General features: G+C 35.4%; 1 protein-coding gene across 2 annotated transcripts; it reads left to right on the forward strand.

Moving 5' to 3' along the window:
* Nucleotides 1-4488: 4488 nt before the first annotated feature.
* On the forward strand, nt 4489-32778 carry LOC113714498 (phospholipid-transporting ATPase 2). Of its 2 annotated transcripts, XM_072068326.1 has the most exons (25): nt 4489-4625; nt 4741-4907; nt 7723-7936; nt 10408-10524; nt 12953-13045; nt 13132-13306; nt 17551-17717; nt 18374-18478; nt 19542-19639; nt 19730-19872; nt 21503-21599; nt 21755-21864; nt 21963-22127; nt 24481-24635; nt 24856-24936; nt 25079-25199; nt 26241-26347; nt 28367-28498; nt 29297-29450; nt 30137-30254; nt 30360-30533; nt 30684-30735; nt 31322-31449; nt 31730-31880; nt 32259-32778. In XM_072068326.1, exons 2-25 carry the CDS (start codon nt 4783-4785, stop codon nt 32592-32594), a joined length of 3318 nt encoding a protein of 1105 aa, XP_071924427.1. In that variant the 5' UTR covers nt 4489-4625; nt 4741-4782; the 3' UTR covers nt 32595-32778. The 2 variants fall into 2 exon arrangements, with proteins under 2 accessions (XP_071924427.1, XP_071924428.1); XM_072068327.1 differs by lacking the exons at nt 4489-4625; nt 4741-4907 and adding an exon at nt 8629-8753 and having other exon boundaries at nt 7799-7936.
* The last annotated feature ends 39311 nt before the right edge of the window (nt 32779-72089 follow it).

The raw sequence follows: 72089 nt of genomic DNA on the forward strand, positions 1-72089 counted from the left end.
TGCTAAAGTTTAGAAAAAGCCACACTCGTCTATATCCCATATTTAAGGGGACTCTCAAGCAAATGTACCCTATAGCTAGCATGAGATGCAAAAATCCTAAAATGAGGGGAAAAAGGGGTTCGAGAAGCATGCCAAATGATAAAACTAAGAAAAATGCATGACATGTAGTGAACATGCAAGTATGCACTAACGAAAGGGGGATGGCCTATTGGGTCTAGCATTGGACTAACCCTTTCTATAAATGAGCCACAACTAGCGTTGGATTAGTGTGGTGACGTACATTCATTCATCACATTCATCTATTGCTATAGAAAACAAGTAGACATGCCAAACACTCATAAACACATAGCACATAACACTTAACATGCTCAACTAGATGCAAGAGCCTAATAACGCAATAAACACATAGGCACGCACAAACACATATCACATAAGCTCTTATCTATTACAAAGGGGGATGCCTACTACAATCTAAAGGGGAAACGGAATAAAATAAATACCTAACTATTACAAATTTGGCATTCAAGTGCCTTTCAAATGATAGATATACAAAGCTAAGGACAATAAAGTAAATAAATAAATAAATGAAATAAATAAATAAACATCCAAGGGGCATGCAATTAAACACGTAGAGTCACATAGAACACGTAGGGTCAAAATAGAGTAAGAAATAAGGGATTAGGGTGTACCTCCCTTGAATTGGGGCTCCAATGGAGTAAAGCCACTTATTTACCCTCCAAAATAATAAAAGAGTCAAGGCATCACTTTAATCAAGAAATAATCACAAAAGGATAAAAGTAAACATGAAATTGAATCAATTAAATCATGTAGACAACCCACATTTAAGAAGTCAAAAAAAAATAAAAGACTAGATTGCAAACATGAACAAAGTTTTGGGGTCACAATTAAAGAAAAAGAAAGATTAAGGACCTATGTGCAATTACATTAGAGATTCAATTGAAAGGAATTGAAAATATCCAGGGCCACAGTACAGTTAAGGAGAAATTCAGGGACTGATTTGCAAAATCATTTTCTGGTTTCTTAATGGACCAAACCATTGGGCCATTTTTCCTTATTTGCTTGGGCCAAAACCTTCCAGGCCCAATCGGAAATCCAAAACAAAAGGGAATGGGCCATTTCCACTTTGCCTGGGCCAAGATCCCTTGGCCCAATCGGAAGTCCAAGGAAAAACAAGTGGGCTAGTACATTATTGTGGCCCAAAAATTAGCCAACCAAAAAGATGGGCCTTGGCTCTCTAGCCCAAACCAAAAAAAAACAAACAAAATAAACTAAAACAACTTTCTTAAACCCAAACACAAAAATAACCTCTTGGCCCTAAACATTTATTTCATTAAGCCCAACAAGATAAACAAATCAACAAAATTATTAAGCCACAATTATGACCCACAAACTAGTTAAAAGACTACTCATGCATACTAGAAGATGATTAAAATCTAAAAGGGAGAAACAAGTTTACTTTTTCCAATCTTCCGGGTCATATCAGAACAAGGTGGGACTTGAGGGGTTCCAATGCAATGCAAATAAGGACCCAATCGACAGAATTATAGAAATTTGGAAGTCAAATTATGAAGTTCTAAAAACTTGGGGGTCAAATCGCTAAGAAAAGGAAATTGAAGGACCGGAATCATGAACTTAAACCAGTAATCATCTTCCCCAAACGGCTAAACGTCTGCTGTCATCTTTCTTTGCAGAGGGAAAATCAGAAAATTCAGGTTTGGCCATTCCCAATTAAAACGAAAATCACACAAGCCCCTTCTCACAATGTCAAGATTCAATGCGGATTCATACCAATGATAGAGTAAGAAAAACATGAAGAGCAGCAAAAGAAAACACATCAACATTTTCACAATTCCGTTTGAGCTGGCCGAATTTATGCGAATAACAGAAATTGAAACAGAAATCGATTTGTCTTTGAAGCTAAAGTCTCGGTTGGGCATTTTGTCGAACACCAGATGGGCACGAAAAAATTCCCGAAATTCTCCGTTCAAAAGGTATAACAATCAGCCCCAAAATTATGTCAGAACACAAGAAACTCCGGTCCAAACGACATTCAAAGCATACATGCTTCCAATTAATGAATTACTCAACAGAGAAATGGCTGCAAGCCACAAAGTGAAAAATAAAACAGGCTTCGAAAGCTTGCATGAAACTGGAATTCGAAAGATGATAGCAGCTTACCGTATCCAGAATGGCGTCCCTTTCTTCTTGCCTTTTCCATTATTGCTCTCAATTTCTGAAGTTGAAATGAACCTGGATGGTGGCGGCGTGGGTGGTAGTGGAGGATTCCGTCTAGATGGTTGCTGCGAAAAATTCTGGAGCTGCTAGCAAGATGCAATTCCTCCGCTCAGTTGTTCTGCTTGCCCAAAATTCCTTTTCTTCTTGCTCGGTTTTTTGCAACTCCCTTTTCTTGCTCTGTTTCTGTTTGCAGCCGCGGCCCTTTTCTCTGTCTTTCCTTGGCTTTTCACCAATTCTTTTCCGCACTTAGTTCCTTCAGCCCGCAGCCTTTTGCTTTTGCTTTGTTTTCCCTTTTCCTCCCCTACCGAAACCTCCCCTGTTTTCCTTTTGTTGCCCTGTTCTTTTTCCAGTTCTCTTCTTCAACCAAAAGCCTCTCTCTTTGTTTTTGTTTAGCCTGAAGCCCCCCAAAAAATCTCCCCCAAACCTCTCTCTCGGCCCCCTGTTCTCTTTTTCTTTCCCGCAGCCCAGCCGTCATTCTTTCCCCTCTGATGCAGCCGCCAACCCTCCTTCCTCTTTTCTCTCTTAGCCGCTCTCTCTCTGGTTTCTTACCATTTTTTTTTCCTTTGCTTATACGAAGCCCCCTGTTTTGTCCCCTCTTTTTTTTGTTTGCGGCTGTTTGCCTTTAAAGGCCCCCCAAAACACTAAACCCTAAACCTAATATAAAAGGCCAAGATCTCATCCTCAAAATAGGTTCATGTGTCTTGTTTTTATCCTTTGATTGATTTTTGACTTTTTTTTTATATGCTAAAATGTCTAAAAATGAAATTAGTAAAACCAAACTAAAATAAATATAAATAAAACTAATAATGAAAAACAAAGTCAAAAATTTGGTGTCTACACCTGTACATATGATTTTGCTCTTAAACAACATGAAGTTTCAAGGTCAAAACTTATTTTAAGGGGCTAAGATGTAATATCTCTAATTTTTACCACTTACCATTATTAAATAATGTTATTACTCAAATTCTTTGGATACAAGATTCAATGAATATGACCGCTATTAGTAGGGATGGCAACAGGGCGGGTTAGGGCGGGGGACCCCTGCCCCATTCCCCGCCCCGTTGCCTACAAACTCCCCCCGCCCCCGCCCCATCCCCCGTTCCCCGCCCCGTCCCCGCCCCGCCCTGCTTCTCCCGCGGGTGCTCCCGCGGAGCTAATAAAAATTTGTTATATAATTTTATTATGGTTAAATTTTAGCAAATAATCAAGTACTAAAATATCAACACATCATCAAATTATTATTCATTGTAATTTTACAATTGAAATTTATAAAAATAATCAAACAAAAATTATTTGAATACAATCCAACATGATGAAATAAATATAACTAAAGTAGTCAAGTTTTCACTTTTGGTACAAATACAATCACTAATGCATTATTGTGCTTGTACTTTTTTTAAGAAAAAAATGTTATTGTATTAAGTGTAATTAGGGATTTAGTATAAATGTATTAGTAAATTTAGTATAACCAATTGATAATTTGTATTAGTACACATATATAATTATTAGTATAATTAATAATATCAATTATATTATATATACTAATAGACATCATATAATACATATAACTAATAATATCATTATCATAAGTTTGTAATTAATTAAATTATATATTATATATAATTATATACCTATATATATTTTATATATTTATTTTTTTTAGAACGGGTGGCGGGGTGGGGGTACACTCCCCCGCTCCCTGCCTCGTAGCCCCCCATTGCCAACCCTCCGCCCCATTAGCCCCCCATTGCCATCCCTAGCTATTAGCCTTGATACCATTAACCTTGTTAAAATAAATGAATATACAATTTACTTTTCATCCTTGATGCATACAAAAAATAACACTTCCTAGAAAAATCCACAAGCATTAGAATTTAGAACCAAAAACTTCAGTCTCAAACTCACTTGAGCTAGCCACCAGTCCACCACCAAGCTCTGGAGTGAGAGGTCAAGGTTTTCCATAATAAGTGGCTCTTCTAAAAAATTTAGACGGGTATGAGTACACTCGTTTGGTCTGGTGGTAGTTCAGTCCCTACCTGCTCTGCATAGGTCCAATTGGGTCTCTCCTCAGATAGATTAAGATAGAGTATGATATAGATAAAATACCAGCGAATGAAAAAAAAAAAAAAAAAAACTCAGTTGAGCTGAATCCAAATTAAGTGGTGTCAAAGCTTGTGAACGGGCTTAACGTGTTCGACTGCTCCATGAAAAGTCAAAACCCGAACCGGTTGGCTTCGGTAGGCTCCAAAAGAACCGTTTACTTTTTTCTGCTCCCCCCCAATAGCTTATAGATTTGGCATTAATTGTCAACTCGTCGCCAAGCGCCGGCTTCAAGTTGCCTACCAATCTCCGGCGATCTCAGTTACCTAGTAATTCCTGTGTATCTCTCTTGCATTTCGTCAAATTGAGCACAATGTTTCAGTGCTTCAATCTTTGTCCCTATCTCAATTTTAGCAATACTGTTGAATTTCGTTATGGTTTCAGATGGTTTTGAGGTCGACGGTATAAATTGAAGTTAGGGCAAAGATGAAGCGTTGTGTATATATAAATGACGATGATTTATCGCATGATATTTACTGTGATAATCGTATATCTAATCGGAAGTACACAGTTTGGAATTTTCTTCCCAAGAATCTATGGGAACAGTTCAGGTAATCCTGCTACTATTACCGCATCTGTAAATTTTTTTTGTTGAAGTAATTGTTGATAAATTTATTGCGATTTGGATATATTTGTCAGTGCTTTGGGAGAGTAGTTTCATTAGTTTTGCTGCAGTGATTTGATCGTAAAGAGTCTTTTGTTTCGGGTGAGGTTCGAAATGTACACGAAAACCTATGGTTTGAAAATTTGTTTGAACGATAAATGAGACCATTATTCTCTGTTTGCAAGTTGGAATTGGGCACAGTATCAAAGAAAATTGGTTTCCGATACTTTAACTGAGGGAGATAAGATGATGTGGAATGGCTATTCCAATTTAACATTTTGAATCCATATATCATATTTACCTCTAAATTTTCTTGAACATAAGCTGCATTTGAAAATTCTTGAGTTTTTATTTTTATCATGGAGAGATATTCGGGTTTAAATTGTAATCTTACTGAATAATTTGTTTGCTATATTGAAAACTCAAAGGCAAAGATGAAGGCAGAGCATCCAGATTCTTATCAGCTTTTGAAGTTCCATTTCCTAAAAAAATTGGAAATTTTCAGAAATGCAACTCATTAACCTAATGTATCCTGATATTTGAATGTCCATGGTTTGCCTGTCCTTCAAATCCCAGTTTGTGATGCGTTGTCAAATGCTCATGTAAGATACTGAATACTAGAACTTTGAGATGATATATTGAGGTGTTTAGGTATACTTCAATATCTTAGTAGTTTACCTCCTACTGGATGAAAGTATTTCCCTATTTAAATTCTACTAACTTGTTTCTCGTCAACTGTGTTGCAACAGAGGATTTCCTCTGAAGAAGTTCACAACCAAAAAATTATTCTGAGGGTCTACAAGAAGATCAAAAAATAAGAAATTGTATTAAAAATTATGTTCAAAAGAATACGAAAATATCCTCTGGGGTAGAGGGAATTGCACGTATAGAGATTCAAAAAAGAATCGATTTGATCCAAGTAATAATTTTTATGGGATTCCCAAAACAATTACTAGAAAATCAAACACGAGGGATCGAAGAATTACAGACGAATCTACAAAAAAAATTTAATTCTGTGAACAGAAAACTTAACATTGCTATCACAATTACCAGATGAATCAACAAGTTATCAGAATTTTTCGAATAAATCTACTTCTGGATTGGTTTATGAGAAAGGTCCAAAATACTTTGATTTCTTAGGTTTTTGAAAACAAGGTCATACTTTAATTTAATATAGCAAACATACTAATTCAAATTCCTTTATGAATATAAGAATTTATATGATTAATACTAGTTATTCAACAAATTTGATTGGTTAATACGAGTTGATTTTTGGTTACGATAAATTGATGAAACAATAGTCCCGTAAAAACTTCTTTCGAGGAATGGGCCCCTCAAAATTGGACGTGAAAATTTCCTTTCATCCCATGAGCAAACTTTGGGGAGGGGGGTGTTAAAAGTCATGAAGCCTTCTCAGAAAAAAAATCTAACTATTTCCCAAAAAAGCCTAATGGTCAAGTCCATTTTTCCATTTAAACTTTATTTCATTGTTCATTTTGCTATTAGTTTTAATCCAAGGAATAGAACTCAACGTAACTTCTTACTTCATGTTGCTATCAAATGGCACAGAAATTCTTGGTTGATAAGTCATATTATAGATCATGTTTGTGTAAATGAAAACTTAAAATTTTAGAATTTCTGAAATATGAGAAGAATATAGAAGCTACCATGTTAATAGTCATATTTTTTCTGAAATTGCAAGCTTTTCACAAACCTTAAAGTACAGGATAATCCTTAAATTCCATTATTAATATAATTATTTTTATCAAAGTATGTGGCGAATTCAATGGGAATTTGAACTGTGATGGTACATTGAGTTAAACTTTTATGTTTATATGTTTTGATTGCAAAATGTAAAATCTAAAGGAGTTTAAATACTTTAGATGATAAATTAATTTTAATCTCTTCTATGAATCTTGGCCCCTTTCTTGCCAACCCTCAAGTTTTGGGTCTGCCTCTGGTTCTACTGTTTGGGATGAATGCAAATTCAGTTTTTTGATGCTTTGATGTTATGGATGTTTTAAGAATTTTAATTCGGAATTTGCATTTCAAGTAATAAATAATTTGTGATTATTTATCATGAGAACCTTGTTGCGAACTTTTTTTTAATGTCTTGATCTACAGGAATGGAAAGTTTTGATTTTTCCTGACATTGAGGGTTCAAAGAATTCGCTTTTTAGCTTTGTATACCTGGATTTGAGCTTGTTCTGCTGACCATAGATAGTAGTTTAGCTGTAACCAGTATAGCAACTACCATATGAGTTTGAACCAGATTATTTACATTTTTTACTAAAATAAAAAGAATAGAAAGGTAGTCAAGGTACATAGTATACTTTAAATAATCAAACAAAATAGTATTCAGTACTACAGATGAAACAAGGATTTAGCTGAAGAATTTTTAACTCTTAATTGGATATTCATTGTGAACTTTTAAACTGTGTTCTGCTTATATCTTTTGTCATCTTGTGGTCCAAGCATGAGCCTGCGTCACTTATGCACAGGTGTAGGAATCTGGTATGCAGGGGAGGATGGGGGCCTGGAAACCAAATTTTCTCTGTTATAACGATGAAATCTTTGATTCATGATTTGTGCAGCTTGAAGTTGGTGGTTTTCCACATTAAACACACCAGAAATTTTCTTTGGAACTATCTGTATTAATTTATTGCCCCGTCTTCCTTAAGTTCTCTCTGTACCCTCCTCTCTCTCTCTCTCTCTCTCTCTCTCTCTCTCGGTGCTAACAACTTTGTTTTGTCTCTTTGCAGCCGGTTCATGAATCAGTACTTTTTGTTGATTGCTTGCCTTCAACTATGGTCACTTATTACCCCAGTAAATCCTGCAAGCACATGGGGCCCACTTATTTTAATATTTGCGGTTTCAGCTACAAAAGAGGCATGGGATGATTACAATCGGTATCTCTCAGACAAGAAGGCAAATGAGAAAGAAGTGTGGGCTGTCAGGCATGGTGTTAAAAAACATGTATGGGTTATTTTTCCGACGTATAGCTTTTTATTGATGATTTGTGCTTGTACACTAAGTTCGGCTAAGAGTCTTTCCGTGTGATCAAATGTAACTACTTGTTTAGCATATTTTGTGCTTTCTCATCTTTTCAATTGCTCTAGAATTAGAGTCTTTGAGATTCATGTGAGCAGGATTTCTGGAATCTTACTTTGATTTAGCCATTTGTTTATCTTGTGTAAGAATTGGTTGTTCTTGTACCTGCAGCTCTTATTGTATGCATCCACTCTTGTGAAAGATATTTAGTAGTAGATGCTATTACATGTAACCAGATCTTATAGTGGGAAGTTATGCAAAAATGATGACAAGGGGTTCTAAATTAGAATGATCTGTTGTCAACCTTCTTTGGACCACTTATAGAAAGGATAAAGCACACATGGAAAATATTGTGTACTCCTTTTCATGCTCAAAATTAGCCTGAGTTTAACATTCAGAATTATCTGAGTTCTGTAAGCATGTGTCTTGTTTCCTGATCTATATCTAGTTTATGCTGAAAGTGCATAAGTTAACACATTTTAATTATATAGCATCAATAGACATTAGGAAAATGGAACAGTGGTTCCTTTGCATGTAGTGTTATGTTCTTGAGGACATTAAACCACTTGTGCTTTGGATTGAAACCATCTTGAGCATTTGAAATTTGGCATTTGTAGGTGATCTTCTTTTGAATCAATGTTTTTGATGGAAATTGGTACTTGTTAAGAGGCATCGTAAATGCACCTGGTGGCTTGAGGAGGAAAGTAGTGTAAGATGTGGATTGGGAAGCGCTTGTCATTGGGTGAGGCAATTTAAATTTGCTTGACATCAATGCCTATTAGGGCGAATAGATGGTCTTTGATGTGAGAATAATGTTCCATTTAGGGATTTTGAATTCATTCCTACAAGATAAATGGGTCACACATGGAAGTGAATTTGTGTGCATAAGGCATTTTGCCAAAACAATCTTATAGTTGTTTTAATTTGGAAAATATGCACATCAGCACTTGATGTTTCTGCAATCTTTTATTAGCATGAGTTAAGAGGGCAAGCCTATTTTATAGGCTACTGATACTAATCCCTTTCTTATTTTTAGCTTTCGTGATTAAAACACATGGGATGGTCTTTTCTATCCCCTAGCTTGGTATCATTTGGGGTTTAAGTGGGGATAGGTGAGGCAAAACGTTTCTCATAAAGTTCATGTGTCTGAATCTTTGGCGACCCTGGATTTATATAGCTTAGGACCTGGTCTTTATATAAGCACACCAGTAGTATTTTGGACATTGATGTTGTTATTAACCTTGCAGTTTTATTTTCAGTTTTTTGGAGTCTAATGTTAATTTCTTTTTCAGATCTTGATGCTGAGTTGGTAAGCATCTGGGATGAGCGAAGGGATGGGATCATTTGTTTTTTTTTTTGTTTTTTTTTATTTAGCTTCTTGATCTTTAGTTTGTTCTTGTTTGCATGCCTTTCTGTGGGGTTCTACTTGGGATAGATGTGAAATCGTGAGGAATATACTACATTGGGGTAGAGGGGGGTGGTGATGGGAATCTTTTGGTTGGTGAATGGGTGTTTAGTGGACCTAGGTCTTCAGTCAATTGGGCCTTGGCAATGTGGTCACTCACATGATTCTTTCGTTAGACATTATAGTTTTACTCGTACACTTTTAGAGCTGGATGCTTTCAGCATTGGGTTACAAAATTTAGTAGGAATGGTAACAAAATGGAATGGACAGGACATTGAGGATTTGTCAATGTTCTGGCTTAATTCGTTACAACTGAATTCTGGGTCCAGGGAACCTCCTCTAGTTTCTGTGCTTTAAACAAATCCTATTTGTTATTCATTATAAAGTTGATTGCTTCTAGTTGTGGCTTCTGTGTCTACTTTCTCTCTTGAAGCACAGTGTCTGTGATTTTCTAACTTGAAGCTTTATGAATGGAAGCTGTGCAATTGATGGATATTTTTGTTTCAGCTGTTTTTCATTGAGCTGCACACATTTGCAACCATTTTCCTTGGGAATTCCAAAGATATTTTCTTTAACATCTCTTTCTCTTGGCATTATTGTGGTGATCATTTTAGTGCTGTCTGTAGTCAGCAGAGGGCTTGTTTTTGTCCATTTTCTGCTTGAGGGTTTTCTGTAAATGAGATTCCTCAATACAGACACATTTAAAAAAAAAAAATCAAGCAGTGGTGGGTACGTGGAATTTGAACTCAGGACCTCTACTTCCTACGGCCTAAACCATACATGTAGACACACACACACATTTATATATGCATATATACACATATATAGAAAGGTGATTCTGATGGCAGATGTATATATATGTGCGTGTGCGCGCACTTTAAATTGCTTGTCCCAGATTTTATAAACTTATTTGTTAATATTTTATCTGTTATCGTGCTATGGTTCATGATATTGATACTATTGTCTTGCACCAACTATATCCATGGCGCAGATCCAAGCACAGGACATTCATGTGGGTAACATAGTCTGGCTTCGAGAGAATGACGAAGTGCCATGTGATCTTGTACTTATTGGTACCTCTGATCCACAAGGTCTTTGCTATGTCGAGGTAAATTCTGCCACTTTTCTTCATCAGATCTGAGATCTTGTATGTTACGAAGTTCTACCTAGCGGGGATATAAAGGTGTAAAGTAAAACTGCTGCTTGGCGCTCAACTCACCAAAAAGCTTGTTCAGTACTTGTTAACTGAAGCTCATGGAAATCAAGCTGACAGACAGTATTTAGTTAGAAGGCTCACAAGATTTGTCAACGGAAAAAAAATTGCTAGGCACTACACCATCAAGTGCCCATTCCAGAAAACCATACAAACTTCCTTCTGGTTGGCAAGAACAATAGCTGTCTTGGTGACAAGCATTTTCTGATGTATGGATAGCTTGTAGGTTCATGTTGTTGATCAGGAAACACTGAAATGAGTGCAGAAAGGTAATATGGGGTAGACATTATAAGCAAAGCAACTTGTGAAGGAAGAGTTTTAAGGTTAGTCCATATGGACCATATCATGAGCTAAGAGCTGATGACTTCCAGTGGTTGTGGAATCTAGCAAAGTACAACATTATAGACTGTTGGCCTTGTGTCAATCTTGTGTGAATCATTAAATTGTTGCTTTTCCGTTCTTTTATATGACTTACCACTTTTAGCTGATATAGTTATAATGTAATATGAATTTGTTTGTTGGTTTTTAGCTTGTATGTCTTTGGGATACTGGGATTGGTGCTCCTTATGAAATGATCCTGTCCCAAATCTGTATAAGGTTCTGGTGTACAAAACCAATGAAGCCAAATATCCTGAAACATTGTTCATAAACTGTTCACCAGCCCCCTTAATCCTCAGTGTTTGAGACAGCCCCATCTATGAACTTTCACTATTTCAATTTGCATATGTGATTCGCTTCTCCACTGTTTCTTCTAATTTACCTGTGAAACACTTAGGTTAATTCACAGTTTCCTTGAAGCTCTGTAATGTTATTTTGGGGTGGCTGTAGTTGCATGGCAGGTGAATAACATGTAATCCTCTGGCACCAGATTGTGTGCTTTGCTTCAATTGGATCGAAAGGTCCATGGAGGCTCAGGATCCTTGTCATTGATTGCACTCTTTTCCATATTCACCAAAAATATGCACATATAACTCTTGTCAATGTATCACACATGTATACTAGCTGTAATGTATGCAACATGTATATAAGCTGTGCAACTAACAAAATATGCTCGCCATACGTAGTAAATAATAAATTCTTGTAGACAATACATATTATACAGGTTGGTAGTCATGTGTTACTTTTGTGATTTATGGATAAGGTGAATCCAAATTCAGGTTCATAATACATGCATTTCTCTTTTGATGGGACTCTCGTTTAGTTAGTTGAGCGTGTGGAGTTTGGCATTGTTGCGTAGCTTGGGGTTTCTTTGCGGGAAGAGAAGTGGAGGGAATTGGAGGAGAGTAGTTGTTTGGGTAGTTTCAATATTTGTTTTGTTAGCATAAAAGTTTTTTGCTTATTTACCAAACAGATTTTTTTGCACTATGAACTGTCCACCTGATTCTGGTACTTTAATATAAACAATTATGAGCTTGAAATGGTTTTAATGACCTAAAACCAATTGTCATGGGTGGTTTTGAATTAAGTTCACGTGTGAAGTCAATTTGACAGCCCTAATTCAGACAGTATTTGCCCTTGATGGAAGAATAATGAAGAAGAAGATTAGTGTCATCTGTACATTGTGTATGGGACTTAAGTTTTTTAGACTTTTCTTCTGTAACTGCAGTGTTGCATTGAATAGAGAACTGAGTCAGCTTTCTTCTACATAGATCTTGTTATCCTTTCATCTTGTGATCACATCCTTGGCATTCTCATTTGGAGATACAAAAGCAAGGATAATTTTGTGTAAATTAGACTGGCCTCCCCTGAGGTTGTCAAAATTACAGAATTTCTCCTGTGGTCTTACCTGTACTATTCACAGAGTTTATTGTGAAATTAAAAGCATAATTTTGGCTTAAACAATTTTTTGGGCCTTATATGCATCATGCTGCAAAAGCTGCAGATTTCACTATTAATTTAGAATTTAGGAGGAAGATCTACGTACTTATTACAAACTTGAGAGAGATGAATGTAAGTTTCCAAAATATGCAAAATATAGTACAACCAATGAAGATAGAAATGAGGACATGGTATTGAATATCATGGTAAAACAGGTTAAATGCTATATCAGGTTTCACTCATGATGTTCTAAAATCAGATGTGGGTAATTTAGTTAGAACTATATTATACCAAATTCTTTATTATTTGCCTCTTGCTTCTAGATTGGGCATGACCCTTTTGAATCCATACACTGAAGCAAAGTCTCTCTGGGAAAATAATCAGTTGTCCTTTTAGCACAATGGTTGCTACTTACAAGGTTTTTAAATTTGAAGGGAATCTTCCCAAAAATGTCTTTCTTTTTTCCCCATTTGAGGGAGTGTAACCTTAAAAATTCCTTTTTCAGACCGCTGCCCTTGATGGTGAAACCGACCTTAAGACAAGGGTGATACCCTCTGCCTGCATGGGAATAGATTTTGATCTACTGCACAAAGTTAAGGTAAGACAATCTTCTATTCATCTGCCTGAAAAGTTGCATAATACTTCCTAGGTGTTATTTTATGTGTCCGAATCTTCTTTTGGCAGGGTCTAATCGAGTGTCCTGAACCAGATAAAGACATTAGAAGATTTGATGCAAATTTACGCTTGTTTCCTCCATTTCTTGATAATGATGTATGCCCTATAACCATAAAAAATACACTCCTGCAGTCGTGCTACTTGAGAAACACAGAGTGGGCCTGTGGTGTTGCTGTATACACAGGCAAGGTTTTTCTATTTTCTTCTTTCTTCAGCTATATGAAGCTGGATTACTGTTTTTCCTTTTTCTATGCTTTAGGCATTTCTAGTAGTGAGCTGTTTGTTTAAGGAATAAGGTGAAGATCATATATCAGCTATCTGATTGTTGTTTGTTGTTTCAGGAAATTAAAATTTATAGTTGACAAATAATCGGTGAAAAGTTATGTTGTATGTATCGTAATTGTTAATAGAGTGCACTATAGCCCTAGCAGAAGTTTAGCGGCTGTGTTAGTACATAGCATAGCAACTTTTTATTGTTGTAAATTTTAAATCCACCGGTATTTTGGACGGCTTGTACTTGATTTTTTGTGCACACATTTGAACCCAATCACATAGCATCAAAATTATTTCCTTCATGAAAAAGAACAAGTATATCATCAGCAAATTGTAAGGACAAAAACAGTGTTGTTTCTCAACTCTTCTCTCTCATTTCTTACCATATTTCTCTCTCTCTCCCAACCTCTGCCAAAGAAGAATTATTTGAACATATGATGATGAAGAAGAAGAGAAAAGTGAAGAGGAAGATGTTAACAATGATGAAGGTGACGATGACTTTATAAGAGATGGATTATATGAAGACTTCTCTACTCTTAGGATGCTAGATGCATATCATTTCTTATTTTGAAATGTCTAAACCTATATGACTTGTGTTAGTCTGTGTGCCTTTGTCTTATCTTTTGTTTGCTCTTATGCTTATGAACATTGGTATAGATTGATCAATACATTATTTGGCAACATGAATGTAGTGCTTTTATTGCAGCACTACTATATGTAGGGAAAACTCAGATTTTGCACATAAGATGTGTTTCCATTCAGTGTAACCTGCTGTACACAATTGCCCCATGGGGACCATTTGTGCAGTGGGTGATTAACAACTATGCCCTGAAATGTGAAAGTTTGGCTGCTAAGATGTGGGATTTTCCATTTGTCCACATTCCCAATTTAATGGATCATTTTGCAACCATGGACTTGGAGAGATGGAAAATCCGATTCTTCTCCATGCAGTTGTACTAAATGAAATTTGTGTTGAATGAAATGGGATGAAGTATAGTTTTATATTTGAAATGAAAATTGTCTTGAATAAAATGGGATTGAGGAAGCATAGTTTTATATTTTTTGTGGGGAAAAGTGATGCTAAAATAATTTCTTTTGTGCAATTGGAAATGATTGTCAGTTTCTATGGTAGTGCTCTCTGAAGTTATATGCAGCTTCTTGCTTGTTGGGGCTGTTGGTGGCTCAAGGTAAATGGTCTTTGTGCATATGTTGATGAGCTCCAAGAATTGTTATGCCTGTCCTTCATATATGATTTTTTCTGAAGGTAATGGTGGATTAAACGATGCTAATAAAGCTTGAAAAATGTTTCCTTTTTCTTCTTTTGATGGGAATAGGTTTTGCTAGTTTTTGATAAGGATGGGATGGCCATTATGCTAGGGTGGTTCTGGACCTTTTGGAGGGCAAGGGAGGAGGTGGAGGCACGGAGGCACGGGGATACAAATTAGCATTTAATTTTGGTGGTCATTTTCCCCCTATCAGAGAGGGGTGTTGGAGTTGTAGGGTCTGTTGAGTTGTCTGCAGTAGGGGTTGGAAATTTTGGAGCTGAGGAAAGGATTAAGACTTCTTTCCTTCTTTCTTTCTTATGGACAAAAAATCAGAGAGATGATACAGACTAAAAATAGGATTTTTTTTAATTTCTTTTTGGGTTGCCAGATTCAGGGGCCTGCATAATTGGGTTGAACTGGTCCCACAGTCATAATGCTCTGGGGGACTGCATAATTAGTTAAAATTTGTTTATAGTTATTTGGCACCCAATTAAAACCAGATAGGCAAAAGTATTGTCAAATATGATGTAACCCAACCCATTAGCTTCCCAAGATTTCGAATTAATTGATTGTTTGGGTTGATCATTGGGCTTTGCTTCATATTTCTAGCACTAATAGTTAAACCTAAAGTGTATATAATTCTATATCTGTGGCACTTCTGTTCTCTCTTTTTTGTACAGCAAAGTCTATTATGGTATCCAGGCTGAGTGCTTTTCATGCATTAAAGTGCATAATTATTTGTTTAAAGTTCTTTTATTGATTTTGCTATGTGGTTTTTCATTTGAAGCTATGTTAAAAGTGGCTTATTTACATAAACAATGACGAAAGTCACTAGGATGCAATTTCAGATTTTGATAATTTCCTGTGATGCATCACCAAGCCAGTGATGGACTACTTGACATTTTTTATAACTTGTGAATAGTTAGCAAAGCATATTAAGCTGAAAGTAGAGAAAACTGCTATTAAATTTGGAGAAGAAGATGATTGTTATAAACTCTAGAAATCAACCTTAGAAAGTAGAGGGCACTGGTCATGTTAAGAGAGTAACATTATTTTTGTGAATGCGTGTCATGAACTATGACTTTAGGAAAAAATAAAATACAGGTGGATCACCTACAATGTACTCTCCCAAGCAGAGGTGGCAAAATTGATATATGTATCATGATTGGTTTCATGTAAATGGTTCATGGATTATATGATCCGATCGTTAAGTCCATATAATAAATGGTTGTGTGTGGATATGAATGGTTAAGTCCATATGAATGCTGTGTATATTATAACCACATGTATGCCCTGCCATGGATATGTGACCTTAGATGCTCCCAGAACTTCATTTTTATCCTTTTGTATACTAACGTTTCTTCTTTAATCAAATGGACAGCTTCTAATGAGTCCCTGATTCTAATTTATTCTGAAATCACTATTATATAGCAAAACAAGTGCAAATATTGGCAAAAAGATCTGAAAGTTACACTTCTCAGACTTCAATGTCCCCAAAGAACCTTTGATGGTACAAAAACAGAATGCATTTTACGAATTTATCAAAACTTGGAAGATGGCCTTTCTAAAAATGTATGTGACAGATTTGGACACAGAAAAGTATTTAAAGCGTTTGCTTTATTAAAGCAATTACTTTTTTTTTATATCAACTCTATATCATTTTTTCTGGATTCTACATATTTAACCAAGAAATCAAGTAAAAAACATCATTGCAAAATTTTTCTTCTACAGTTCACATATGCCAAAATTTTTTTTTTAACTGTCATTATTTCAAAGCTGATTAAATCAAGTTTCTGGTGGAGCATTGTTTTTAATTTTTGGATCAGATAAATTCTTGCTCTTTCCCCTGAACTGAAGTGTACAAACTGCCAGTGCCTCCTGAAAGCAAAATAGAACACGAAATTCCTAAAATCTCATATCACAGTGCTCCTTTATCCATAGCCAAACAGTTTGGTCTGAGATGAGTCGGTTAAGTTGGGAGAAGCGAGCTTCAACTTATGATTGAAGTATAACATTTGCATCCTTTTTTGTCCTTTTATTCTGATAGTTGGATAAATATGGATAACCCATTTAAATCCACCAACTTAATTTGGTTTAAATGGTTATCCATTTAAAGTCATTAGATTTGTTTTAGTCATTCAAATCCATATAATGGTGGTTTACATGGATGGATAAGTGGATTTCAGCCGAGTTTGCCGCCTCTACTCCCAAGCTCTTTGACAGGGCATTAGGGATTTAGCTAGATTGCATAACATGGGCACGGGAGCATTTATCAACTGAATCTTCTGCTGTAGGAGCAGAAATACATTGCTCATAGACTCCAAGTTTTGTTTTCCTGCCCAACTAGGATTAACAAAGTATAAGATTCTACTTCTATTACTTATCCAAATCTAGTAGGACTTTTAGCGGACTTTCTAAGTACAAAAATTAGATGAAGTTCCTGTATACAGCCAAATAACTCAAATATCCCTTAGAATAAAGGAATGAAAGTAAGCCAAAATCCTATAGAACTGTGTCTTAACTAATATATGCATATAAAGGTTATTGAACAATGACTTATTTTTTTTTCCCAAAACTGGCTGCAAATACAAGTTTCGTAAATCTACTGTATGAGCTTTGAAGTGATTTTGCCACATTTTGTTGATTAAGTTGACTACTGCTATTTTCTTCCATGATGGTTCTTATGTGACAACTTGCATGTTCCATATTTCGTGTTAAGAACAAATGTTTTGTGATTGAGGGGAGAAATAAACACCAGTTAGGAATGTTGAGAATATTTGGCATAAGCGGCTAAGTAAATTTGTAATTATAGATGCATGATCAACCTTGACTTCATACTTGTTTTATGCTGACCATTTTGGCACTGCACTCCTCTCTCTCTCTCTATCAGGCAATGAAACCAAACTGGGCATGACCCGTGGTGTACCTGAACCAAAGCTTACAGCAGTGGATGCTATGATTGATAAGTTGACTGGAGCTATATTTGTTTTTCAGCTAGTAGTTGTCATGGTCCTAGGTGTTGCTGGAAATATCTGGAAGGATACAGAAGCAAGGAAGGTTTGTCTACTCAGTGGTTTTACTTTTGTATTTTGAGAAATTACAGCCATATAGTCCTTGAACTTATTCATATAACAGCTTCTGAAATGTATTTATGCATGTGTCTAAGGTCGGTTAACATTGCAATAGAATAAGATAATCTAGACACTATCATGATAGTGTCTCTGCAGTCATGTATAATGATAGGTTTGATCTTATAGTCCAAGAACATTCCTACTCTAATCAAAAGCCTTTGGGTTATTAACGTGACAGAAACCAGGGATGATCATTGTTTCCTGTTTTAATGAATTAGTCTTGTACTCTGAAATATCTGTGGCTCATTCTATGTTTTTTGTTTTAATTTTTTTTTAATCAAAAATTTTCACTTGCTGCTTTTCTGGCAGCATTCTATTGATTTATCTATTGTATAACTGATTAATTTCCTTCATTAGCTCTAATCATAGTCTTAATTGAGAATCTTGTGCTCTTTTCCTCCTCTCACATGGATGTGCCAAGGTTTCCTTTCTACTACTTATTTAACCGATAATTGGTTCAGTTTACTGAATGTGCAAAATGCAGATGTTGATATACCCAAACAAAAAATCTCGGGCTTTATTGTATGTGCTTTCTTTCTATCTTTCTTATTTGATGTCTACTTTGTTGATTCTTTCTTGCAGCTGTGGTATGTGGAATATCCAACCAAAGGCCCGTGGTATGAACTACTGGTGATTCCTCTACGATTTGAGCTTCTTTGTTCCATTATGATTCCCATATCTATAAAGGTGAGAAATTAGATTTGAGTCGCTTCTAATTGAATAATTTTGGCCTTCTTTTATGGCGTGATATATACTTTTTTATCAAAATGAGAAGGTGATACTTTTGTATGTGATCTAAATGGATTAAGTATTTTGTGTACATAAAAGAATATAAAACCACTTCAAGTTAAGACTGGTATAGGCTTTTCAATTCCATGGGTTCATGATTTTGAGACATTGAGACTGAATATAATCATGTGTTAGAAATTGGCTGTTGAGTTGAGCTAACAAAAACAAACATATTGCTAATATTGCTTGTGCATAAAGACTAATCCAGGTGCCCTGTCTTAATGCTTTTCGAATTCCGCATTTCATTGGTTTTTATGCCTATTTTTGTTGGCTCAGTGTAAGAGCCAATTGACAGAGCCACATACTATGAGAAAAGGCTGTAACTTAATATAGTTCAGGTTTTATAGCAAGGTTAAAGTAGAAGATTGTAAACTTTGGGAATATCTTTGGTAAGGGTGCATCATAAGCCCATTAAGTGCTAAACATTTTGTATTAAGTTCTTCTTGTATCCTGCAGATTTAGTAGCGGAGTTCCCCACTATTGAGTACTTATGTGAAAAACTTTAAGTAGAATCTTCACTTATTGTGCTGAACAAGCTTATGCCCTGTTTGATAACACAGTTCAGCACTTAAACTTAATGGATTCAGATCTTAACATATTTAGACCGTTTGGTAATCAAAAATTGAACATCTGAATTAATTAAGTGGCAAACAATTTCCTAGCCAAAACTTGCTCCCAAAATTAAGTGATAAGCTATTCATTTATCACTGAATGTGATATGCACTCAAATGTATTAGATTTAATACTTAACAGTTCAATAACTTAATGGATTCAGATTTCAGATTTCACATTTTTAGACTTTAGTTTTATCAAGCGCACCCTTGTAGGACTTCCCTAATTTTTTTTATGCGTATCCTTTTTTGGTTCTGTTTCCCCAATTTTATGAAATTTGAGTTTGGACTAGTAGGTTTATGGGGATTTATTCATATGCTCTGGTGCAATGAGCTGCTTCTTTTTGCAGGTCTCCCTAGATCTTGTGAAGGGCTTGTATGCAAAGTTCATTGACTGGGACAATAAGATGGTTGATCAGGAGACTAGTACCCCGGCACATGCTGCTAAGTAAGGAAAATATGATTTGCCTCTAAATTCTTATGCAGGTGGGAAGACCTGCTATTACTAATTAGATTTTTTGTTTATTGTTTGTGGCAGCACAGCAATCAGTGAGGATTTAGGGCAAGTTGAGTATATATTGACAGATAAAACGGGAACCCTTACAGAGAATCAAATGATTTTTAAAAGATGTTGTATTTCTGGAACTTTCTATGGGAACGAAATTGGAGATGCTTTGAAAGGTATGGTCATACTTTTATCTTCTTGTTAAAAATTGCTTCCTCTTGGATTTGCAGTTTGAATGTATGTTGTTTCTGGATGCCCATCAATTTGGTCATACTGTAACTGGACCAGCTTCAACTTTTATAATTCTTGTAGGAATTTAGTGGTCATAAAATTTTACAGCTTATATTTTGCTTTAGCCAGGTCAATTGTTATGCTAAATTTTGAACATGAATGTGAACTTGTATAACACTGTAACCTGAGAATGTTTATCCTCCTAGACCCCATGTATTGTCCTCCTAACCCGAAAGACGATTGCAGGCTGGAGGAAGGAAAGAAGATTAAGATGGTCAACAGAGTGGTCAAACTGACTTCTTTTGCGAAAAATAACAAATTAGACTTCCAACCCTTTTTTTACGTGATTAGACTTGCAACTTGATTGTTATATTGTGCTAAATAAGCTTGTGTTCCTTTCGTGGTATTGTTAATGTGAAGATTTCTACTTTCTAGGTCACGAAACTTGCTTCCAATTTGAGAAGTTGTAGGATTGTCTCATGTCACTGAATGGCATCATTTTCTTGTACTTTTTGTTTGAAATCTCTCAGGACTATGAATCTTGGTGAAAGAATGGGCTCCCATGACAATAGAAATGATTCTCACAAAAGCTAGTTTACAATAAAGTTACTGAATTGGGTTACATGAAAGGAACTACAGTTAGAATTATATCATCTGGTGGTTGCAAAATGCCATTGTGAGTTTATCTTCAGACATTGATGTCAATAACCTTGTTGCTGATCTGAAAAGAATCTGTCCATGATCATGAGAGATTGAAAATATACTAAATTATCTGGTGCTGGGAGTTAGTTCCATAAACCGAACTAGAGTGGGACTATAAACCTTAATTATTTCAGTGGCTCTGCTGATTCTGCTATGCAATATCACATTCATCATACCAGTAGCAGTTGTATATTTGTCTCCAACTGAAAATATTTTGATAGTGAGTAGAGATGCAGTTTAGGCTAATGTACTAATTTTGGGATGACACTTTGATGGGATAATCTCCAGTAGTATTACTTGCAGGCTAACAAGAAGCAATTCAAATTGCATGTAGTATCTCATTTTACCTGAATAATGATGTTCTTTAGTTTAAATGTTCCATAGGCTGCCTAATGTTGGAGATGGAATGTTGACGAGTCATTCTTAAGACAGTATGTCATTCCTGCTATATTCTGTAACTGTACAACATGATACAGTTCCTTTACAGATCATATTGTTCTGTTTCAATATTGGTGTTGTCAGCTAAATAATTGGAACCTGAGATATGGATTAATATCTACTATCAAGTGCTAGTTGATGTGTGCAGTTGTTAAAAGTCTTTAACATTACATTATGAAGTTTTTTATGGAGCATATTTAGATTTAAAAGCACATAGAACGAAAGCTGATGATTGACATGGTTTCTTTCCTTAGATGTTATATATTGTGACCAACAAGATGGACCAAAAATACATTTGTATTCTTCTTTAATGTGATCCTTTTTCCATTTATCAAATCAATGACATGCTTCTTTTGGCCGGCAATTTGTTACACTGAGCTCTGAAGGTTCCTTGACAGTCAAGGCGTCTGATGTGTTTTCTCTGGTGCTACACAGATGAGGATTTGGTTAACGCTGTTGCCACACGTTCTCCTGATGTAATTCACTTTCTAACGGTTATGGCAATATGTAACACAGTGGTTCCTATACAGCGGTAATTAGTCTTTTTTATTTTTTTGATTGCTTTGGTGCATGTGAAGCCAAGACCATGACATGTTTTATTGATTGTAATCATTTTCATTTCTTTTACTTGCACCAAAATTTTTCAACAATCTGTGCCTTAATAATCTATATCTCCTGACGATGCAGCCAAAATGGAACAATCTTGTATAAGGCTCAGTCCCAAGATGAGGAAGCTCTTGTGCATGCAGCAGCTGGCTTGCATATGGTTTTTGTCAAGAAGAATGGGAATGTTCTTGGTATGGATAAAATGATATTAACTGTGAAAACTAGAAATTTAATTTGCAGCTACCCTTTCTGCCAATGTTACGTACACTCTTTTTCTTTATTTTCGCAGACATCAATTTTAATGCTTCTGTTATCCAATACGAAGTGTTGGATACTCTGGAGTTTACTTCTGATAGGAAAAGAATGTCTGTAGTGGTAAAGGACTGCCAATCTGGAAAACTATTCCTTCTGTCTAAAGGAGCAGATGAAGCAATCCTTCCTTGTGCATCTACTGGTGATTTCTTTATCCACTGATCCTTTTCATAATGCCTCACTATGTATAATCCTGAAATGCTGGTGTAGGATGATCCATGTACTGATGAAAAGGGAAAATGCACCGGCTACTAACTGTAGCTGGCTCCTGCTGAACAATTAATGCTAGTAGTTACTATATTTTGCCCTTTTTGAAAATGTCTATGGATCAATCTGAATCAAATTTGAAACTTCAAATCATGTGTTACTTTGGGGCATTATATGCTCTTGCAGGAATTTTTTCTTTAGAAACACTTTTTATATGGAGAAACCTTAATTAACAGTGAATGCAACCACTACACTTGTACCTTGGCTGCTAAATGGGACTCTCCCCCAAGTTTTTTCTTCTAAAACTGCCTGTGAAGAAGGGCTTGTAACTGTTCTCTATTTTAGATCCAGAATGAAGATGTACTAATTTGATGTTTCACAATAATGCTGATATCATGTCAGGATGCTTTATTGCATTCCTTGCTTTTGGTTCCACTGAACATGTGCAACAGATAACTTCATGAATAGTTTCGTCTGGAGTTCTGCACATACATTGCTGGTGGTACGTGTTTGGCTGTAGTGTCAATTTGGTTTATGCTCCTATAGGTGTCAAAATGGGTGACTCGTGTGGGTTTGGGTAAGTTGGAGTTGGGTAACGGGTATAAAGAGGTCAACTCATTTATGCCCATTTATTAAATGGGTATAGATAGGTAGATCAAAAAATGGATTTGCGTAATCCAAAGTACCCATTTATGACCCGCTAGCTTTACAGATTCCTCCCATTATTTTAACTCTCCCTGAATACAGAATGGTCGTCGTCTCAAATTTTTTCCCAGCTCATTTCTTAAAAATTTCCAAGTCCATTCCCGTAACCAGTAGCTTCGCTGCCGAAAACTACCTACTGCCGGCAGATTTAACAGTGGCCAGACAGTTTTTTTAAAATCTAGGTGAGGTTGAAAGTAGTCTCTACATTTCAGTAGACCTTTTATGATAAGAACCTTAGTTTTCCCCAGCTTAAGTCTGGTCCCTGAAGAACGGGGTTGGGGGACAAAGGCGGGAAGCCATAGGAGGCTGTGAATAGAAGTTGAAAAAAAAAAAGTATTGATAATGTTGAATCAAATCCAAAAGTTACATACCAAAAAAAACAAAGAAAATGAAGGAAATGCTTCAAAAATTTTAACGAGCTCTTAATCACCATTGTGGCAGGGCTTGGGACCCCCAACTTCTCTAGTCTCTTTACTCAAAGTCCACTTCATTCTTCAACTTGTCTTTCTCGTTTTCATTCGCTTTTTCTCAGTCTCCATCTTGGAGATTTTTTCTGCTTCGTAGACTGGTTTTGATATTAATCCTCAAGGAGATTCTTTCATGGTCTCAGAAGACGATGATATTATGGTGGTGCTGGATCAGAGTCTCCATTATGGGGAAATACAAGAGTTATGGAGTGTTTTTTGATGGGAATAGAATAATTTTTGTGTTTTTATGTTAAATGTAGGTTTTTGTGTTGAATTGGGTATAATTGGTGGTGACCCAAATCTACACATTCATTAGCTGGGTACAATCGGTTCACCCAAATAAACCCAACCATAAAAATATAAATACCCAAACTCGTTTAGTTGTGGGGGGAGGGGGGGGGGGTTTGGGTTGATTTATTTACATGGGTTAAGCTTGACACCTCTACATGCTCCTATGTAGGGCAACCTTAGCTCATACAATTGACTTCATAATGAGACTTGCACTAGAATGAGTATCTCATGAGCTTTCCATATCAGACTGCTTCTACTTCTGGTCATGAAGAAAATCTCAAATTTTCATTTATGATTCATGGACCACATGACCTAAGATGGATAACTTCCTTTATCAATTCTGAGATAAGGCTGGAATTGACTTTGGCAACGCTACTGTTATTATGTTTGGTGTAAAAGAGATGGCTCCAATAATTCTATGTGGCTTCCCCGTTAAAAAAAATGTTGATAAAACAAGATGGAAACGAATAGATTCTTTCATGCCAACCATATGTTCATTACATTTGTGTTGTTAAACCCAGATCGACTCAGCCTATTTCATGTTATTTTCTGTTCCGGAAATGCTACAGAGGCTGCAGAGTGTGCGCTGGTGTTCATGCACAGTGACTCTTGCACAAGGGATAGTGTTTTGTAGATTATCCTTGGATCCTATATTCTTCTGTTGATGACTTATTAAACATATGTTGGAGTCACTTGACCCTCGTCTTGCAATTTTTTCATGCAACTTTTCTGTGTGCCTTTCGGGTCATATTAACTATATATTCTGCTCATCCGCTGCTCAATTTATTGATATGTCGTTAGCATTTTAAGAGAAATCTTTTTCAGGACAACAAACAAGGACCTTTTCTGAAGCTGTTGAACAATATTCTCAACTTGGTCTGAGGACATTATGCTTAGCATGGCGTGAATTGGAGGAAGATGAATACCAAGAATGGTCTCTGATGTTTAAAGAGGCTAATAGTGCATTGGTCGATAGAGATGTTAGTTGTCCATTTTAACATTATTTTGTTTATTCTTTTATGTTTCTTAAGAAAAAAATACATAGACACAAATGGATACTATGCAAAGAAAAACTAAACCAACAGAAAGAGGAGAGAAAATTAAAAAAAGATTTATATCTGTCAGTATCTTCCTGTTCATATTCTGAAGGAGTTGGTAAAATTGACACCAACCATGTACTTTTTCTCGTTTTGGGTGCAGTGGAGGATTGCTGAGGTCTGTCAAAGATTAGAGCATCACCTTCAGATTCTTGGAGTTGCTGCAATTGAGGACCGTCTTCAGGTATTTACATTTTGGCGGTCTTTCTAATCTTTTAAGCAATAATTTTGGAATTTGTAACTTGCCTTTACTATTATGGTCAGTGTCCTCTGTTTCATTGTGTTAGGGCTTCACTTCTCTATATGTACTTTATCTTATTGTGCAGGATGGTGTTCCAGAAACAATTGAGACACTTAGAAAAGCTGGAATAAACTTCTGGATGCTAACTGGAGACAAGCAAAATACTGCAATACAGATTGCTCTTTCATGCAATTTTGTTTCTCCAGGTAGTTTCTCTGTTTTTTTCATATTTTTCTAAAGTATTGTGATGATTGTACTTGTTAATCATGAACAAGTAGAGAAATGTAATAATGCAGCCAAGTAGGAGTACAAGAAGAAAGTAAAAATAAAGATTTTCAACTTTGTGATGAAGCTCTTATTAGGCACTTTATGGAAAGAAGTATCCTATTTGAGATACTATTTGGAGCCTTTATTTAACTATGCTGCAGAATGAGCTTTATTTGTCTCAAGTCTTTTCTGGTTTTTTAGGGTATTTTGGTGATTTTGCTGTTTTGGAGGAATCTATTTTATTTTGACTATTCGTCGTTTTTGTTGTTTCTTCAAATTTGGAGATGCAAAATTTTACAGGATGCTGAAGTGTACATTTACATGAAAAATATCCTATGTGGTTATCCTTTTCAGGTCATATTGCAAATGGAAACTTTCCTTTATACTCAGATTCATATTTACATGGTAATTGTACTGTGTTGGTGGGATAGGGAAATCTGGTTTAGAAGCACTACTATGACAAAGATTGTTGACGCAAGATCTGAGTCTTCCTCACCAACATTATCTGTGCCTATAGGCTTCCACTTGTTATATCATTCTTTAGTGATATGTTGATATGTTATATCATTCTTTAGTGTCTATAGGCTTCCACTTGTTATAGGCTTCCTCTCAGCTTTACTTTTGTACGGACATGATATGTTGATAAAGACCGGCATCTGTAAGTTGACAGTGTTATCAATTAACAATAGATTCTGTATTAACATATTGTATAGTTGAGGAAGCTGACAGGGCTGTGTTAATAGAAACCTCCGAAATTATGTTTTTCAAGCCTGTCGTAGTTTCTCATTTGTACTCTGAAAGCTAAGAGAAGAAAATGCTGAATCAGGAAACTCCTGAGCATTAACTCTCTCTCTCTCTCTCTCTATATATATATATATGTGTGTGTGTGTGTATGTATATGTATATGTATGTTTGTATATATACACATACTCTTTGAGTATTAATTCCTGTATTTGTTCTTTGATCTTGTTTGTTAATAGAGCCGAAGGGCCAGCTTCTGTTAATTAATGGGAAAACTGGAGATGAAGTACGTCAAAGTCTGGAGAGAGTTCTACTAACAATGAGAATAACAAGTTCGGAACCCAAGGTAAATTCACGCTAGATAATATACATAGTTTTTTAATCCAGCTGGTGTCTTGTGATATGTTTCTGTTGCAGGAGAAGTGCAAGCTTCTATGTTGAATTCATATACAAAGCTTAATTATACTTTGCATCCTGATTACTTCAATTGCTATGCTTTTTATGGGGTTGTCATGGTATAAATGCTGGAATATGTATTAGACGTTTAGCAAGTCTTCAAACATGGTAATGCAAATTGGAATAACGTCTTTCATGCCCTGAATTTCCAAGATTTCAGTTTATAATCTTTCTGATATATCATGTGGATCTTTGTTGATTAAATTTTAATTCATCGCAAAGTATGCATAAAATGTTAATATTTTTGAAGTTTTTTCTTATAAGAGTTTTCAACTTTTCTTTCATATATACCTTATGATCTTAGGTGCCTGATTCTTTAAATTGTAAAATATCTCCGCTATTTCATGCACTAACTCTAAAGTTTGCCATCATTTTTGGGAAATTAAAGAGCAAACTGCACTAACCTATGTCTGAGGTTTATAGTGATTTCAAAGAACTCCCTTGTAGTTTGCAATATTATGTCAAGATCCCCTGTCATACCAGCCATCAACTGGGTTTAGTACACATGCACTTTTACCATTTCGCCCCTGAAATTGCTCTTGTTAGAGCTTTTTTTTTTTTTTTTAAATTACTTCTCTTCATTTTCTGAATAGTTCCATCCTCCACATCTCTCTGCCAGCTATTTTCTGACCTCCTGCAAACATCTATTGCAATTCTATTTACTGCTGCTTTATTATCAGGACTGCATATGAATCTATGAAAAAGCAACAGGACTGAATATGAATCTATGAAAAAGCAACAATAGAAGAGTATGATTACAAGATGTAACTTGTTCCAACTTTCCTTCTGACTTCTCTTCGGTGTACCTCTGAGTGTGGCTAACATAGTTGAATATGGGATGTCCAAATCTGCTTGCGAAAGTCTCCTTATCATTTGAATATTGTGCCTAACTCTGTAGAAATCAATCATTCTTATGATAGACCCTATTGGGAAAACAGTAGAGGAATGAAAGAGCTTCAGTTATAATAGAGAATGGATGGCAGGTGCCATCAGTCATTGGCAGTATATTGGTTCGAAAATATTCTTTTGTTATGCATGATCACAACCCTTCTTTGCTGATAGCATAAAAAGTGTTGTGGCTAGCAGTTTTTTCCAGGTTCTTGTGGTGGTTGGAAAAACAAGTTTTGGCATCTTTTCAGCTTCTCGTGGTTATAAACTTTGGTCGCTTTGACTCGAGAAAAATAGTTTGTTTTGGTTTTCTTCATAGTAACTGGTCTTGGCAGGTTGCCCGTTATATTTGAGGGTAGGGATCCTATTTAAAGAATACATGATCCTGCTATTTGGAAGCTATGCCCATATGAATGACAGGTGTTGTATAGAGAAAGGACAGGGAAATGAAACGATGACAAAAAGGGTCCCACTGGTAGTACCCTAGCATTGATTACTCCTGGTGTTTTTGTCATAATTTCATATCATGTACACTTTCTGACTAATATGCTCATTTAGATAATCCTTCATGCTATTATTCACCCGTAAAGTGATCTCTGCTCAGTGGAAAAAAGATATGATGCTAAAGCAATTCAAACATTGCAATGATGGTTCTGAATCCTAAGATAATCACCTGATGAAGGATTCGCTGGTTAGGTTCACACCAGAATGGCTCTGGGATTTGATTACTCTCATTGAATAGCTAAGAATGCTTTTGTCTTCTCTCAATCAAAAACTTTTAACGTTAAGCTCATGCTGGCACATTGTCTTCTGATGTTAACTCTTAAGTATTCCTATGCGTAAGCATAATTAGAAAAATCTTTGCCAATAATTTGATTCAGTCCTATCCAATCCCTTTCATTTGATGCTAAAATCATTTTTTTTAGCTTAATATTCTTCCTACATGCTTACACTTGATTTGTAATCCCTTCGTTCAAACTTACTGAAGAGTTCACTGACAACTAATATGTCATCATGACAGGATGTCGCTTTTGTCATTGATGGTTGGGCTCTTGAAATTGCTCTGAAGCATCATCATAAAGCATTCATGGAACTGGCTTTGTTGTCCAAGACAGCTATATGCTGTCGTGTCACTCCTTCTCAAAAAGCTCAGGTGTCCGTATTGGTTTCTTAGTTTCATATACTTGTTGAAGATGCAATGTAATATATGACCCATGGATCATATCTAAGGCAATTATTTCATTAGCTGGCAAATTAATGAAATAAGTGAAAAATTCATTATTTAAATTAGTTTGGATTAGATCCTTCTGACATAACTGTTTCATATTCTGTACAAAGAATAGTCAAAGGACTACAATAGTATTCACACATGCAGGACAATTTTTCTATCTAACAACTTGCACAGTTTTCAGTAATTGTTTTGGTTATTTTTGAAAATATTCCCTTTCTGCTATCCAATGTACAGCTCCATTTTGTCAAACATGCTAGACCTTATTAATGATGTTGATTTTACGTGTGATGATGGTACATACTTTATTATGAACAGATGCGTGTGAGGGAAATTGGAAAGGTTTGTAAATGTTTTACAATTTTGTTGCCAAAAAAGAAAAAAGAAAATGGAAGTTCTTAAGATGCTTCTGCTAGAAATAATGTGCTGTACATTTGCAATGACTAGGTAACAGAATTAGTATCTAAAATAAAGAAGATTTAGAAAATTTTCTCAATAATATTTGAAAGTACCAGGAAAAGTCTGTCAGTGTTACTGATAGTTATTGTAGTTTTTGTGCTGTGGGAACTCTGTCTAGGATCTGATAATAGTCTTTTTTCTTTTTCTATTCCATAGGAGATTGGAAAGTCTGAATACTTTCTTTGAATGTTGAGATTTATGTGATTTTGAAATATCAATCTTCTTCTGCAACTCCATCTAAAATGATTTTTATTACCATTTCAGCTTGTAGAACTACTAAAATCATGTGAGTATCGAACATTGGCAATTGGAGATGGTGGAAATGATGTCAGGATGATACAACAAGCTCATATTGGGGTAGGCATAAGTGGCAGAGAAGGATTGCAGGCAGCTAGGGCAGCTGATTATAGTATTGGAAGTAAGAAGTCAACTGTTTATAAGCTTCTTTGGATATTAAGAATAGTTTGATGTCATTCTTTTCTTTTACAATTTTTTTCTTTTCTTTTACAATTTTTTTGATGAATCTTTGAATTGTTAAACCTTTTTTTGGTCTTTGTACCAAAAGGAAATGCCAGAACATGTTGGAATTGCAAAACTAATCGCTACTTGGGGCTAAGACATTCTTGTTCTGCTAGATATTACATGAACTCCTTTAAAAAGTTCTGGTTTTTTTATTCTTTTTAATTTATCTGAGTTGTCATGGAGTTTCTAGTCAAACAAAACTTTCCTCTTGTCCGAGGCCTCCTATGACCAAAAAACAATATTTTACTAGTTGAAACATGATATTTGATCATGTTGCTTGTGAATTTGTAGTTGATAAGAAAATGCTTAGTTAATGAATTTGTTGTGCTCTTAAGAAACATGATAATAAAAATTGAGGATTTGAAAACTTGTAATGCTACTGTGACCTGTAGAAGGAAATCACAACCATGATGATCATTTTTGAATTTAACAAACTTTGTTTTGGTGAGTTTGACTTGCAAATTAGTTTCATAAAGATATTGTGTTATCGGGGATTGTTTGAAATTTGTTTTAGTTGACTGAATGTTAATGACTGACTGTTGATTCAATATGTTAACATCTGCTACTATTCTTGGCTTGCAGAATTTAGGTTTTTGAAAAGGCTTATACTGGTCCATGGGCGCTATTCATATAATCGTACAGCATTTCTTTCTCAGTATTCATTCTATAAATCTCTGCTCATATGTTTCATCCAGATCTTGTAAGTGTCCCCGATTAAACCACCTTAATTTTGTTCTCTCTTTTGGTTGCACTAGCACTGCATCTTTGTAGCTTTACCTATGTACTAATAGCCCAGTATGTCCAGTTTCTCTTTGATTTCAGGTGTCTCCGGAACCAGCCTATTTAATTCTGTTAGCTTAATGGCTTATAATGTTTTCTACACCAGTGTCCCTGTATTAGTTAATGTTCTTGACAAAGATCTTAGTGAGAGAACTGTCATGCAGCATCCTCAGATATTGTTCTACTGCCAAGCAGGAAGGTTTGTACAGAATATCTTGAACTATATTAACTTGACATTGCCCTTGCTCTGTGGACTCTTAAAATTAGTTTTAGAAGACACTGTAGTTTCAAATTTATTTGTATGTTATTGATGCCTTTTTTGAGCTTAATAGATTTCTGTTTGATACAGGCTTCTCAATCCTAGCACATTCGCTGGATGGTTTGGTCGGTCCCTTTTTCATGTTAGTTTTTTCCCTTTGCACTTCCAATGTTTCATTTAGAAAATTTAGTATCCTAGTTTGAATTGTATTAGTCATATTTTTAGATATCTTTTGACTGGTTGAGATTACTTACGTAGATAAATCAATTCTTGGACCCTTGAATTCCTAGATGAGTGAGGTGGTTGGACAACATGGTCAAATCCTTCAATTTGGAAGCAACTTGATTCCAACATGTATATAAAATTTGATGAAAATCATTAAATGATTGGAGTAGCATTTGCAATTTAGCAATCTTTGACTCTTGGTCATTTGTCATTTGCAATTTAGCAATCTTTGACTCTATGGTCATTTGCCATTTAGCAATCTTGGTCATTTGTTATTTTTAGAAAGGCACTTCTCAGAAATGGCTTTTTTTTTTTTTTTATAATTTCATTTGACTTTTCTAGAAATTTGGATCATCTAGGATAAGGGCCTTCTTGTCACTTCAAGAAGGATAACATTTCAGAGCTGCTTTTTCCCCCCTACTGATGCCTTTTGTCTTGACTCCTTCATCACCCGATTCTTTATGCATAAGATGCTAATATTGCAATCTGTTTATTGCTTTCAGGCAATTGTTGTCTTTGTCATCTGCATACATTCGTATGCTTTTGAGAAAAGTGAGATGGAGGAGCTTTCGATGGTTGTTCTATCTGGATGTATTTGGTTGCAAGCGTTTGTTGTTGCACTAGAAACCAAGTTAGTGAGATACTTTTCATTTCTTGATTGGGCTGTTCTTGAACTAAAAATAGTGTTTCTGCAATCAGATTTGCTTTATTCTGATGTTTAGTTATCTTTATCAGTCTATACTGGACACCTAAATCCAAAATATTTTCAATTAAATAGCTTTGAAAGGATACTGTTTTATTTAAAATTTTGTAGCTATTCATGAAGGTTTTCAGGGTTTAGTTTGATACCTTAGGCAAATAGGAACTAGTTGTGCTCGTTTGTTTGCTAAGTTTGTATTTGTTGTCTGCAGTTCCTTCACAATATTGCAACATCTTGCAATTTGGGGAAATTTGGTTGCATTTTATGTGATCAACTGGATCGTCAGTGCTCTGCCATCATCGGGGATGTATACAATAATGTTTCGCCTTTGTAGGCAGCCGTCTTACTGGATTACTATGTTTGTAAGCTCTCATGTCCACTCTGTCTTGATTCATCGTTAATATTAATATTATGGTTGGTTTCTGAATTAGAGTACAGAAACATGTGTCCCTGCACTTTGTATGGTTTCCAGGGACAGATTAGTCTCCCAACTAAAAACCACACAACCAACACCACCCCCCCACCCCCCCCAACCCCCAAAAAAAAAAAAAGGAAGCCCCACCTCCACCCTTCCCTCGCCCCAAAGTCAGATATGGAAGTAGGTATTTCCTGGTAAAGAAATGTCCTTGTCTATTGATTTTCATTTTATTTCTTAAAGATCGTATCAGAAACTTCTTATTGCTCATTTAAAAGTTTCTTATTCAGTATAATTAGTTAATGCAATTTTAATCCTATTGCAGCTAATTGTGGTGGCTGGTATGGGTCCTGTGCTGGCTCTAAAGTACTTTAGATATACATACCGACCTAGTAAAATTAACATACTTCGACAAGCTGAACGATTGGGAGGTCCCATCTTGTCTTTGGGAAACATAGAGCCGCAGTCTAGAGCCTTTGAGAAAGAAGTTTCACCTTTGTCAATCTCCCAACCCAAGAGTCGGAGTCCCGTATATGAACCACTGCTATCAGATTCCCCAAATGCGATAAGGCGGTCTTTTGGACCTGGTGCCCCTTTCGATTTCTTTCAGTCACAATCACGGTTGTCTTCCAGTTATGCAAGAAATTGTAAGGATAACTGATATTCCTAAACAAGAAACAGAAGTAGGTGAATGAGTTGTACAATAGAGACCTTTAGCTGGTATTTGTTTTTGGATTAGCCAGCGGTGTATGTTGTAATCGACCATAGTTATGGTAGCAATTTTGTTTGTTGTAAATTGTAATTGTTGAGAGTTATCACAGTTAGTAGGTTCGATGGTTCGCTTTTTTTGGAGCCTGAAAATGGCTATCACCTCCAAGAATGAAGGAGGGATATGCATATCACTGGCGAGTCATGTACTCATGTTGATTCTAAAAAAGGAGCAAGTCTAGAAATGATGAATGGATGCTCTCTGGAGCAGTCAATGCATGATAGCTAAAGTCCTTGGATCACAGACTAGACAATTGTCTGTACTGACTGCATCAAAATCTTCATATCTATATATAAAATTGTAGTTTTCGCCTCCATACTAATGAAATTGTGCCCACCACCCTTCAACAAAATTTAAGGATTAGAGAATTGTTCCCACCAAAATCTCCATATATGTATATAAAATTGTAGTTTTGTCTCCAAACTTGAATGAAATTATCTTCACTACCTTTAACAAAATTTAAAGTAGTGGTGGACAAATTTTTTTTTTTTTAAGTGTAGATGGGAGGTCTCAAATTCCATCCCTCTCCCTAGTAGTGTACAATTTGTTTATAGGTCTATATCCAAATAATTTAACATTTAAAATAAATGACACCACCTTGTTTAAGTAAAGAAAGGGACTCAATTTGCATTTATTTTTTATCTATTCTAATGTGCTCCCAGCATGCAAACCCATTTGAAAAGTTTTTTTAAACCTTTTTCACTACACATCAAACTCATAGATATTGCTCATTTTTTATTTCATTTTAATAAAAATCTAGAGAAAATTATTAGAGTTGTAAGATGAGAAGTGGAAGAATCCTTTATTAAAATTTGAGATTTGAGAGATATTTGTTTTGTTGCTAAATTGTAGATTAATTATACACATAATTGTTACATATATATCGTTAGTTAAACATATTTTTTTCATGTTATAATTAGAAAATTTTCATATATTAACTTTGCCCCCATTGAATTTCCTTTCTAGGTTCGTCCCTGATGGGAGCAGTAATATTCTACTGCTTTGAAGATGTACTAATATAAGTGTATTCTCCTTATAGTAGATGTCCAAATACATAGCACAAATCGAAATACACAATGGGACCTTTATCCAAAGAAGGAGCTTCCGATGCTTAAATCGGTACCTAGACTTAGAAAGAATAATTTAAATATAAAAGCAATGAGTTATATTTGGAGAGTTTAGAACAGAATAATTTACCTCTTATTTTATCAATTTATACTAGAATGCTGACGTGTTTTTTACCAAATGGATCATAATAACCTTTGTGGACCTGAATCTAAGAATCATTGATTTTATCCAATAAAGATAGTACTTGTATCCTTCAATTGCCATTGGCACATGGCATTGTATAATTGGTCATATCTTTTGCATCAGCATTTGCCCTTCACTCTCAGTGGTTACTCGTACTGTTGAGATTAGTAGAGTGCTCACGGTAGATTCTAGCTCAAAATGAAAATTGACTTGCTCCCACTCATAGCTGCAACCTTTGTTTACAAGTAAATTTTCACCTGTAACGTGCTACCCTACTACAACGCAGCATAAAGTAGTGCTTCGGAACCTCGTCTAGTCTATTATAACTACTGTATACTTGAGTTTATTATATCGCAGCATAAAATCTATTATAAACTACTGTATACTTGAGTTTATTATAACGAGCATAAAGTCTATTATAAACTACTGTATACTTGAGCACAAAGTCTATTATAACTACTGTACACTTGAGTTTATATTCTTCTTGCAAGTTGAAGCATAGTATATTATATATGAGTAAATTTTCACCTGTATGTGCTGCCCTATTGCGATGCAACATAAAGTTGTACTTAGGAACCTCATCTAGTTTGGTTTTGAAAAAAAAAAACTATTATAACTGCTATACACTTGAGCTTATATTTTTCTTGCAGGTTGAAGCATAGTTAAGCATGAAGTACTATTGTACAATTAAGCGTGAACTAATTCAGTTCACAGGATAAGAATTGGAAGCTGCAACATATTATTCAATTGCATTTCTAATGCAAATTTAGTTGCCACTAAGGTTTTGTGTGTTAGTTATTTTCACATTCTCAAATGTCCCAAGTCAAAAATTCAAACGAATCATTCAAGAGGACCTTTAAATGCATGTAATGCATCAATTCACGTTAATGGAGAGTTCAGTGGAGCATTGCAACATCACTTGATTCACCTACAACCATTGAAGGAGTTAGTCCGAGGAAAACTATAGTTTATATACTTGTTCACGTGGCAAAAGACATTGGTGCTGTAGGATCCGAGCACATCCTATAATGCATTTCTTGTGACTTAATGCAAGATGTTGGGCAAAAGACTTTACCCATGTTAGGCGAATTCTAGATCCTTGGACTTATCCTGCATGGGTTACATCACAGGTTGGGTATAGTTCGTATCAGCTAGCATCAAAGATGATTGATTGTATCAGGTTATATCCCTTTTTATTTTTATTGTGTTAGTCTATTTTCTTGTCTTTTAATTGAGTCATTCTTATTTCATGTTGAATATCTTGATTTGTGTCTTCGCTTCGATCTTGAATTTTGCTTCCGTAGTTTTTGTCGTGTCTTGTTTCCTATTTTTCTTTGTTGAGTCATCTTTGAGTTCTTGTTGAATCTTTTGTTTTGTGCCCTAGTTGAGTAAAAAAAAAAAGTTATTGTTCATCATACTATTGATTGTTATTGTTCACCATTACTGTTCAATTTACTATTCATCCGTAAAAAACCAAAAAAAAAAAAAAATCAGTCTGTTAGGGTGATGTTACTTCACTACAAATTTTAAAACTTTATTACTCTATTTCTGCAAGTGCAAGTTTTGTTTATTAAGTAAAAGGATAATAGGTGTCGATCCTACATGGAATTAGGATGTGGCAATTCATTTGAGTTTAATCACTTGCTCTATTATCTAGATAATAAAAGTTTAACAAAGTAAAAGCAAAGAAAGTTGGATAGGCAGTACAACCATCCATATAAGTTAGAAGTTAGTTAGGTAGTAAAACAGGTCATAGAAGAAGTTACTTTAGACGATACAATCGGTCATATAACATAAGTAATAAATGTAAAAACAGCCGTTAGGTGGTAAAACCAACCATGTAGGCGGTAGGTTGCAAGCAAAAAAAAAAAAAGAAAAGAACAAGTTGGATTAGGATTGCTTTAAGATTAAGTGAGAGGGTCCTAAGGATTAGATCCCATATTGTGCCAAGATTAGAAGTTAGTTAAGGTGATTATACTTATGTTTCCATAGTTTGTCAAGGAATAATTTCCAAATGTATGTCATCGCTTTCGCCAATAAAGATTTTTAAGAGAAACCGCCTTAGCCCATTCCTCTAAAAATTACTTTCATCAATTTTTTTAACTCCTTGAATCATCTTTCACCTATTTTCATAGAGAAAAGGCAAGAAACAAGTTAAATAAACTCAATGAAGTTATCGCATGAATCCAACCAACCATTATTCACTATTTTTGTTAGAATAATGCTAGTGTTTAAGAATTTAGATTTATTTGAAGGCAACTTTCATTACTCAACAATTATCAAATCATTCATAGTTGATAGCCAAACAACTATAAAGTATAAGCACAAGTTCTCAAACTAACAAATCATGAAAAAACATAATGAAAAAACTCATATGGAATATACGGGGAGTGGCTGGCCGCGCAACGGTCAGGCGTCTGAAAAAACAATTGCGTATGCATTCAATCTCTTTCCTAGTGATTTTAGAGCCAATGGTCGACGTTTCTCAGCTCAATGCACTAAAGTTTGGTTTCATCCTGCAGTAAGTAATATAACCAACAAAATCTGGGTGTTATGGCAGTCGGAATTTGCAGTTAATGTATTAATTAATTCAGAGCAATTCATTCATGTAATTGTCACACATGTGCCTTGGAGGAGTGAGGTTTGTTGTTCTTTCGTTTACGCTAAGTGTTCTCCAGTTGAAAGGCGCAGTCTTTGGGCTGATTTAATGTCAATCTTGGGGAACCTGGTGTCTAAGCCGTGGATTGTGGGAGGAGATTTTAATGTGATAGCAATTGAAGACGAATATTTGGTGCGAGCTTCACAAGATTTAGCAGCAATGTGATTTCGCTGAATGCATCTCCAACTGTGGAGTGAAAACTATGACAGCTAGCTGGAGTCAGTTCACTTGGACTGGTGTTCGCCAAGGATGATGCGTATGGAAGCGTTTAGATAGAGTCTTGACGAATGTAGCGTGGTAGCTGCAATTTCCAGCTTCAGGAGTTCAACACTTGAACAGAACTACCTCAGATCATAGTCTGTTGCTACTGCAGATTGAAGCTGAAAGGCGAGTAGGACTAGCGCCTTCAAGTTCCAACATATGTGGATTAAACATTTAGAATTTTTGGGAGTGGTGGAGCAAAGCTGGAAACAGCCACTAGAAGGCTACTGAATGTTTCTTTTTGCGCAAAAACTGAAATGGTTGAAGAGAGCTCTAAGTGAGTGGAATAGGAACGTGTTTGGAAATATATTTGAGAACATAGCAAGGACTAAAGAGGAAGTTCGACAAAAAGAGCTACGACTGGAAGAGGAGGACAACGAGGAAATGAGGATGCAATTGAGTGATGCTAAAGCCAATCTACTTAAGTGTCTCTCAAACAAGGAGATCTATTGGAAGCAAAAGGATAGGGGTAAATGGCTGAAAGAGGGTGACTCGAACACAAGATTTTTTCACTCTAAGCTACTGGACAAGCGAGCGAAACTCTCTATCCACCGGATAAAAAACTCACAAGGCAGCTACATAGAGAATGACCAGGGCATTGGTGCAGAGGCTGTGAGGACCTGAAATTTCCTTTAGCATTTCCTCCCATTTTTGAAAAATTAATTTATATTTCTTTACTTGACTATTTAACTATTTACGAGCCCTAAATTTCATGGTGATTTCATTAGTTGAGTCAAGAGTTTCACTTTTACTTTTAAAGTTAGAGTAAGTTAGGGTTTGGTGCATTTTGGTAGTGTGATCGATTGGTGAGGTGTGTGCACTAAATTTTGTGGATAAGAGTGAGTATTAGGTAAGAGGAATTGTGTGATTAGAAGTGCTAATAATAAGTTAATGAATCATAAGTTAAAACAAAAGTACAAGGGAGTTAAGGGAAATAGGCTTGAACCTATGTGCGCCGTTTGTTATCGGATGAGTACACTGTTTGACCAATACTTTCTTACCCTAATCTCCTTGTTTTTATTTCATTTAATTCCCTTAAAGTAACCCTTAAGTCAGCCACCATTATTGACTAAGGAAAAGGAAAAGAGAGAAGAAATAGTTGGGTGACAGTTGTCAACCATTAAACCAAATGTTTGACCAAGACCATTTCCTTTCTTCTTATCTTTCTTTTGGACCAAAATTCCTTCATTTTTCTTCATGGTGGACGAAATTGAGAGAGAAAAGAAGAGAGAAAGACTTTCAAATTCCATCTTGATTTCCTTGCTTGATTTGTGAAAAATCCAAACACCAACCCAAATCTACACCGATTAATCTTAAGTTATGCTTGAAGGGCAGCTTTTGGTTGAGTTACTTGGGGAAGAAAGTTCTTGAGTTGCTTGTTATCTTGGAGTTTTGAGGTAAGATTTCTAGAAAACATCTCTTTTTACTTGTTTCTTGAGATTTATGCAAGATATGTTATGATTGAAGTTGAAAGAAGCATGTTTATGGTAATTTCATGGTTTTGCTAGAGTTTGGTGAAGTTGTTGCTAGGGTTTGGTTAATTTTCAGCTTAGGTATATGTTTGTTATAGCTAGTTTTGTGACTAAAATAAGTACTCTATGTATCCTATATCTTGTGAACTTGATTGGGGCTGTCTTGTGGTGAAAGTGTAGCCTTGAAATGGCTGGAAAAATTGGTAAACAGAAAGGAAGTGCTGCTCAAATTTTTCCCGCAGGAGATTCTAAGCAGTCTTGGGAAATCTGTCATATCTTGGTGTAGAAAAATCCAAATTTGAGTTCTGCTTGTTGCATTGGAAACTAGATTCAAAGTACCTTCTACTGTGAAAATTTCAGAATTTTCTTCAATTCCTATGAATATCTGTGATTTTCCAAATTTGGTTGAATTTCAATTCCTGTTCTGTCTTTCGACTGGATAAAGCAGTCACTTGAGATTGGATTTTGACTGACTTGTGGATAGAATCTTATAAAGATATCTTCTGAGAAATTGTAACTCTTTGAATCTATTTTCCGACAGTATAAAGTTTATGAATTTTGGACTTAAGAACCTTGAGATATGATTTTTCAAGTAGCATCACTCAAAACTGGAAAAATTCTGTTTTCCTAAATTGTCCTTACTTTCATTTCCAATTTTAAGTTAGAGTTGTTAAACCATTTTGAGCATGGTTTATGATTGGAATGAGGAAATTCTTGGTTACTCATGTCCCTTAAGTCTAAATGTTTCTCTTTTCACTCCAAAATCATGTTTGCACCTTTGTACTAGTAGTTACTCGGATTTTCTTTGGTTCACCGAAACTTTGGATGGTTGAACCATAATATTTTCTCTTGGTTATTCTTAGAGTTTGTCGGTGATCAAGGGCATAATCCGGAAGGAAATTTTTGACATTATTTTACTTAAACTGGTGAGTGTTCTTTGCATGTTGTGCTTCCAATGACTATGTGGATTGTTGTGAATGTTTGCTTAAATGTTAAATGTTTTTCAATGATTGTTAAATGAATTTTCGATAGGCGAGTGTGCACTTTATCGCACTCGACCTAAGTGAACGTGAAATGTTCAATGATTAAATGATTGAATGTTACTTGTGCATGAATGTAAGCCTTTTGGCTGAACTGGGCGCTTGCCCTTCGTTGCCAGTCGACTCGAGCCAGAAACGGACTCGGTCGGGCGGCTGGTGACCCTAGGACAATGTTTGGAATGCTTGAGTATTACCACGAAGTCTAGTGGAGAACTGGCCAGTGAATTCAATGCAATGATATCAATGAATGAATGACAAGATCACTGACGGAGTTTTCACTTGCAAACGTTTTCTAATGTCGAAGGGATAAGAAAAATGGTTGGCGAATGAATGAATGAATGACTTGAATGAATGGCTCTAAGTGAGCAGTATCTTTCCAATGATTGAGTGTTTATTTTTTTGAATGACTGGATATTACTGTGCAAAGTATACAAATTGTTAAATGATTGGATATTTAGGAACCTCACTGGCATTTTAGCTCATTCCTTTAGTTTTGTTTTTCTTACAAGAATGGAGGTCTGAAGCAACTAAGTGTGAACTAGAGTGTATAACTCTTGTATTATTACTTTTGGTTGATAGGAGCTATTTTAACATTTGATGTTGTATCATACATTTGGCTTTTGGATTGTAAATAAGTTTACATTTTGGTTGAATTGTATAACTTATATGTTATTATGGAGGCTTGAATGATTAATCTTGAGAGTTGATTGAATGAGTGAGTGAGTCCTGGCGAGAATTGGGTAGGCAGTCCGCCAAACCCTTGGGTACGTCCTAGGGGGAAGGTGGGGTCGTCACAGAGGCAGTGCATTTTTTCAACCACCTAATGTCCACTACACCAACCATGAATCAGTAGGCCATTGCAAGCTTGTTACAAAACGTCCCAGCCCTAGTGTCCCAATAGCAAAACGGCCAGCACTTACAGGAACTCACCCCAAAAGAAGTTAAAAATACAGTGTTTAAGCTTGATGAGCAAAGTGCAGCAGGGATGGATGGTTTTACCGGGGTCTTCTTCACACATTGTTGGGATATTATTGGAGAAGATGTTTACCAGGGGACTCGAGAGTTTATGTGTAGTGTGCCAATTCCTAAGAGTATTGCAAGCACACTAATTGTCTTAATCCCAAAGAGAGAGTCGCCACAGACCTTTTCAGAATTTCGGCCAATAAGTTTATGCACTTTTATCAACAAGGTTTTCACCAAGATTCTTTGCAATAGATTAAAAGTAGTTCTACCTTCTATTATTTCCCTTGAGCAGTCAACTTTCGTCCAAGGCCGAGAGATGTCAGATAATATTTTGTTGGCTCAGGAATTGGTGGTCGCAATTGACAAGCGTGTGCGAGGCCACAATGTCATTCTCAAGCTTGACATGATGAAAGCTTTTGACCGTGTATCATGGGGCTTCTTGTCTAGGTTGCTCCTCAAATTCAGTTTTCATCCTCAATTCGTGGACGTGTTGATGAATAATTTGACCTCGTCTTGGTTCTCTATTCTAGTAAATGGGAAACCGCAAGGGCTCTTCCAGCCTACCAGAGGTCTAAAGCAAAGTGATCCCCTTGTAGACACCAAAATTTCATTTATGTTATTTAATTTTAGCTTTATTCTTGTTTTATTTTTTATTTTAATTGATTAAATGATAGTTAATGTTCATTTTGTTTATTTTTATAAATCAGGTTCATTATTTTAAGGTATTTTTGCATTAAAAGGGAAAATTTTCACAAAAGTTCAAAATTTGTCTTTAATCTTTTTAGATTCAATTTCTTTTTTAAGATAAATGAAAATTGTGCAAGAAGAATTAACATTTTTATTTATTTATTTTGTTTACCTAAATTATTTTTGGAAAATATAAAATAAATAAATGAAAAAAGAAGACAAGTGTACCAGGGGGATAGTAGCCAAGTGGAGCACATGCAATAGGGACAAGTGTCCCTTTATTTCTTTGACAACACAATACCTAGAAGGTGAGGTGTTAAGACACTTGGAGGCCTAGGATAATTTGGAAGAAAAAAGGAGCAAAAAGAAAAAACTAGAAGGGTAAGAGGCGGCTAAGGCTGAAAGGGGAAGCTACGGGGAAACTAAGAAAAAAAGCAAGAAAAAGGAAACGGAGAGGAGAAAGGGAAGGGGGCAAGAGGAAAGAAGAGAGAGCTGGGAGTGACGGCTGATGAACAAGAAAAAGTGAGGAACAAGAAAAAGGAAAAACAAGAAAAACAAGCAAGAGGGTTTACGGACTGAACAAAAGGAAAAATCTGGAACATTGGAGAGGGAAAGCTTCGGGGGAGTTAAACGAGGGAAAGAGGTAGAGAGGACAGGAGGAAGAAACAAGGGTTTTGGGGGGAGGAAAAAAAAAGAAAAAACAGAAGGGAACGGGAAGAGGAGCGACGGAAGGAAAAGAAAAGAAAACGAAGCAAAGGGAAGAAGCAAGAAACACGAAGGGAAAAACAAAAAAGGAACCGAGAGGATCTGGGAAAGTTGGAGGGTAGAGAAGGGGTGGCGGCTAGAAACAACAGGGAGAAGAAAAGGGTTCGGGCAGAGGTTTTCGAGAGAAAGAAAGCAAAGAATCGAGAGGAAACAAAAAGCTCAGAAAATTCCAGACTTGGCGTTTTCTTCTTCTGCAGCGAGTCTCTTTTGATTTCTGTGGAGTACGATCATCTTCCAAGCTCACGATATCTGGTGTTAAGATGTTCAAGGTAACACTTTCTTTCCATTTTCCTCTACCTACACATGTTAGGGTGGTTGTCTAAATTAACCTTTGGTGAAAGCCATCACCTATTAAACCCAAAATCTATATGACGATTATTAAGAAATAAATTAACAAGAAAAATTGCGGAAGCGTACCTTGATTCATGTTGACAAACTGATACTTGAATCCCTAGAGATTTTGAGGTGGCCTTCCAGGTCAACACGTATTTGCCAAATCTAGAGAGAGCCCTTTAGTATCTCTTTGGTATCTTTCCTGACGATGGGATATCAAGAAAGAGATATATTTGTGGTACTAGGGAATACGACAAAATAAGAATACGTGTGACCTAGGGACCATAACCCTATTTATAGGTAACATTCCTGTTATCCTTTAAAACCCTATTTCAGCCCATCATAGAGATAGGAGTCCTTAAGTCCCTACACATTAAAGGGCCACACCTTATTAGATACATTAATTTCAAACTATATTTGATCACTTTAATTGGGTTTAACCTTAATTGACAGTTTGCAACAGATAATTATTCACATATAAGTCCAGTATTGGATTAAGGATCCAACAATCTCCCACTTGGACTATATGTGTAACCTTATAATTATATTTCGCAATTAACTATATGAGTTCAACTTTACTGTCATTATCACAATGTATCTGTAACCAATTCGGTCCATCAATCATACCAACATAGGATCAAAGCGGCCTTTGTTACAATTTCGTAACTCGACCCATCAATGGTCACATACATTGATATAATTGAATGACATGAATCATGATGTGGATGTGTAGCATGAAAATTTCATGTAATGTGATCAAAACATACTTATTTTCAACTAGTCCACTTTAATTTTCATGAGATCAAACCATACCAAAATCAGAGTGTAAATAAATCCAAACTTTATTTTTGCATAAATATCCTTAATAATCAAAAGGTGTCATAAGAGCATTTAAACTAATAAATTCCCACTAAAACTGTACATAATTTAATATGACACCCATATGAGCAGTATGCTCATGAAACATTTTGAGTGGCAATCTCTTATGAAGTGGATCCGCAACCATGGAGTTTGTCCCGATATGCTCTATTGATAACTGTCCACTCTGTACTCTTTCTTTAACAACCAGGAACCTGATATCTATATGTTTAGATTTCGTCGAACTCCTGTTATTGTTGGAATATAGGACTGCTGACTTATTATCACAAAATAATTTGAGTGGTCTTTCAATATTATCCACCACACGTAATCCTGTGACGAAATTTCGCAGCCAAATTCCATGATTGAATGCTTCATAACAAGTTATAAACTTTGCAGCCATAGTGGAAGATACTATGAGGGACTGTTTAGCAGTCTTCCAGGATATGGTACATCCAACCAACAAGTACACATAGCCTGACGTTGACTTCATGGTATCTTGGCATCCAGCATAATCGGAATCAGTATACCCAATGATCTCTAACTCATCTGACTTCCGATACGTGAGCATGTAGTCTTTTTTTTTTCTGTAGATACCGTAAGACCCGTTTGGTTGCTTTCTAATGATCTAATCCAGGATTACTCAGATACCTACCCAACATTCCAGTAATGTACGCAATATCCGGATGCGTGCATATTTGAGCATACATTAGACTCCCTACTGCTGAGGCATAAGGAATCTTTTGCATCTCTCTTTCCTCAAAAGCATTTTTAGGATACTGCTCAAGACTAAATTTGTCTCCTTTAACTACAGGAGTGTCATCTGGTTTACAATTTTGCATGCCATACCTTTTAAAAACCTTTTTCATATAGCCCTTTTGTGATAGTTCTAAAATACCCCAAGAGCGATCACGGTGTATTTGTATGCCTAACACGAAAGATGCATCACCAAAATCTTTTATTTCAAAATTTTTAATTAGAAATTTCTTGGTTTCATGCAATAGACCAATATCGTTGCTAGCAAGCAAAATATCATCAACGTACAATACCAGAAAAATATATTTGCTCCCACAGAACTTATGGTATATACAATCATCCACTAAATTCATCTCAAAACTAAATGAGATGAACACTTGATGAAATTTGAAAATCATTGTCGAAACGCTTGTTTGAGCCCGTAGATAGATTTTTTAAGTTTGCAAACCATATTCTTTGGATCTCCTGATACAAAGTTTTCTGGTTGTATCATATAAACTGTCTCATCAATGTTACCATTGAGAAATGCTGTCTTTACATCCATCTAATGTAACTCAAAATTGAAATATGCCACTAATGCCATGATAATTCTAAAAGAGTCATTTGAAGAGACTAGTGAGAAGGTTTCTTTATAGTCGATACCTTCTTTTTGTATAAATCCCTTAGCGACAAGACGAGTTTTGTATCTTTCCACATTACCTTTCGAATTCCTTTTGATTTTAAATATCCATTTACAACCAATGGGTTTCGAACCTTCTGGCAATAGGACAAGATCCCAGACATCATTGTCCTTCATGGATTTAATGTTCTCATTCATGGCATCGATCCACTTTTGAGAATTTGAACTTTCCATGGCTTGACGGAAGTTGATTGGATCATCTTCCATCAATTCAGAATCATTCTCATGTTCTTGGAGAAAAACAATGTAATCATCTGACACTGCACTTCTCCTTTCTCTAGTGGATCTTCTTAATGGCACTGGTTCTTGAAGAGGAAGAGTTTGTTCTTCTATAACAGTTTGCTCTTCGACATTGTCTTGATTTGTCATGTCATGATCAAGTTCAGAAATAGGGTCCTGAGCAAGAGCAATGACACCTGTGGGAATATAAATATATTTCTCTTTAAAGACAATGTCCATTACTGTATTTTCTCTCCCAAACTCGACATCCTCAAAGAACCGGGCATTTTCTGTTTCAAAAATTGATTTAGTTGTGGGATCATAAATCTTGTAACCTCTGAATCTTTCAGAGTATCTAATAAAATAACAACTAATTATTTTTGAGTCCAGTTTCTTTTCATTTGGTCTGTAAGGCCTTGCCTCAACTGGACACCCCCAAACATGCAGATGCTTTAAACTGAGCTTTTTTCCTATCCAAAACTCATAAGGGGTTTTGATAGTTGCTTTAGTTGAAACTCTATTAAGAATATATGCTGCAGTCTTAAGTGCTTCTTCTCAGAGTGACTCTGGTAAGGTAGAATGACATATCATACTCCTTACCATGTCTTTGAGCGTTCTATTTCGTCTTTCAACTACGCCATTCATAGTGGATAAACCCGGCATAGTGTACTGTGGGACATGTCACGCCTCGAGCTCGCACGTGCCCGTCACATGACATCCACCGTACTCCCAAGTCCCACTCAAGAATACAAAGCTACATTAACTAATTTAACTTTGATAGTACTAAATAATTTAACTAAATAAAGTGCCGTACGAATTACATATACGGGAAAGTTTACGAATATTCAAGACGTTCGTACATTTATTCTCCAATTGAAACAGCGGAAACAAAAGTAAAATAAGACTAATAACTAGAAGAAGCTAACCTGTCAACTTCTATTCATCTAAACTAATAAAAGTCATCCTCAAGGTCTTCTATGTAAACCAATTCATACTCTTCAGAATCTGTAAAAATGGTAAGAAGTGGGTTGAGCGACACATCGCTCAGTAGGTAATATTTACCCCTCTGCTGGACCATGTACTCGTAACTTTATAGATACATATCACATCCTTTGCACATAAATCATCTCTATAATTTTGAAAGTAACGACATTTATAAAACAATCAGTAGTAAAGAATGACAAGGAATTTAAAAGCACTTTATTGATAACCATACATGAGAAATCGCAATGTCATAAATCACTTTGCAACAATTCATAAGTCTCTTCATATCCATTCATGAATCATCCCATAAAACATCGCATAACCATTCATAGATCATTCCAAAACAGTTCATAAATCATTTTATACCATTCATAAACTGTGACGTCCCTACTTCTCTCAAGTGCGAACCCAAGGATATCCGCGGGACGCCTGCCAACTCTCGCCAAGACTCAAGATAATTCAAATCGAATTTAACGATACATACCAAATACTACAAGCCAAAATAAAGAAAAGTCGCTTCCTTAACAAAATATTCAAATCTTACATCATCTTCACAAAAGATACATCAAGTCCCAAAATACAACCATTAAGAGTCGACTAAACATTTACAACCCAGATTCCAATCAAGAGTATAATCTAGTCGGCTTTTCCAAAATCTTCCAATCCAACCTGTTAAGGAAAACAAACTAATAGGATGAGGTAATACTCAGTGAGGCCAAGAAACACACATGCAAACACATAATCCAAGTAGTCACAAATTACATAGTAAGTAAAGCTATAAAGTTTGAATAATTCACATTTCGAATAGGAAAAATAAACAGAAACAATTCAAGAATACTGTAACTTTCAGAAGCTAAATTCCACGTAGTCGAGTTGAAATCTTGATCACATCTCACGTGGACACTCTGTCAACCACATTAGAATCAAATCCGTAGATACACCACTTTTCTTCGAATCCCGTCACCATTACACCTCCTTACCGGGCCCGCTCATCAAATTTTTTGATAATATTCGAATATATCATGGCAATACTGCACGAGTAATGCCGAGCAAGATCTCTCCAATAGATCATGCTCTACGAATATCTCATGGTTTGCTAAACTTATCGATCAAGCCCATGCTGGCTCGATTCGAAAAGTTAGCCAACGAGTTTGGGCGTCCCCCGAATACGAATACGAATATAAGTCGATGAGCAATGGTCAAATCGACGATTCCAAATAGGAATCACAAATAAGAATCACATATACGAATCACAAATACGAATCACATCCACATTATCATGTACAAGTCGGATATGAATTCACATAGCAAAACTCGAATATAATTTCATTTGAAAGAGAACGAGTGCGATAAAGTACACCCTCGTCTCAAAATTTCGAATTTACTTAACGGATAAGAAACAGATAACCACTTAACAACAAGTTCATGCACTTGACACTCACCAATCGAAACAAGGGAGTAAGTGCGTAAACGAGCCTTTAGGTGTTCCCCTCGAGATCCTCTTGAAGGTCTCCTTGAGCACCTGAGCGAATAGTAATTGTCTATTACACACTATCGCTTAAAACCCCTAATTATCGAGAAAGATTGCACACTTGCACAATCTAAAAAAATTTCACGAAAATAAGCCTTAATTACTCGTAAATTGAGTCTCAAAAATGGAGTTTTAAAACACAAGCAAAATCTGATTTTCATCTTTAAAATCAAGTGTAAAATGGTTTAGCAATATCGAGGGAAAATAGAGAGTTCACAATCCTCAATTTCCTTTAAGTTCGGAAATTTCAGATTTGTCACCCATATTTTGAAAAATCGTATCTCATTCTCTACAAGTCCAAAATTAGAAAACTTAGTGCCGTTGGAAACTACTTCCAAAGTGATAAAAGTTCCTAGAATACACTTTTCCATAATTCCAAATAGAAGATTTTCAAAATTTGGCTCAAAGTTTCTGTTCTAGACTATCGAGGCAGTTTCGGGGTTGGTTTTTTCGCCAACTTTGAAAATTCGGCAAAATTCACAGAATTGAAACTAGCCTCTCAAATTTGAAACCCAACTAGAGTTGCAATAAAATTTAAAATGGAACAAGTGAAACAAGAATTGAAGTTTTGAGCACCAAAATATGGTAGCTCAAAGTTACCCAAGTTTCCTTGTTAAACAAGGGTTTTCCGAAATCAAGTTATGAATTTTGAAATTTAGTTGAGTAATGAAACGGCCTCGGAATAACACCAAAATTAGCAGTATAATACTACCATATAAGAGTTGTTCCTCTACCAAATTTCATGGAGAAATAAGCACAGAAAGTGGGTTAACAAAACCGTTGAAATCACAAGAAATTCTAAGGCTAAACTGCCTTTGAACTTCCGTTTGGCCGTTTCCAAACATTTGGTCAAGGAACATCTCCAACATGATTCATTCCAGTAGAAAATGTCCAAAATATGTTCAAGGTACATTCTATAGATGATTTACAATAAGAAGCTTTGGATAACAAGTCCCAAACCGAGTTAGTTTCAAATCTGTCCAAAACACTGTTTTTGTTCACAAAGTCAGTTTTAAATTTCAATCATAAATCACTCAATTCAACTCGGAATTGAGTGTGCTTGGTGGCGTTAGAAAATAGACTCATAGGGCTATATTTTCTCAAAAAAAATCATTTTCAAAATCTATCCATAAATAGCTCATTCATGAGCATGAATTTGCAACTCGTGTGCTACCTTCCAGGAAGCAATAAAACAGGATAGTGGATTTCAAACGAATGGTTTGGCTCACTCAAATGGAACCAGAATGTACATTTTATACTGTTAGAAAGCTAGGAATGTCTAGTTTCCAGTGCTGGAAATGGTACTCGATTCCGACATCGAAGTAAAAAGATATAGCCGAAACTAATACACTGCCTGGGTGAATACGGGATAAATTTCCAGATTGCTAAGCTTTCGTAAATCTAACATTTGGGTGATCAAATCAAGTTATTTTTCAATGAAACTTTTTACACAACTAATATAACATGTAAACAACATAATCAAGCCATTAGAACCTCAAAATCTTGCACAAAAGTGGTCGGACAAGGCAGGGGTAAAATGGCCACTTTTGCTCCAAGCACCTCCTTTGATTTTCTACCAACAATACAACATTAATCCACTAATATACGCACTAAACCACCATTAATTTCATCATCAATCATCAAATCAGCCTTTCCATCAAAAGTGGGAGTTCATAGAGCCCACACAACAAGAATCCACCATAAACAATGTGAGGACCCGTAAATTTCCCTTATTTTTATATTATTTTATTTTATTTTCTCGTATGCATTTTCTTCATTATACCTTATTATATTGATTTTTCCAGACATTTTATAAGTGAATAGAGTTTTGAAAATATTTTTCTGATATAAGTTAGTTCATATTAAGTTTGGAGTGTATAGTGGACCTGGGACCCGCTAGTGCATTAAGTGAGAGAAATTCGGCCAATTAGGTTAAATTTTGTATACAGGGATTAATTTACTAGGTGTTAAGAGATAGTTAGAGGTTACTTAGTTGGATTAATCTTGGAGAGACAAAAGGATATGTTTTAACTCAAAAGGTGCTAGGTGTCGTGACATGGTTGGTTCTTGGATTTTGACCACTATTCATTAACTTTACTAGAACCCAAAATTGGCCAACAATCATCTTCATTCTTTGAGCATCTTGGCCGAGCTTCACAAGAAAAAAAAAAAAGAAAGAAAGCCTTCACTTATTCCTTCCATTCCTTGCTTTGATCTTGTAACCCAACCGTTAAAACTTTGATTTGCTCCATAAAAACCTTTCTCTTGGTAGGAATAAGGAGAGTGGTGGAGTGGTTTGAGAAGAAAAGGTGTTAAGTTACTTCTTTTCTTGAGTTTACAAGGTGAGTTGCTAAGAACTTCTTCCTTTAGTCTTGATAATGTTAAATTAGTGGCTTTAGTGGTTGAACATGTTGATTTATGGTGTGTTTATGGTTGGAAGTGAAGTTTTGATGGATTTTGATTTATTATTGCTATTTTTCTGTTTTATATGATAATTATTATTTAGTCATGGATTGATGGCCTGTTATAGTGTAAAATGGAGATTGGTATATGTTGGATATGATTGGTTGCAAAAAATTTCAGAGTTTATGCGGAATTTCCAGTTTAGGGTTTCATCCTACTCTGTTCTTCTCGAACCTGTTAGGCCATGATGGAGGCTGAATCAGCCTTTTCCCAAAACATAAAAGTTGTTGATAATTGAGTTATATAGCTACCTGTAAAATTTCAGCTCAATCAGAGCACTGTATCACATATAATGACGGAAATACCCTTGATTGCCCATGAGCCCTGTTTCGCGCCCAGATTTCTGTTTCGTGGAAACTTCCATTTTTGACCATGAAAATGCATTATTTGGTTTTGGAGGTCTTCATAAGGAATGTAAGTCTCTGTCTTAGCTTCGACATATCATAAGATTTGTCTTAATCCGATAAGCGTAGCTTAAGTTACGATCGAAACATCGAGAGACGTCAAACCTGCTGTTAGGCCTATTGTCTTTCAAATTGGTTTTCGGTTGCATTATTAAACTTGTGTTGTAATTGATTATATATGAAGGGTATTGTGACCCTAATTAGATGTTTTTAATAGCTTGTGAATTATATTTGAGGTTGTGGTTGATTTGGGTTGAATTTGGTGATGAATTGTAGGATGAAAAGTAAGAAAAACAAGGGGAAATGCTGTTAAAATTTTCGCCAGAACCCCGGAGCAGTTCTGGGAAATCTACAATATCTGGATGTCAAAATATCGGAATTGAGTTCCGTTTGTTGTATTTTAAACTAGATTCATAGTGCTATGAACTATTTAAATTTCAGTCTCTGGTTTGGTTTGTGGGATTCATGGTGATTTTTCAAAGTTAACCAAAATCGTATACCTGCTCTGCCTTTTCTGGTTAAGATAGCAATTTGAGACTTGAATTTGATTGGCTTGTGATTTGAATCTTCTAAATGTGTCTTCTGAGAACTTTTACCCCTTTGAGTCTATTTTCCAACGGTGTAAATTTTACCAATTTCGGAATTAAGAATCCTAAGATATGATTTTTCAATCAGGGGTGTGCAAAACTGGAAAAACTCTGTTTTCTTGGAATTATTCTCACTTTCAATTTCACCTTGAGATATGAGCTAGTACATCATTGTAAGTAGGATTTTGAGAGGAGTGAGGGGTTTTGGGGTCATGTATGTCCTTAGGACCAACCGTTTTCTTTTATTCTTAAGCCGTCTTTTATTTTTTCGTACTAGTATAGAACTTGGAGAGGTACCTGACTAGTAATCGAACTTCATTTGTGCATCCTATTTACTCGGTTTTGGATGAGGAAATTTCAACTGCTTTACCTTTGTTATTCTTAGGGTTTCATAGTGATTAGGCCACTTTGGGTGGAAATTTTGGAAGTACCTGTACTTGAACTGGTGAGTGTACCACTGCCCTAATTTGTTGCTTTTCTGAGCTATCTATGATTTCTGTATACTCTGTATGAAATGAGGGTGTACTTTATCTCTCTCGTTTTTCTCACCCGGTTACTTTGTTTCCTGCATACTGTATAAGTTTGTATTCGTTCTCTGTATCTGTTATCTGTATCTGTTCTTTGCATAAGTCTGTGACCTCTGAACTCAAATCCTGTGGCTAGTTACTCGAGTCGAGCCGGCAAGGGCCAGGTCGATTAGATAACGAACCACGGTAGTCTGTTTCTGGGAATCTTTGGGTATGGAGACTCTTGTTTTCGGTATACTCGAATATTACCACTTCTGTTTCTGTTGAGGTGTTCGGGCCCGGTAAGGGGTATGTTTGGTGGACGGAAGTTGGTGTAAAGTGGGGTCTACGGACATGGTTGTTCTTTATATGTTGACGGAGAGTCAATGAGTTGGGATCAAGTACGGCTGCCGGATATCTGGCTCCTGAGAGTCACTTGTATCCTTTCTCTTTTAGACCAATGTGTCTAACTGCTTTACTTTATTCTTGGCGTATATTTTTTATTAGTTAAGTGTGAATTGCCATGCTGTTAACTGCTTACATGTTTGGTACCTCATTGAGCGTAAGCTCACCCCGTTCTGTTATCCTTGTTTTGCTTATAGGGTTCCATGTTTTGAAATCAAGGTTTTGAAGGAAGAGTTGAGCTAGTATAGTTATTATTATTTTTTTGTATAGCTCCTCTGTGGTTGCAACCTGATAGTATCATGATCCAATGTTAATTTTGATTTGTAAAACCTTCCAAATATGTATATTTACATATATAAGGTGTTCCTTCATGTCTATGTGGTGTGTGGTTGGGATTGAATGACTGTACTTGTACGGTTCAAATTTGAGAACCTTTGTTCTATTTAGGCTTGTATTATTTTGAGATTTGAATATATGTACGTATACGTGCTAGGCTTGGGAAAATGTTATTTCGTTTATTATTGAGGTTGTACCCTGTGTTATGGGATGTATTTGATTCGAGGACTGTGGTGGGCGAGTGAGTTCTAGCGAGAGTTGGGCAGGCGGTCCGCTAAACCCTTTGGTTCGCCTTAGGGGAAAGTGGGGCAGTCACAAACAAGACTACCCACATGCATACAAGAGTTTATACGTGAAATTCTACTTCCATAAAACAAGAATTTGAGAGTTGATCGTTACCTGCTCCACTTGGTGTACAAGAGCAGAAATTTCGGCCCTCCTTACTTCAAAATACACCGTGAAAAGCTCCCCCTTTTTAGCTAGATACGATCTCCAAGTGGTCAACTAGGTGTAGTTAAATTTTGGTTTGATTTGGTTGAGATTTGGTGCAATAATTTGGAGTAGAAAGTGATGGAGCAAGTTTGGTTCTTTTCCTTCCCTTGGCCGGCTGTTCTTGGAGCAAGAAAATGAGAGTGTTGCACGCCACTTTAGATGATGAATTGAAGGGTTTTGATCTAGTGTGATGCACCCACGAGAAGTTTAATAATGTGTGGCCCAAAATGCTCCAAAAGTCAACTAAGGATAGTGCGCGTACACGCGCGCTTCGTGCTCGATTCCTCTCGAGTTTATTTCACTAGTGCACTAAATCTATAATGCACTTACATTCATATCGTCATTATTTAGTCTTAGTAGTCCCAAAGTAAATGTCTAAGGTCCTTCAATTAATCGCGCGCGTAAAAACGCGTATTTCCAATTTAAGCGCGATAACGCGAAATCTCTAAGAAATTCTTATAACGATAATATTACTAACTAATATTTGAGCACTTAAACATAAAATACCTAATTTAGGACTAATGTACATGTCTCCAATTTTTCCAAACTTATTGTATTCTCGATTCAATTATTTACTCCAATCGCGTATTCACTATTTTCACTTAACGAGTATTCAGAAATTAAATTTTGAACCGAATCGCTTTAAAAATATAACTAAGCCATAGATCCCTTTAATTAGGTGTAAAAAGGTTAGAAAATAATATTTGGGGCAATTGGCCAAATAAATAATTAAATGGGCTAGAATTTGGAGTTTAAAATAGGTAAATTTTTGTGAGTCTTTACATGAGTTGAGTATTAATTCCTCAATGAACCTTTATTAATCTACCATTGATCATCCTTAACTCTCTAATATTAATACGCTCTCGATTCAAGTATAGCCTCGAAAGACGTGCACTCATTGTTCCGAACTAAACGAATTTTTTTGAAAAGTAAATTTTCCAACAATACACTTTAAAAATATAAAAGAGGCATAATCCATGTAAATGGATTTTAAATGGTCGAAATAAATAATTCGGAGAAAATAAATAAATAAATTTTTAAGTAAACTTGTAATATTCGATAAATAAGAAAATTTTTGGGTCCTTACATCCTCCCCTTCTTAAAAGGAATTTCATCCCCGAAATTCACACCTAAGACAATATCATTCTCTTAATGGTTAAGCCTGTCAAGCCAATCACTAACTTACGTTTTCCAACTTGTACTTCACAATTTCTGTTCATTCAACTAGCAATCAAATATTGATTTTCCTCATTAGATATTTTAATTTCCAGGTCATAGGGCAACATAATCGGTCTCTTACCTACCTCATATAGGTAATGTCTCCACCTCTTTCATGCAAATATTATAGCCACTAACTCCCAATCATGAGTCGGCTACTTCCTCTCGTGGTATTTTAACTTCCCAAAGTTATATACAATCACCCCATCATGTATTATTAATATATATTCCAACCATCCTTTGAAGCATCTGTAAGAATCACAAAATTGTCTCCTCCATTTGGTAGGGCTAACACAAGTGTATCGATTAAACATTTTTCACTTTCAAAAACCTTCCTCACATTTAGAATCCCAAGTCACTTGCCAAGTCTTGCATTCTTAGAAAAATCCTTGATAAACCAAAGGTAACATTCAGCTACCTCTAAGAACTCCAAATGTCAATAGGATTTTCTGGTCATTTCTTCTTAAACAGCTTCTACTTTAGTTGAGTCAATAACAATTCCTTTCTTAGATATTGTGTACCTAGAAAGGTTACTTCTTCCATTCGAACTCACATCTATTGAATTTAACGAAAGTTGATGCTCTCTAGAGGTTTGTAAACTATTATCAGGTATTTTTCGTGATCTTCTCAAACCTTAGAGTATACTGATATATCATCAATAAATGCCACCACCGATTGATCCAAATACGATTTAACTCCGATGCATTAGACCCATAAATGCTACTAGTGCTTCAGTCAACTCGAAGGATGTACTGAAAATTCAAAGTGTCCATGTCTTAAATTGAAAGCGGTGTTAACCACATCAGTTTCTAGGATTCTCAACTGGTAATAGCTCTACTTTAAACTCCTTATTCACAGCTCCTAGCCATTGATCAAAATCCTTAGCTATGTGAGACAATGGAATATTTGCTCTTAATGATCACATCATTCAAGTCTCGATAATTTATGTATAGTCTCAAGCTTCCATTCCAAATATGATATCCGATCCCTCAATCGTTAGGCTCATCAAATCTATCAAATATTCCCTTTCACTAACCCAAGTCTCACAATCTTAATATATCAAATTGGCAATCAAACATTGGGTCCCAACTTCAACACCAAGTTCTCGATTTGGTCACGATCTCTGGTCATCTCCAAGATCTCGAGTTTGCCTACCCTCTTACGTACAATCTTAATCACGTCTACTACTGTTCATGTCTTATTATCAATCTAAAGGTGTAGGGTAAAGTGTATCTATGCATATAAACCATGAAATCAATCAAAAGCAAGCTATATCTCCATATGTCATGAAAAATTGTAATAGTTGCATCAAATCGGGATAGATTTATCAAATCATTTCAAAAGGAAAAGGAAAACATATAAGATTATACCACAACGTGTCAAGTTGCCAAGATACAAAAATAACAAAAGACTTTTCCCTTTTCCAAAAGATCACAACCTCCAAAGGTGTAAGTAAAAGTACAGACTCTATCCCTCAAGTGGAGTCAAAATTATCCTCACTCATAGAATTTTCACTACTAGGATCCTTTCATAGCCATGGGTACTAATTATTCCCTTTGAGTTTGGGGTTTCTTAATCCCTCGCCCTCAGTCCCTTTTCACTTGTTCGGCCACTCATAAATTTATCAGTTATAAAGACATGATATAAAATGAGAATGCATAAACGAGGTTTGAAAAGTGGCACTTTGAACATGCCAAACAAATACAAGGATAAGAGGGAAGACACCGAAATAATCGCAATGTATACAACCCAATCATAGATTTGAAATCATAAAACAATAAAGTCAAGCATGTCATGAGTAACATTCAATTGTTTCACAAGGTAGTATACATAATCAAGCAAAATACGAAGTGCAATGGCCTTTGAGCAAGCATCACCCCGACCATTTTGCCAAAACCATTAAGGTGGACTAAGTCACGAGTTTAGTGATTGGTGGAGCCAAAAGTCTCTACTATCCCATAGGATCATTTTCATTTCCAGTACTAGGAGTTTTAATCCCATGTCCCATATCGAATATCTTGTCATTCTCTACTTGTTCAACCAAGGTAACACACCCAACCATCGACTTATCCGTCCAGTCTCTAATTTCATGTACTACCCTTGCAAGTCGGTTCTCAGCTTTTTGAAACTGTTCACTAGGAGCCTTTGTCTCTTCCTCGCTCCTTAAATATCTCAATCTTCACTTCAGGAATTCTAGTAATCTAGGCATCCGTAATTGCCCTCAGTTCTCGATTACCCCCTCGAATCACCCTAGTTTCCTCGGATAGCCACTTTTAATGATCAGCCACTATTAACACCCCTTTATTTGGGTGCAAGCAAGTCCTTTGAAAATCACATGAAGTTCTAGTTCTGCAAATTAGATTATCTCTCCAATGCTCCCTTAGGTCTTTCTCGATAATGGACCACCGTAATGCGTCCCCAAGACAATTTAATATCACCCTTACCTCCCATAGCTTACCCTTAAAAGTAAAAGCACATGTAAGTCCAAATATATTCAATAAACTAGATTTGATCATTTCGTACTAACCCACATGTATCACACAAGATCAAGACTTCTTGTCATCCACTAATTCAAACCTAGGTTCAAATTTTCTTTTTTTTTTTCACAAGCTGTCACTTAACTTCCTAACCTGTTCCACAGTCCGGCATCCTAAAGTTTTAAGTCTAGGATACACTATAGAAATCTAAAACCTAAGCTCTGATACCAACTGTGATGTCCCCATTTCTCCCAAGGGCGAACCCAAGGGTATTCGCGGGACGCCTGCCCAGCGCTCACCAGGACTCAAGACAATTCAAATCGAATTTAACGATACATACCAAATACTACAAGTCAAAATAAAGAAAAGTCACTTCCTAAACTAAATATTCAAATCTTACATCATCTTCACAAAAGATACATCAAGTCCCAAAATACAACCATTAAGAGTCGACTAAACATTTACAACCCAGATTCCAATCAAAAGTATAATCTAGTCAGCTTTTCCAAAATCTTCCAATCCAACCTGTTAAGAAAAACAAACTAATGGGATGAGCCAATACTCAGTGAGGCCAAGAAACACACATGAAAACCCATAATCCAAGTAACCACAAATTACATATTAAGTAAAGCTATAAAGTTTGAATAATTCACATTTCGAATAAGAAAAATAAACAGAAACAATTCAAGGATACTGTAGCTCTCAGGAGCTAAATTCCACATAGTCGAGTCGAAGTCTTGATCACATCTCACGTTAACTCTCCGTCAACCACATAAGTATCAAATCCGTAGATACACAACTTTTCTTCAAATCCCGTCACCGTTACACCCACTTACCGGGCCCGCTCATCAAATTTTTTGATAATACTCGAGTATATCATGGCAATACTGCACAAGTAATGCCGAGCAAGATCTCTCCAATAGATCATGCTCTATGAATATCTCATGGTTTGCTAAGCTTATCGACCAAGCCCATGCTGGCTCGATTCGCAAAGTTAGCCAACAAGTTTGGGTGTCCCCCAAATACGAATACGAATATAAGTCGATGAGCAACGCTCAAATCGACGATTCCAAATAGGAATCACAAATAAGGATCACATATATGAATCACATCCACATTACCATGTACAAGTCGGATATGAATTCATATAGTAAAATTCGAATATAATTTCATTTGAAAGAGAACGAGTGCGGTAAAGTGCACCTTCGTCTCAAAATTTGAAATTTACTTAACGGATAAGAAACAGATAACCACTTAACAACAAGTTCATGCACTTGACACTCACCAATCGAAACAAGGGAGTAAGTGCGTAAACGAGCCTTTAGGTGTTCCCCTCGAGATCCTCTTGAAGGTTTCGTTGAGCATCTGAGCGAATAGTAATTGTCTATTACACACTATCGTTTAAAACCCTAATTATTGAGGAAGATTGCAAACTTGTATAATCTAAGAAAATTTCATGAAAATGAACCTTAATTACTCGTAAATCGAGTCTCAAAAATGGAGTTTTAAAACACAAGTAAAATCTAATTTTCATCTTTAAAATCAAGTGTAAAACGGTTTAGCAATATCGAAGGAAAATAGAGAGTTCGCAATCCTCAATTTCCTTTAAGTTCGAAAATTTCAGATTTGTCACCCATATTTTGAAAAATCGTATCTCATTCTCTATAAGTCCAAAATTGGAAAACTTGGTGCCATTGGAAACTACTTCCAAAGTACTAAAAGTTCCTAAAATAAACTTTTCCATGATTCCAAATGGAAGATATTCAAAATTCAGCTCAAAGTTTCTGTTCTAGACTATCGAGGCAGTTTCAGGGTTGGTTTTTTCACCAACTTTGAAAATTCGGCAAAATTCACAGAATTGAAACTAGCCTCTCAAATTTGAAACTCAACTAGAGTGGCAATCAAAGTTTCAAATGGAACAAGTGGAACGAGAATTGAAGTTTTGAGCACCAAAATATGGTAGCTCAAATTTACCCAAATTTCCTTGTTAAACAAGGGTTTTCTAAAATCAAGTTATGAACTTTGAAATTTAGTTGAGTAATGAAACGACCTCGGAATAACACTAAAATTAGCAGTATAATACTACCATATAAGAGTTGTTCCTCTACCAAATTTCATGGAGAAATAAGCACATAAAGTGGGTTAACAAAACCGTTGAAATCAAAAGAAATTCTAAGGCTAAGCTGCCTTTGAACTTCCGTTTTGCCGTTTTCAAACATTTGGTCAAGGAACATCTCCAACATGGTTCATTCCAGTATGAAATGTCCAAAATATGTTCAAGGTACATTCTATAGATGATTTACAATAAGAACCTTTGGATAACAAGTCCCAAACCGTAGTTAGTTTTAAATCTGTCCAAAACACTGTTTTCGTTCACAAAGTCAGTTTTGAATTTCAATCATAAATCACTCAATTCAACTCGTAATTGAGCGTGGTTGGTGGTGTTAGAAAATGGACTCATAAGGCTATATTTTCTCAGAAGAAACCATTTTCAAAATCTGTCCATAAACAGCTCATTCATGAGCATGAATTTGCAACTCGTGTGCTGCCTTCCAGGAAGCAATGAAACAGGACAGTGGATTTCAAATGAATGGTTTGGCTCACTCAAATGGAACCAGAATGTGTATTTTATACCGTTAGAAAGCTGGGAATGTCTAGTTTCCAGTGCCATAAATGGTACTCGATTCCGACATCGGAGTAAAAGGATATAGCTAAAACAAATACACTGCCTGGTTGAATACGGGATAAATTTCCAGATTGCTAAGCTTTCGTAAATCCAACATTTGGGTGATCAAATCAAGTTATTTTTCAATGAAACTTTTTACACAACCAATATAACATGTAAATAACATAATCAAGCCATTAGAACCTCAAAATTTTGCACAAAAGTGGTCGGACAAGGCAGGGGTAAAATGGTCACTTTTGCTTCAAGCACCTCCTTTGATTTTCTACCAACAATATAACATTAATCCACTAATATACGCACTAAACCACCATTAATTTCATCATCAATCATCAAATCAGCCTTTCCATCAAAAGTGGGAGTTCATAGAGCCCACACAACAAGAATCCACCATAAACAAGACTACCCACATGCATACAAGAGTTTATACGTGAAATTCTACTTTCATAAAACAAGAATTTGAGAGTTGATCGTTACCTACTCCACTTGGTGTACAAGAGCAGAAATTTCGGCCCTCCTTGCTTCAAAATAAATCGTGAAAAGCTTCCCCATTTTAGTTAGATACGATCTCCAAGTGCTCAACTAGGTGTAGTTAAATTTTGGTTTGATTTGGTTGAGATTTGGTGCAAGAATTTGGAGTAGAAAGTGATGGAGCAAGTTTGGTTCTTTTCTTTCCCTTGGCCGGCTGTTCTTGGAGCAAGAAAATGAGAGTGTTGCACGCCACTTTAGATGATGAATTGAAGGGTTTTGATCTAGTGTGATGCACCCATGAGAAGTTTAATAATGTGTGGCCCAAAATGCTCCAAAAGTCAACTAAGGATAGTGCGCGTACACGCGCGCTTCGTGCTCAATTTCTCTCGATTTATTTCACTAGTGCACTAAATCTATAATGCACTTACATTCATATCATCATTATTCACTCTTAGTAGTCCCAAAGTAAACGTCTAAGATCCTTCAATTAATCGTGCGCGTAAAAACGCGTATTTCCAATTTAAGCGCGATAACGCAAAATCTTTAAGAAATTCTTATAACGATAATATTACTAACTAATATTTGAGCACTTAAACATAAAATACCTAATTTAGGACTAATGTACATGTCTCCAATTTTTCCAAACTTATTGTATCCTCGATTCAATTATTTACTCCAATCGTATTTTCTATTTTCACTTAACGAGTCTTCAGAAATTAAATTTTGAAACGAGTCAGTTTAAAAATATAACTAAGCCATAGATCCCTTTAATTAGGTCTAAAAAGGTTAGAAAATAATATTTGGGACAATTGACCAAATAAATAATTAAATGGGCTAGAATTTGGAGTTTAAAATAGGTAAATTTTTGTGAGTCTTTACATGAGTTGAGTATTAATTCCTTAATGAACCTTTCTTAATCTTCCATTGATCATTCTTAACTCTCTAATATTAATACACTCCCGATTCAAGTATAGCCACGAAAGCGTGAACTCGTTGTTCCGAACCAAACGAATTTTTTTGAAAAATAAATTTTCCAACAAAACGCTTTAAAAATATAAAAGAGGCGTAATCCATGTAAATGGATTTTAAATGGTTGAAATAAATAATTCTGAGAAAATGAATAAATAAATATTTAAGTAAACTTGTAATATTCAATAAATAAGAAAATTTTCGGGTCCTCACATAAACCTTCTTTCAGTTCAGCTCATAATAAGTACATGCAATGACCGGCTACTGAGTACTCAGCCTAGAGATTTTACCCCTTCTAAGTGGGCGACCAATAGGTTTCATGACTATCGATTGGTTTCATTTCATACATGGGTCAATCGGCCGGACTTTATACCAGACTACCTTGACCTTGTCAATCGGCTGGGCTTTATACCAGGCTACCATGACTTTGTCAATCGGTCAATCGGCTGGGCTTTATACCAGGCTACCATAACCTCACCAATCAGCCGGACTTTATACCAGGCTACCATGGCGATTAGACAGGACTATAGCCCCTACCGTCTATTCCATGACTGCTCTGAGCTTTACTTGTCAAAATTCATTTCATATATCGTATACATAAATCTTTGCTTTCATAAAATATTTAGCTCATTTTGTATATAAAAAACATATCAAAACATTTCAAATAAATCACATGGTCCATTTTTGTATAGTAAAATTTCAGTTTCATAAATATCCAACCAAAGCATTTAATCAAACACCTTTCGAGTCAACACAATAAAATAGGATTGAAAACAAGAATTTCACTTTACACATTTCAAATTTCAGAAGGGTAAGTACCACCTACCTTTGTTTGGCTGCTCGAGTGGAACTACCTTAGATCCTTGTACCGTACTTATCAAATGCATGAGTTCCCTAATTAGTTGTTACTTCCTATAGACACATAAATATACAAAATCTGAATAAGTCGAATATTCGTGTCTAAACCATTATATGAACCCTAATAGCATCTTCCTTAAATTGATGATTTCTATTTTTGGAAAGTTTCCTAATTTGGAAAGTTTCTATTTTTAGAAAGTTTCTTAATCGGAACGACTCTCCTTTTAGTAAAGTTTCCTAATTTAAAAAAGAATAATTACTCATAAGCATGTTTATTATCGTGACTACTATCTTACTATACATATTTATAATTTATAATTATTCATTATTATTATTATTATCGTCCTTGTCGTCGCTACTTTATTTTATTACCACTTATATATATTTATTAATTAGTTATTATTACCTTTCACTTTATTTCTACTTTTGTGCATGCATAGGTGTTATTATTATTTATGTATACACGTACCTATATATATATTGACTTATTATTATAATTATTGCCTTAGTTTATTGCACTTGTATTTATACTTTTATTTTCATTTATATCCTTAATGTATTTCCTCCATGTCTACATGGTTATTATTCTTACTATCATTATTTTATTAATTATTAATTACAATTATTATTATTATTATTATCATCATCATCATCATCATGGTGTTAAGCATTTCGTTTAACAATCTAGAACTTTTCTTACATTGTCTTATAAGGTTAGATTAAGATGTTTTAAATTTCTATTTAAGTATCTTAGACTTAATCAATTAAGTATAATTTTAAATAACTAACCCTTCAATTCTAACAATCACTTTAGATTGGGTCCTGAATTTTAACACCCACGATAAACTATAAAAATGGACTAGTTATATTTAAAATTTATTTATTAAACCTTTACTAATTTTATACTATATTTCGGTCCATATCTGAATTGCCCCCCCTTTTTTTTACCTTCCTCGGCTTGAACCCATGGTTGGCCAAAAGGCCAACCATTTGCTTGACCATGGTCGCCAGAAAGTCTGGCGACCCATTTCTTCCATTGGTTGGCCTTTTCGGCCAACCAATTCCTATGTCCATTGTCGCCAGCAAGTGCTGGCGACATCATCACACTCTTTTTTTTTTTTTTGGTTTCTCTAGTCATGGTGACATCATCCTCTTTTTTTTTTCGGCCAACCTTTACCATTCCTTCCCCTGCCGCCATCATTGGCGGCCCCCACTTTATTTATTTTTTCCTTGTGGCAATGCCTGGCCAAAACAGAGTAGCGGCAGCCGCCGCCGCTCTTCTCTTCTCTTTTTTTTTCTATTTTTTTCTTTTCTTTTCTTCAACAGATTTGGGCCATCTACTCATCTAAAGATCAAAATCTAACACCCTAGTTCCACTAATCCAAATATGAATCCTTCTAAATTTCTTATAAGAACATATATATCTACATATATGTAACAACATTACATAACCGTAAAATCTTTAGGACATTTAATGCAACTAATATAACTTAAAAGGGAAGTTTCACGGGAATTTGAGACTTACAGGTTTAGGTGTCTAATCTTCCGATTGATTGACGGCGATGCCTGCTTTCCCTTCTCTACTCTCTGACGGCTCTTGCTCTAAGGGGAGGCAAATAATGAAAGGGAGGAATGATATCATTTCTTTTTGATAAGTGTACTAAACCCTAATAACCACCCACTAGTAGATGGGTTAGATAAGAGTTTTAACTGCTATGAATTTTTATCCTATCTTATCTCATTTCTATCCCTCAATAATCCTTTAAACTATCCTACAATTATTTTTTTTTACTTTTACTCATAATAAATTACTATTTAATTAAATTGGGCAAGATAAAATGAGTCCAAAAATCGTGGGTTTTACATTCTACCCCCCTTACAAAAAGTTTCGTGCTCGAAACTTATGTACCTTGATACAAAGATTGGGATGTCTATTTCGCATGTCTTCTTCTAACTCCTACATTGCCTCTCGTGATGTATGGTTCGTTCATTGCACCTTCACGTTTGGTATGGTTCTTCTCCTTGGAACTTAATTCTTATGATCCATGATTCTCAAAGGAACTTCCTCCGCTGACAAGTTCTCCCTCACCTCGATGGGTTGTCCTCCAAAATATGGTTCGGGTCAGATACATGCTTCCTCTATCGGGAGACATGAAAAACATTATGCATCCTTGATAGAGCAGGTGAAAGGATCAGTTGATACGCTAAAGGTCCCACTCCCTCTAGTATTTCGTAAGGTCGTACATACCTTGGACTTAACTTGCTACTTCTTCCAAATCTCCTCACTCCCTTGGTGGGGGATAGTTTCAAATATACATTTTTTTCCTGGTTGCAATTCTAAAGGTCTTCTCTTTAAATCCGCCCAACTCTTGTTTCGGTCTTAAGCTACCTTTAGTCTTTCTCGAATAACTTTAATTCTCTCTAAGATTCTTTCTATCAAATCGGGGCCAGTAATCAGCTTCTCACTAAGTTTATCCCAATACAAGAGAGATCTACACTTTCGTCCATACAACGCTTCAAACGGTGCCATACCTATACTACTGTGATAGCTATTATTGTACGAGAACTCCATTAGTTTCACCAACCTATTCCAACTATCCGAGAAGTCGAGAACAGAAGCTCTTAGCATGTCCTCCAATGTCGATATGATCCTTTCTAACTATCCATTCATTTGGGGGTGAAAGGAGGTATTTAGTCTTTAAGTATCACTCCCTATAATCTCTTGGTAGGTCTACCCAAGTCTAGACATGAATTTGGGGTCCTAATCCGACACTACTTTTACAATCCATTTTCAGACTAGATATCACATTCTCTCCCCTTTTAAAGGTTTCGTCCTCGGAACCTACAGGATATAAATATCAAAATTTCCAATGTTCTTGCAATACATCTTGGGAATTATTTCTACAATGTCTAAATTGAACTTCCTTATTTAATTCTATCAAGCTTCTGCTGCGCACTCTTATATTTCTCAATACCTCCCGTCTTCATATTTATATAGCTCAGATGAATATAATATCTCTCACAAATCCGGCGTTCTAAATATCGGCTTATAATGCTCTATAACTATCAACCTAGAGAAAAGATACCAGAGACTCTAACAGTACCATTTCTTTTTTTGTCACACATTTTATCACAACTTACCTATCCACTATCACAAAATAATCCTTATCTCGATAAATGGGTTCCTACCCACTGTATTTGTAATTGGTGATGGAAATCCCTTATTTCCCTCAAATTTCATATCTATCTCATTTCAAATTCCAAAAAGATCAATAATACCTCAAAATAGCGTCGCTCCTATTTCCAGATCTTATAACCTAAAAATGTCATGAGAATCTTATTTCCTTTGGTAATTTTTTTTCCTAGCTCAATTCAATTTTCGAAAATATTAATATCTCAAATATCATTTCACAAACTTCTTGATGATACAAAAATTTAGAAAATTTTATACAAAAATTATTGTCAAATTCTCATATTTGAATATAATAACTTTATCATAACTTTGGTAAAATATTTATCTATGTATAGAATTTCGAACTCATACAGGTTTAGAAACTAAAAGTGTTTGGAATACATAAGTCAACTAACTATACTTCTTACAACATTAGAATTTAGAGTACAAAGAGAATTTATCAAGAATCATTGTTAGATTTTTCTATACGATAAGGAAAAAAAATATATATATTTTTTTGTAGAATACTTTTATCTAAAGCTCTTTTGAGATTGGGTGAGTATAAAAAAAATATTTATATTTTGCACAAGATTGTAGGATATAATTATTCAATATAGTTATTCTTTTTTTTATATAGATATATACATAAATATTTAGAAACTATATTTACCAAACAACTGGAAGGTAAAGGTACATATTTAAAAATTCTAATTAAAAACTATTTGTGCAAATAAAATTTTGGTTTCATCATTTATTCATTTTTTTAGGTAAAAAGTATGTAAAATCATATATTATAAGAAATTTATAAAATATTTATTGCCTGATCATGATATAACAATACCAAAACTAATAATATCAGCTAGTTTAATAAATGTCTTGAGCATTAGATCTAATTTTCGTAAACCTCAGAATAAGTCAACAAAATTCCAAGATCCAACGTGTATTGCTTGCGTTCGATGACATCATATTGTTGATCATTCATACTTTCGTTGTGCACTCTAATTTTCTCTATACTAGACATAAGATTATCCATAGATCTGACATCCTAAATGGTAAACTTCAAATGTACTATAGTGATCAAAACTTACAAAAAGAACACCCTAAATACCCTTTTATTATTGTTATTCTTTTTTTTTTGTAAGTGTCAATGATACCTGGTAGGTGGGCTTGGTTACCTTTTCAACTTAACATATACATATAGTCACCACTTACTTACTAAAAGTAATCATCATCTCAATACCTGAGGTCATTCCAGTAAATTCGTAACCTAAAATTCTAATACCATTAAATGTTATGGAGTCACTTATTTTCTTTTAATCCCTTATCCATTTCATTCCAATTCTCAAAATCACAAATATTTTCAGTATCTTTATACCTACTTCCAACTATTACAACTTGAGCTATAATACCACTAAATATCATACAAATCTCTTGATCGTTTGGCATCTCCTTTCCATTTCCAAAATCATTAATATCCAAGCATCATTTCTTACACTTCCAGATTATAAAACCTAAGCTCTGATACAACTAAAAATTCACAGCAATCTCTTATTTCTTTTGATCTATTTTTCCATCTCCTTTTAATTCCCAATAGACAACACTTCAAATACACATAATATTTCTACACGTCCAACATCTTAAACGTAGAGTGTACTACCAAAATTACATCCAATAAAAGGACATCATAACCACCAATCGTACCATTTCAACTATTCACACATGCAAATTTTCAAGCCTATTTATTTAGTCACAATTGATTATTTCCTAGGGTATACTTCATCTAAAGAGTAAATCGTACCTCAAGCTCTGTTATCACTAAATTTTATAAAAATCTCTTATTCCACAATCTTCTATCCAACCTCATTCCCATTTTCTAAAATCACTAATATTACAAATATCATTCAACATACATCTAGATCGCATAACCTAAACTTTGATAACATTAAAAATCACATGAGTCTCTTATTTCCTTTAATCCTCTTTTTCTTTTCTTCTCATTTCAATTCTCAAAATCCCTAATGCCTCAAAAACCATTTCACATACTTCTGGACCATGTAACCTAAGCTCTAATACCACTAAAAATGTCACGCCCCGAGCCCGCACGTGCTCGTCACATGACATCCGCCGTACTCCCAAGTCCCACTCAAGAATACAAGGCTACATTAACTAATTTAACTTTGACAGTACTAAATAATTTAACTAAATAAAGTACAGTACGAATTACATATAAGGGAAAGTCTACGAATATTCAAGACGTTCGTATATTTATTCCCCAATTGAAATAGCGAAAACAAAAGTAAATTAAGACTAACAACTAGAAGTAGCTAGCTTGCCAACTTCTATTCATCTAAGCTAATAAAAGTCATCCTCAGGGTCTTCTATGTAAACCAATCCATACTCTTCAGAATCTGCAAATATGGTAAGAAGTGGGTTGAGCGACATATCGCTCAGTAGGTAATATTTACCCCTCTGTTGGACCATGTACTCGTAACTTTATAGATACATATCAAATCCTTTGCACATAAATCACCTCTATAATTTTGAAAGTAACGAAATTTATAAAACAATCAGCAGTAAAGAATGACAAGGAATTTAAAAGCACTTTATTGACAACCATACATGAGAAATCGCAATGTCATAAATCACTTTGCAACAATTCATAAGTCTCTTCATATCCATTCATGAATCATCCCATAAAACGTCGCATATCCGTTCATAGATCATTTCAAAACAGTTCATAAATCATTTCATACCGTTCATAAATCTTCTTTCAATTCAACTCATAACAAGTATATGCAATGACCGGCTACTGAGTACTCAGCTTAGAAATTTTACCCCTTCTAGGTGGGCGATCAATAGGTTTCATGACTACCGATTGGTCTCATTTCATACATGGGTCAATCGGCCGGACTTTATACCAGGCTACCCTGACCTTGTCAATCGGTTGGGTTTTATACCAGGCTACCATGACATTGTCAATCGGTCAATCGGCTGGGCTTTATACCAGGCTACCATGACTTTATCAATCGGTCAATTGGTTGGGCTTTATACCAGGGTACCATGACCTCACCAATTGACCGGACTTTATACCAGGCTACTATGGTGATTAGACAGGACTATAGCCCCTACCGTCTATTCCATGACTGCTCTGAGTTTTACTTGTCAAAATTCATTTCATATATTGTATACATAAATCTTTGTTTTCATAAAAGATTTAGCTCATTTTGTATATAAAAAACATATCAAAACATTTCAAATAAATCACATGGTCCATTTTTGTATAGTAAAATATAACTTTCATAAATATCCACACAAAACATTTAATCAAACACCTTTCGAGTCAACACAATAAAATAGGATTGAAAACAATAATTTCACTTTGCACATTTGAAATCTCAGAAGGTTAAGTACCACCTACCTTTGTTTGGCTGCTCGAGTGAAACTACCTTAGGTCCTTGTACCGTACCTATCAAATGTATGAGTTCCCTAATTAGTTGTTACTTCCTATAGACGCATAAATATACAAAGTCAAAATAAGTCGAATATTCGTGTCTAAACCATTATATGAACCCTAATAGCATCTTCCTTAAATTGATGACTTCTATTTTTGGAAAGTTTCCTAATTTGGAAAGTTTCTATTTTTAGAAAGTTTCTTAATCGGAACGGCTCTCCTTTTAGTAAAGTTTTCTAATTTAAAAAAGAATAATTGCTCATAAGCATGTTTATTATCTTGACTACTATCTTACTATACATATTTATAATTTATAATTATTCATTATTATTATTATCGTCCTTGTCATCGCTACTTTATTTTATTACTACTTATATATATTTATTAATTAGTTATTATTACCTTTCACTTTATTTCTACTTTTGTGCGTGCATAGGTGTTATTATTATTTATGTATACACGTACCTATATATATATTGACTTATTATTATAATTATTGCCTTAGTTTGTTGCACTTGTATTTATACTTTTATTTTCATTTATATCCTTAATGTATTTCCTCCATGTCTACATGGTTATTATTCTTACTATCATTATTTTATTAATTATTAATTACAATTATTATTATTATTATTATTATCATCATCATCATCATGGTGTTAAGCATTTCGTTTAACAATCTAGAACTTTTCTTACATTGTCTTATAAGGTTAGATTAAGATGTTTTAAATTTCTATTTAAGTATCTTAGACTTAATCAATTAAGTATAATTTTAAATAACTAACCCTTCAATTCTAACAACCACTTTAGATTGGGTCCTGAATTTTAACACCCACGATAAACTATAAAAATGGACTAGTTATATTTAAAATTTATTTATTAAACCTTTACTAATTTTATACTATATTTCGGTCCATATCTGAATTACCCCCCCTTTTTTTTACCTTCCTCGGCTTGAACCCATGGTTGGCCAAAAGGCCAACCATTTGCTTGACCATGGTCGTCAGAAAGTCTGGAGACCCATTCCTTCCATTGGTTGGCTGAAAAGGCCAACCAATTCCTATGTCCATTGTCGCCAGCAAGTGCTGGCAACATTTTCACAGCCCTGCTATCCCCTAAGGCGAACCAAAGGGGTTAGCGGACTGCCTGTCCAGCTCTCGCCAGGACTAACGGTTCAGTTTACGTCGATCTAAAACGTTCCGGAACATACAAGCGCGCGTAACAAGTCAAAATAGCATACAAAAGCTATCCCACAAATATATGCATGTACAATTCAAAGTTTACAACCCAACAAAGGGGTTGGATTAAAATGCGTTTAGGGTTTTGTCCAAAAGGAGCTATTCAAAATACATATGTACATAAGCTCAACTCGGCAATCCATATTCAACGCCTTTCCAAAAGTATTCAATTTCCTGTAAGGAAAACAAAACCAACAGAAAGGGGTGAGCTTACGCTCAATGAGGTACCAATCATATAGGGTAAAATCATGGTCTTTCACATTAACCAGTCAGATACATATACCAGATATAAAGGAAAGCAGTTAAACACAGTGATTAAAAGGGAAAGGATACAGGTGGCTCTCAAGAGCCAGATTTCCATTTGCAGTACTTGATCCAAACCCGTTGACTCTCCGTCAACGTACATAGAAACGACATATCCGTAGACCCCACTTTACACCAATTTCCGTCCACCAAACATACCCCTACCGGGCCCGAACTTCAATCAGTTCAGAAATGGTAATGCCCGAGTATACCGGAATCAAGGGTCTCAATACCCAAAGATCCCAAAACAGACTACCGTGATTCGTTATCAAATCGACCAGGCCCTTGCCGGCCCGACTCAAGTAACTGGCCACAGGTGATGAGCTCAGAGGTCACAGAAAGGTCGTTGGATACAAGCTTCCAAACGACGTCAGAACAGATACAGATACAGATAACAGATACAGACAACAGATACAGATACAGATTACAGATTGAGATTCGCACCAAAATTTGGCATATGAACAGACAAGAGAACGAGTGTGATAAAGTACACCCTCGTCTCAAACAAAATAGATAGACAGTTTGTGAGGACTCGCAAAAACTATTATTTTATGCCTAATTTATGGCTTAATAAATTATTTAATTGAATTTTTATTCCAAGGAATATTTTCTAGTCTTATTAGACCTAAATACATGGTAATATAACTTCGTTATATTTTTAAAATGATTCGTTTCGAAAATTAATTTCCTGGAGCGCGTTTAGTAAAAATAGTGAATAGTACTTGGAGATTTTATCCGCGTAGTAGCACAATAAGCTTGGAATATTGGAGACTTGTACTATGGTCCTAAAATAGGTAATCTTATGAATAAATACTCAAGTGATAGTTAATTGTGCAATCGTTATAAGAATTTCTCGGAAGTTTCGCGTTATAGCGTTAAAAGTGACGGTACGCGTTTTCACACGCGCGACTTTATTTGAGGGACTTTAGACCCTTATTTCGGGACAATTAAGAGTGAATAATATTTACATGAATATATATGCATTGGAGGTTTAGTGCACTAGTGAACCAAACGCGCGAGATAATCGAGCCGTAATCGCGCCAAACGACCCCTAATGAGAGTTGACTTTTGGGTGAATTTCCACCACTCATTTCACCTTCTCTTGGAAGCTAACTTGGATCAAATCACACTCCCTCTTCTCTCCCCTCATTGCCGACCAGCCCTCTCCTCTCTCTCATTCTCTTGCTTCACAAATTTCTTCACTAAATCAACCCAAAACCTCAACCAATCTTCACCAAACTTGGAGATCATCTAGCAAACTACTTGGAGGTTGGATTTAGCTAACAAAAAGGCTGCAAAATCACGGTTTTTCTGGGGTAAAAGAGAGCTGAAAATTCTGCTTGAACATCAAACCAAAGTAAGTGATGATCCACTCTTGGAAACTTGAAGTTTGGAAGCTATCTTACCTTGTTAAGTTCATGCATGCATTTGGTTAGCTTGTGTATGGTGTAAAAATGTGATAGTGGGCTCTTTGAATTCCCACACTTGGGTTGTTGTTACTGATTTGATGATTGATGGTGGTTATATTGTTGGTTTAGTGGTTAAAATGATGCATTAGTGGTGGGTAATTAGTAGAAACTTCATTGGGTGTAAGAAGCAAAAATTTCCGATTTTGCCCCTGCCATGTTCGGCCATTTTAAGGCCAATTTTTAATGGTCTAACGGCTTGAATTGGATGTTTATAGGATGTATTAGATGTGTGAAAAATTTCATTGGAAAATATTGAGGTTTGGTTGAGCAAATGAATTTTTTTTGAGAAACTAGCAAATCTGGAAAACTGTTCGCGTATGACTCTGACCAGTGGTAGTATTTTGGCTATAACTCTGTTCTCGGATGTCAAAATCATGTGCCGTTGGTGGCGTTTGAAACTAGACATTCCTGGCTTTAAATTGGTATATAATGCACATTCTGATTCTTTGTGAGCAAGCCGAACCAAATGTTTTAAGTTCGCTGTCCTGTTGCTCTGTTCATCTGGAATGAAGTGTTCAGGCAGCAACTTGATGCCCGATTTTGAACCAGATGGGTGCCGAATTTGGAAACGATTTCTTCTGTGATATTTTATCCCTATGAATGTATTTTCTAGCGGCATAAGCCATGCTCGATTCTGAGTTAAATTGACTGAATTGTAACCAAAACAAGAGGACTGCCCTGTTTTGGAAAAACCCTAATATTTGGACTGGTTTGGAACAAGATCTTGGAGTGAACTTGTTAATTGATGTTCTTGATACTAAACACTTACCAAAGGCATTATGGATGTTTCTTAGGCCTTTATTTCACAAATGAACCATGATTGGATAGTTTGCTTGATTAAACGTTTTGAAATGGGTAATGAAAGTCTAAAGGCAGATTGCCTTATAATTTTTCCTGAACTTTGGTTGACTAATTAACTATCTTTCCGAAGGTATTTTTCCCTGAAATTTGATAGAACGGTACCTTTCATATGGGAGTAAAATACTGCCAATTTTGGTACCAATCCAAGTTCGTTTCGATACCCAATTAAATTGTTTGTGAAGAAAATATTAAAGTGTATTTCTTTGGGTTTGATTTAAAACCTAATTTTGTTTTAAAAAAAAAAAGACTAGAAACCCTAATATGGTAGCCAAAAACCCTAGTTTACTTGTGACTAACCGGTTTTCCTAAATCTCTCATATTTTAATTGAAACCCTAATTTTAATTACTGGAATTGGAAAATTCCTCACGTCTTCTTAAAAATTTCCTTTTATTTGAAAATTATTATTTATTAAAGCTCTACTATCCAATTGTTCAACTATAAGAGTAAATAAACCTAGAAAATAAGGTTTTACACTTCGGTTTCAAGATTTGAGCAAAATTAGGGTTTTGTGATTTTTCCGCCGGATGAATTTTCGGTACTGGCCAAGGATCAATTTGATGATTAA

Source organism: Coffea arabica, chromosome 10c (genome assembly GCF_036785885.1).
Source record: "Coffea arabica cultivar ET-39 chromosome 10c, Coffea Arabica ET-39 HiFi, whole genome shotgun sequence".
Taxonomy (NCBI): Eukaryota; Viridiplantae; Streptophyta; class Magnoliopsida; order Gentianales; family Rubiaceae; genus Coffea; species Coffea arabica.

Excerpts from the sequence above, each read along its gene's own strand:
- LOC113714498 (XM_072068326.1), top strand. The coding sequence starts at position 4,783 with ATGAAGCGTTGTGTATATATAAATGACGATGATTTATCGCATGATATT. Across the intron at positions 18,479-19,541 it reads TGATTCCCATATCTATAAAG|GTCTCCCTAGATCTTGTGAA; the intron begins GTGAGAAATTAG and ends TTCTTTTTGCAG. Across the intron at positions 28,499-29,296 it reads CTCCTTCTCAAAAAGCTCAG|CTTGTAGAACTACTAAAATC; the intron begins GTGTCCGTATTG and ends TTACCATTTCAG.